We start from the raw sequence: 72,089 nt of genomic DNA on the forward strand, positions 1-72,089 counted from the left end.
GTGCTATATTCTTGGCTCAATAAATTCAAATCTTTTTAATTCAAGCTGCAGTCTATGCCTAAGAGATTAATCAAAAAGATGAAGGAATTTTAATATTCATTCAGGAAATGCTACATTAATCATTGATTTTCTTTTACATTACAAAAAGAAATTATCTGAGGCCTCACTTCAGACAATCAAAATTCTATATATTTGTTGCTAACAGTCTAATAAAAAGACAATAATTGCTTCTTTTGTTTTGCTGCTATCCCACATTGGTCTATTTCTTCAAGGCTCTTCCTGGCTGATACACTTGATGTTTAAGTCAATATTTTTCGTTTTATTTGGCTTTTGAAATCAAATATTCGGAGTGTTGACCTGTTCTTCTGGGCAGAATGACTGCTTCAGATGCTTCTATTAAAATATTAATGCACATTTAATATTTTGTTGCAACTGTGACTTTACTCTGTACTTTTGATTCTAATTAAAAACAGTAAATCTGTCAGAAAAATCTAATTCTATACCTTCATGACCACCATAAAACAGGAACCTTTCATACCTCAATATTGTTTTCCAGTAGTTCATCTTTAAAATAAGAAGAGGAATTGTTTTTAATGACAGCATCCCAGTAAATAATTTATGATAGGGTATGGTTCCTAAAAGTTCTTCTGTAGTAGCTTCTCATGTTAAATCATCCATGGGTTATATTTGGAATCAAGGCTTCCATTAAGGTGCACTGAATTGAGGCAAAGGAAAAAAAATTCCTGCAGTAGCCATATTCAGTGAAGTTTTATATAATGTTTTCAAAAGAACTTGATGCCAAACCACCACTTTAAATATCTTTTGCAATGCCTGTAAGTGAAAGGGTGCTGGGGGGAATAAATACAATTGTTACTTTTCCTGCTACCTCATTTTGTATTCACAGTAATTGTTGTTGCTATGCATTTATTAATTCTTTTATCTGTCAGTTTTCTGTCTCTCTCTCTGGGGAGCTGTTTCAAAGCCAGAGGGATAGGTGTGGAACAGTATCTTCCAGAAACTTGACATGATGTTTATAGCTCGTAGCTGAAAGACACAAACATTGTGAAATGGTCTGTGAAAATCTCTCCAGTAAAACTGAGCAAAAGTGTTTTAACATATCCTTATACATCTGATAAGGTGAGGATAACTGTCAGTCACATTAATACAGACCCAAAGCTTTTCCTGATAACTATTTGTAGAAAAACATCTGCAACGGTGAGATTTTTATGGGTAGGAAACCAGAACTTAAAGCCTGGGAACAGAAATTATTTCTGAATATGTAGGGCTGGTATTAAACTTGTGAGTTTCAAGCATGGACTCTTCTACCACCAGGCACAGAAACAAACATCAGGGCTCTCTGCCTCCCAGAAACTGCCTATTCCGTGGAAAAGTATTGAGCATTATGTTAAGGATTTGTGTTTTCTGTTGCCTCCTTTCTCTTCTGAGTTCTTCGAATCATAAAATCATAGAAAAATTCAGGTTGTTAAGGAACTCTAAAGGTCTTGAAATAGGGCCGGCTTTGAATTTAAGTGACGTTGCTCACGGCCTCATCTGCTTATCTTCTGAATATCTCTTAGGACGGAGCTTTCAAAAATTATCCACTCTGCTGTTTAACCAGACACCTTCATTTCGAACACTTTTAAAAAATATATTATATTGTAATTTCTTTTGTTATAGTTTGTGTCCATTGTTTCTTACTCTACTAGGAAAGAGCGCATTTCTCTACACCCATGAGAAGAGTATGGCTCTTCTCTACCTACAACTAACTTTTTATTAGCTGAAGGCAACAATGAAGTCCTAATTAGCAATTAGAGGCCCTCTGTGCTGTCTCTCCTCCAGGCTGAACATCCAGCCCCAAGCCCCTTCTCACAGGGCAGGTGCTTGAGTCCCCACCAGCCTGGGGTCCTCTGGTGAACTTGCTCCAGTTTGCTCATGTCTTTCTTGTGCTTAGCAGCCCAAAACTGAACCCAATAGGACAGATGGAAGACCACAAATCATAAACAGAGAGGAAGAATAATTCACTTGTCCTTCTGGCTGTGCTCTTGCTAGTCCCTTATGAGGCTGGCCCTCACCACAGAGGCATACTACTGACTTAAGGTTCAACTTCTTGTCCATCAGGACAACAGTTCACAGGTCATTTTCTGCAAAGATGCTTTTTAGCCACCCAGTATACAGTCTATGTTGTTGCATAGGGTTATCCCATTCCAGGTGCAGGATTCTAGATTATTTCTTGTTAAGTTCATGGGTTTACTGCCAGTCCATTCTTTCAGCTTGTTGAAGTCTCTTTTAATAGCAGCCCTGCTCTGAAGTGTATCAACTGCTATTCCCATTTCATGCCATCCACTATATTGTTGATGGTACGTTCCACCATGCTGCACAGGCACAGACACTAGTACTAGCCCCAGTATCAGCCACTCATTACCAACCACCAGGTAGCTTTCAAATGATTGACCACTACCACTGAAAACAGAAAGTTCATTCAGTTATTCACATATCCTGTGGCCTACTCATCTAGTCTAACCCTCCTGAGCTTGGCTACAGGTAACTTTGTATCCTGGCTAAAAGAGAAAGAATGGAAATTTCCTCCTTCCTCCTTTCTTTCTTCAGTTCCTTTGTCTTTGTGGCAGATCTCCCACTGTGGGTGCGTTGTAAATTCCTGTGCTTATATAAAAAGTGAGTGGCAAGATAGCTTTTTGTTACAATTTTTGAATGAAAAAGACTGTAATTCTATGCTCTTGCTGTGAATACAGTGAGGTCTAAGTGTACTTACTATAGTAAAGACATCTGCTTGCTGTGCTATATTTGAGCTGGTGTTGAGGCTCTTCCATGCATTCATCATAGCATTGATGCTGTGGCATTTTCTCTCTCTGATAATTTATGTCTGTGCATGGATTCCTACTGACTAAAAACAGATCGGGCAACACAATGGGTGGTGTCCCCAGCACACTATTCACTTTCCGTCAGTGCACTTCTTATTCTGTTTTCAGAGCTAAATGTGGGAGTCTACCCTGGGAATCTGGTCTTTCTGCTACAACACAGGTGGAGAACTCAATGGTATCCCTTAGCATGTTACTTATTAGCTTAAGAGTCTCCCCCAGGTCAAACAGCAGAAGACCACCACAACCTAATTCTGGGATTTGACCACCCAGACTGGAGAACAACCTGGAATCCACTGTATGTTCCTTCTGCCCATGGACCTGACCTGAGTTTCCATTTCACAGGAGGAAGGAGTAAAATGGGAAGAGAAGAGGGTGTGACACAAGCCTAAGCCAGAAAGACAAAGTATACACCAAGACTGACTTCTGTGCGTACACTTTATATAGGGAAGATGACATTCTGCAGATAACAGTGTGGTTTATTTTTCCATCTGCGGTCTCAATTTGAGCACAGGACTTCACAAATGCCTGGCCTACCTGCTGGAGATTGCTGCTCCAGCAATCAATTCAGTACATATACAGTTAGTTATGAACTAGTTATGAATCCTTCTTTTAGCAGCTTTTGAGATATCAAATTTTAAATCTTCATATTCTGCCAAGTTTTTCTACAGCTTTCCATAATCGACAAAAATCTGTGTCAGCAAGTGCTTGAGGTTACTAGTATTCCCATCTTCTTGTAAGTATTTACTGTAATGCACAAATTACCCATGCAGGCAGTCTTTCCTCTGCTGTGTAGTAGATGAGTATACAGCAGTGTGTGTCCTGTCCAGACAGCAAGAGAAGAAAACCTTGAAAAATTATTATTAAAAAACATAGAAAGAAGTACTTACTTGAAGACAGCACCACCCACCATTTCACTTGGCTGAGGTTCCTGTCTCTAACTGGGATCTGCCATCATTCTTTGCTTGCTCAAACTTGGAGCCTTTAAAACCCCTCTATAGGTGATGTTTCCCTGTCTACAAAGAAATCTGTTAGAGTAGAATACCTTCTTCTAATGTGATAAATAAGACAATAGTCAGGGAAAACATACCTGGAATAGTATAAATCTGAATTTGAGTTTTCCATCTGCCAAAGTTTACTACTTTTGTTGTATTCACCAGATAGTTGATCAAACTTCAAGTGCATCTAACAGTATTTTGTATTGAAGGTGCTGCCCTTTGCATGCAAATATGTGAATGAGAGAAATTCTTACGCAATAGTGAAGAGGATTAGGGTTAGCGTTAGGGTTAGGGTTAGGATTTGGAGCATTTGAGTTTCAATATACAGCAGGAATTTTATTAAGAAAAAATAACTTTTAACTAGGTCATTCAAAGTAGAATTTTCATAGGGATTTACGAGCCTCATTCCTACGATGCTCAAGACACTGGCTTGAGCTGTAAGGATGGAGAAATGCACTTGGAACAGAACTTCCCATTTGGATACTCATCCATTAGGATCATATGGAGTGCACAAAAGCATCAAGTTTTCCCTTAAGGAATGGTTCAACTAAAGGATCAGGCTTTATCTGTAGGGGAGAAAATATCCCCACCTGGTTTCAGCACATTTGTGTTGCATTCCTCTATGCTGCCCAGGCTCTGCAGGTGCCCACTTGCAAGGAGCTAAAGATGTCTGCAGAAATTTTGTAGGAGAAATTGGTGTGCTGGAGAAACGTTACTCTTTGGCTGTTAGCTCTCCAAAAACCCTCTCTCCCCATAATTACTTTGTGTGGAGGAGCTAACATGGCTGATGTGTAGGCTTCCTCTACCACTGAGAATACATGTATATCACACACTTCACATCATCAATGCACTGCTGCACTTACTGAATGTACACTGCAATTATTTCAATAATTAAACCACAGAATTATTAAATTACTTGAGAGCCTCTAGCAGGAATACTAGAATTTTAATGCCTCATGATATACAGCCCCCTTAAATGAGAATATGCAAAAGCAATAGCTGTTGATTAAATCATGTCTCACAAGTTCAAGTTGAACAAATCAAGAAAGCCAAGGGTAGAACAGCTTGAAAAGGGAAAATCACGCTTTATTTTTAACCTAATTTACTTTCAAAACCTGGGCTTTTGGGCACACTGCACTGTGCTCAGCCTGATTTATTATCTTTGTTGCTATTTTCCTGGTGTCAGTTTCTTCTGTTGGTGTTTTCTTTGCCATTTTGTTTGGCATAATAGTGTTTGTATATCTACTGATCTTAAAGATGATTTAGAAATGAAACAACCAATCAAACAAACCAAGGGCTACAAGTGTAATCACGAGGCAGGCAGTTCTCCTGACTAGATGCTCCTCACTACGTTTTTCTAAATCAGGCTCAGTGCTGCCTTTTGCAGCAGCCTAGCAATCAAACAGAAAGTCACTGTGAACACATACTCTATTAACTCCATCCTTCTTTTTTCTTTGACATGAAGACACCTTTGGTGTAAGCTATTCTGCAAAGAAATTCATCGCTTCGCTATTTTTTCCATTTATGTTCACAGATAGAAAAGGTTATGAGGAAAAGCAGTATTGCTCTAACCTTGTTTTGCTTCATGTCATGAACAATAAGAATGTAGCATGAAGTCCAAAGAAGTGCTGAAGAATCATGAAAGATTCATACTTGTCATGCTTTTACAAAGTAGCTTTACCAGAGGAAAAGTCATTCTAAAAGCACAGAAGGGAAATCTGTGTTGCATATGCTGTCCGATACTCTCAGCTGGTGAATGTGTGATGTGCAGCTCTATGACTGAAAGCAGGGTTTTGCATTCATTCTTTGTGTTCAGCAAACTCACTTTTCCACATGGAAAACTGCTGTGATTTCAACAAGTGTGGGGAAGCCAGACACTGGTATGACAGCCAACGCAGGGCTTGTACCCCACCAGCGTCCCCTTCCCTCTTGCTGCATCTCAGCATGTGCACAAGGCTCCCCCTGAGAAATGATGTCTGGGTTTCCCCTGAGCCCAGTTCTGTGGGCAAAGGATAATGGCAAAATTTAGGTAAGGCACTTTTCAGCCTCCATGCAGCTTTCATCTCGTAGCTTTCTCTTAACCTGTGCCTATTTTAGATATTTTACAATCATTCCACATGTTTCATTTAGCCTCTGGGCTAAGTGGAGAGCGTAATGGTTGGAGTCAGGTGAAGATTGTTCCTTCATGCAATAAAACTGCATTCGCTTCATTTGCCATTAATGGTAGGCAAAAAGTTCTGTAAATCAGTCTTTCTTTTTCTCTCTGTTACAGAATTATTCATAACAACAATTTCATTTGGTATTATATTAAAATATTACAATTTCTCCAGACTGAAGTCTGTTTCTTCTTTCTCTTTGCCATTACTTTTATTTATGTTAATATTGTAAGAACAGTCCAAAACGGCAGTTCATAAGAAAAAGGAAGCAATGTGAACCAGATGATTTCTTCCCAGTGCCATTTTTTGGCTATTATGCTGAAGAATGTAAAAACACTGAAGAGAACGATGCTGTTTTGTTTATGACTGTGCTTCCAGAAGGAGAGATGGAGACATAGAGCCATCTTACTTGCTGTCATTGTGGATGTGGTTGGATCGACCCACTTCTCCCATTCCCCCTTTTCCCAGAAAAGGACTAAGCCTTTCTCTCCATTTAGAAGCTCCTTCTGAAAGCACTCACACACACCTTCAATTGCACTAACTCCACGTGTTCCTGTCGTGCTGGCTGTTCTCTACAGTATTTTCCTTACACTCAGACAAGACGTTATTCACATTTCTTGCAAGCAGCACATTTTCAGGCAAGACTGAATGTCCTCAGGGCCTCAGTGGTCCCACCCACACAGCTCACTGCAAGGCATGTACCCTACACCACTGATACAGCCAAGCTCCAAAGCTCTCACTGCTCTCAGGCTTTCTTTAATCACCCAGCAGCCGCAATTTCTCAAAGGCTGTTAGATGGAGACCCTCTCTCCCTGTCTGCCCAGTACCAGATGTGCTGGATTTGGCTCAGCTGGACATAGTTCTTCCCATGTCATTTGAGGCGTTTTCACAAAGCCCAGGGCTCATTTGTTAGCAAAGGATTATTGCTGATAGGCACAGTTAATTAGTTCTTATGAATAAAAAAAAGTAGGAGGAGAAATTGAGGGAGTAAGAATAACAAAAATGAAATGGAAGAAAAATAATAAGATTCCATAAGAAAACACCTGAAATAGAATCATAGAATTACCAAGGTTGGAAAAGACCTCCAAGATCATCCAGTCCAACTGTCCACCTACCACCAGTATTTCCCCACTAAACCATGTCCCTTAGTACAACATCTACCCATTTCTTGAACACCTCCAGTGACAGTGACTCAACCACCTCCCTGGGCAGCCTGTTCCAGTGCCTGACCACTCTTTCAGAAAAGAAATCTTTCCTACTACCCAGTGTGAAATATTAATAAAATGTTTATTGATGCTGTAGGTTTTGTAATTATTTTTCATTCATTATCTCTCCAACTAAAAGCAAATGCTGTGCAGCATGAGGTCCAGTCACACCAGAACACACAGGCCTGTACCTGTTGGTCATACAGGTGCCTTTCTGGAGCCACCCAGGCAGGAAACCGAAAACTACTTCAATAGGGAAACAGTAACCATGTGTCTGGTTGCCATCGATGCTATCATCAAATTTTTAACACCCAGCTGAATCAGAGCTACAAGTCTCGCTTAACTTAACCTTCCTGTGGCTGCAACTCATCATTAGATATTTTTCACAACTATGCTGAGAAAAGCTGAAAAGCAAGAACTGTGCTGCAGAAACAACAGTCTGCCCTCTTGACTGCTAACTATGGGCTCCAAAAGCATTCTAGGAGCAAAGCTATCAACTTTCAGAAAATCCCCTGACTACAGGAGGATAAATGCATTCAGGGCCTAACTGCAAGAAGGTAAGCCATTGGGCGTAGCATGTAATTAAAGATTATAGCACAGTATGAAAAATACATATATGAGCTGAATAAAGGTTAAGTATCACTTAGGGGATAATTAACATTTTATGCCTTTTGATTGCTAGGCTTTGTGATTCTGTCTTTACTCTTTTAAGACAGAGAGCTGTTTCTGTGATTGTATACACACATAGTCGAGTTGGCTTAGCGCAGTCAATGAATGCTATTTATTTACTAATCAATACGCACACTTTACCTTTTCAAAGAGAATGAATCAATGAGCAGAAGAGATCTTTACATCAGCTATCATGCCATCTCAACACTTGCAGGACAAATAAGCCCAGAAAAAGCAAGGAGTTGTGGCAAACTTCGCTATTCCTGTCAGAGCAGAAGGTCATGACTCTTCTTTATTTTCTTTGACTCTGGATAGTGCTAGTGAGTCATTTCAGGGGAGAGAAGGTGCTGTCAGCCAAGGGTTGGCCACCGCTGTCTCTTTCTATCTGCTTATGTTGGGTTTTCACACCCTCTCTGTGTGCCTAGAGGTCTTGTGCTACTCTTTTAATAGCAACAGCAGTGTCCCAAAACATGTTCGCCTGGAAGACTGTTTCCAGTTTGGGCGCTAGCTGTCAGTGGTGATCATTTAAACCCAGATATTGGATTTTGTCGCAATTCTGTGTGGTTCCAAAACTTCCTGTCAAAATGCACCTCATCAGCAGACTTTTGGGTAAGAAGGGGAACAGGACTCATTGTTAACATTACGTTGACAAGAGAAAAGCAGCGGTGATCCTGTATGACAGGTCAGATGATCCAGGTCTGGGATATAGGAGGCAAACTTCAGACTGGGACCAAAATAACTGAAGAGACGAAGGATTTCTTTGCCAGGAGAAATAATTCAGTGGAGATAAAGGCCTTGTGCTCTCTTTCCCTCCCAGCATTTCTCTGCCCTCAAGCTGGGTCAGATTCAAAGCTTGTCAAATAAATTAAACAAATCAAATACAGTTCATAGCTTTCCCTTCATAAAATTCACTTTATGAATAGTCTGTGCATATTATCTAATCATTATTCCAGCTCTGTAATGATGAACAGGAAAAGGATATTTCATGCAAATTTCATCAAACACAATCTTCAATGAGTAGCTGTAACACGAGTCTAGAAGTTGCTCTAAGGTTTTTTCACTCCTAAGTCTCAGTTTTCATCCATCTTTTACAAGAATCTCCTGCCCTCCCAAGAGCTGCCGTGCGCTTTTCCCTGCCCTGACTCTCCTGCAAACCTAGGGCTGCCTTCTCCAGTAGGATGAAACATCTTTACATTCTGCTGCAGATGAAGAGAATCTCATCTTTTCACTACAGCAACTCTTTCTAATTACCTCTGAAAAGACTCAGATGCTCCACCTCCTGGGTACTGTAGACACTCCGGCTCCACCACTGCTCTGCAGTTTCACACTTTGGCAATTTATTTCGTAGGCAGCAGTGAATGACAGCACAGGAATGCAAGAGAAGGGTTCACAAGACATGACAGGGGCTTCATATCAGCTTGATGCCCTTAACCTGGAACCTAACCTGAAGACTTAAATTCAAGACTGCAGTACTAAGGAAGATGACTGGGTATGTCAGGAGGTGGTGAGGCTAAGGAAGAAAGCTCTACAGAAAAATGGCAGCATACAGGAGGTGGGAGATAGGCTGCAAAAGAAGAACTATTACAGAGAAGACAGTAATTATGGAAGTATTAATTCTCCTTTCTCCAAGGTAGGGTATTTAGAAGAAACTAGAAAGAACCACCAAAAAGTCACCTACCAGTCTAACTTCAGCCAGAATTACCTGAAAAAATATTTCCTGAAGGAAAATAAAGTTCTCTCTGAATGTCTCAGCTCATAGATGGCGTGTGGAAATTTGCCTACTTTATTTTTGGATTGAGACACTGGATAGAGAAAACAGAATGTTTACATTAAAACAACAACAAAAACCCACTGTCAATGCTTGCAAATTAGTTCTTTGAGCAAGGTTTTGTAGTTAGTAAGGTAGGAAGGTGATGGCTAATTTCTGCTGATGGGAGGATCTTCTGTTGCAGAGTCTTTTCAGCTTTCCACATCATTTTCAAACCAATCAAGCCTGCTTTGCTCCTTCGCATACTTAACAGAGGAGCAAAAGCCAATGCAAGATAAACCAGCACTATTCCATCTTCCAAATAATGTTGAAAACAAAGCAAAACAAAGAACCTCATAATACTGAACTCACAGAACAGCAGCTAATTTCTGGGAAAGAGCTTGTTTGAGGCATGGGGCAATTCTCATCATGGGACAATTCATTATAATCATGAAAGATAATGACAGAAAGGTTTGGTCACCTCCCTCGCTTTGTTGGCTTGTTTCCCTTTCCCTTCTTTTTTTTTTCCCCAAGCACTGATTAGTCCAAGTGTCCCTGTGGTCAGTAAAAAAGCTGGACTTAGCACTCCTCCTTTAAGCTGTATCATGCAGGTCTCCTTTCTTCCCTGATATTCAGAGGCAAATGACGTTTAATTGTCACTCGTTTCTTCAACAACCTCCAAACAGATGCTCATCTTGTAAAGCATTAGAATTTGTCAGATTGCAGTTCTGTACCTGGGGCATTCTGAACACAGGGAGGTGGAAGACATTGAGGCGTGTGAAAATGCTGTTTTGGTCCATTGTTCAGAGTTAATTCGATCCATTCAAAACGTCCTTAAGGTCTTGCTCCGACAGACACACGGGCTATATTCAGGCAGGAACTGGCAATGAGAGCTAGCACAGGCAGGCTGGAGGATGGAAAGCATTAGCCCAGAGTGAATCAGCAGGGGAAGAAGGGAATGAGGATTAGAACAAGCTCTGTTTCATGCATTAGGCAACTGGCAATGATAAAAACACTTCTTTTATCTAGCTCTAAGGTTTTAGAGTCTTAGGATGAAGAACCACACTGTCAGCCCATAAGCTTAATAATAACAGGACCCCTAATATCTGAACACAACAGGTTTCAAAGCTGATCCCTACAACATCATTTTGCATCAGTATTGCTGTAGCTGGAGAACCAAGTCTTATTAAATAACTTGAGATTGGATCTCTGGCTGCATGGTAACGTGGCTTCCTGTTTCTATTAGTGCAAACCCTGTTGGAAGATGACTGAAGACTCTCTGGCTGTTTTATATGCAGCACGCAGGTACCCTGATCAAGACAAATGTCTTCTTTGCTTCTGAAGCAGTAGAATTGTTCTGACTAAATCTGATAATCTGACTGCAGGAATCCGTGCTTAATACAGATGGCTTCATATAAACGTGGTACGTAGCAGGCAAAAGCATGAAAGGACAAAGACAAGTACAAAGAGTAATTCTGAGAGAGGAACGCTGGCTGAGCTTGTTAAAACAGACAGAGGGCTCAAAATGGGCTGGTGGTGTACATTCAGTTTCCAGGTTCTCCAGATTTCATATAGAAAATATATAATTAAATAAATTTATTTAAAGTTTAATTTTATTGAAATAAATGTGTTGAATATTGAGGCTGAGACTGAGATATCTGAAGTATTTAAAAAAAAAAAAAAAAGCTGATTTTGAAGCCTGAAATGGAAATTCACATCTCTTATTCTTCAGCCCCAGACACTGAGCTCCTGCATTACACAGGGAACAAACAAGCACTCACACAAGTACAGCACATCTCTTCTGTTTCCCGCATGATGTGCAGGGTCAGCTGACAGCCCTGCCTCGATGACAGCTCAGACATACACAGTCTCATCCTCCCTCTCAGATGAGCCCTTTTCAGTCCACTTCAGGCAAAAGGCATCAGCCTCACCTAGCTGTAAATGCCAGAAAGACAACCAAAAAGCAAGTTTTCTACTTCAAAGCAAGCAGTGTCGTTAGTTCTAACAAAGCATGCAAACAACTGATCAAGCTCCAAAGCATTTGTTTTAGCCAGAAATTGTATTTGGAACTGAAGACAGAAATGAAGCAGAAGATACTCCCAAGATGTGTAGTGCAGTCGACGTGCCTGAGGGACAGGATGCCATCCAGAGAGACTTAGACAGGCTTGAGCAGTGGGCCCAGGAGAACATCGTGAGGTTCAATAAATCTAAGTGCAAGGTCTTGCAAGTGGGTTGGAGCACAGCCCTGCCGAAGAGGACTTGGGGGTACTGGTGGATGACAAGCTGGACATGAGCCAGCGATGTGCCTTTGCAGCCCAGAAAGCCAACTGTATACCCTGGGCTGCATCAAAAGAAGCATGGCCAGCAGAGCGAGGGAGGTGATCCTGCCCTGCACTGGTGAAACCTCACCTGGAGTACTGTGTCCAGATGTGGAGTCCTCAGTACAGGAGGGACATGGATCTGTTGGAGCATGTCCAGAGGAGGGCCATAAAAATGATCCAAGGGATGGAACATCTCCACTATGAGGACAGGCTGAGAGAGCTGGGGCTGTTCAGCCTGGAGAAGAGGAGGCTATAGGCTGACCTAAGAGCAGCCTTTCAATACCTAAAAGCGTGGCTATAAGAAAGAAGTGGACAGAATCTTCACAGGGTCTGTTGTGATAGGACAAGGGGAAATGGTATCACACTAAAAGAGAGGAGATTTAGATGGGACATAAGGAATTTTTTTTATTTTTTTTTTAAACAATAAAGGGTAGTGAGGCACTGGAGCAAGTTGCCAAGAGAGGTGGTGGACACCCTGTCCTTGGAGACGTTCAAGGTCAGGCTGCAAAGGACTCCAAGCAACCTGATCTAGCTGTAGATGTCTCCATTCATTGCAGGTGAGCTGGACTACGTGACCTTTAAGGGTCCTTTCCAACTCATACGATTCTGTCATCCTCAGAAAAGCTCTAGACAAGTAAGCCCTCGCTGTCATCTGTACCCATTTTCAGCAGCACCAAGTCACTTGCAGCACTTTTTCAAGTACAGCTGCAGGTGAGAGACAGAGCAGAGGCCCTCTCAGAGGAGCAGTAGACTTTGAAGCTTCAAAACAGTTCAAGGGGTGAATCTTCTAGCTCCTTTTAATTTTAGAGTTCAAACACATTGAGGCCTTATACTGAGCACTGATTTCAGTGCTAAGTATATTCAGATTTCAAAAGCTAGCTGAATCCCAGTGCTGCAGATACATAAGATCATCTGATATAACCTGGCTCCAGGCAGGAGAAAATGAGATCACATAGAGCCAGGCAATGTATGCAATGCTGAGGGCACAGGGCTGCTGCTACACTGTGCTGTTCCCTTCTTTCAGAGCAGCCTCACTATTTCTGCTGCTTGGCTGTCCTGTGCTCCAGCCTCAGTTGTGCTACTGAGCTGAAGGAGCCTGGGACTCAAAAACAGAGAGCTGTCATGCTACCTGTGCAGGAAATAAAGGCACCTTAGTAGAGGAGAGTGAAGTAACCAAAAACTGTGCTTCAGTCAGCAAAGCATGAGATGTGACAGGCCTGTTTTCACTTGTAATATTGCAGGTCCACGTTCAGTTCTCCTTCGGTTAAACCAATGCTTGCAGATTTTTGGGTGACAGATGCCAGCTCTACCACTCAGCCATGCTTGTCTACAGAAGAACGAAGCATGAAACAGAAGAAAAGAATTTGCCAGATATCTGAGGATTAAGCATTTATTTCATTCCCTTTCATTGCTACAGACTATAAGGGAAATAGGCCCTAAAAAAGTTTTTACCCATCTGTCAAGAAAACACACACATTTTCACTTAAATGTTGCATTAGTTATTTAATTGCACGTAACCCTGTGACAGCCTAATTTTCACAAGCACAAGAATCCAATCACAAAATACCAAGAAATCTCAACTCCAGGAACAAGATTGTAGCCCTCGAGGCTCGTGTTCTGTACAGTGTTACACAGCACCTTCAGCGTACAGTAGTAGCTCATGACTTCTCATTTCAACAGTCTATTTTAAAATGCTATTTTAGAAAAGAGAAACAATACTGGCACCATCACCACTTCTCAACTAGGCCTCTGCACTAGACTTTTCTAAAGTCAAGGTATTCCTGATTTTTTCAAAAGTGATAGCAATTCATTATAAATGAAGTTGAAGCATCACTTGTCAAACTGAGTACTCAGCCTGGTTGCAGTCACAAAGACACTGGATTTTGACTTAAGAAATGCAAACACTATTCTCCCATCAGAATCACAGCCGGGCAAACAAACCATTGCCTTTCCTGCTCTTTGGTGATGCCCTTACAGACTGCGGATTAATTAGGGAGGAAGCTGTGTCTGTGTATGTATCCTTGCAATCTGAAGTACAAGCAGTCATTCCTGTAATACATACTTTATGTAAGGGTGGTTTTTTGTTGTAGTTTTTTTTCTTTTTTCCTCTGTTTTCACTGTACTTAAACTCTGATCCACTGCTCAGATCTCAGGACAAACTTGTCCATTTTGATAGTTTATATAAAACTGTTAAGCTGTTCCATCTCATAAGGTATCAGGACAAAGACAACTTGTTTACTCAGCTGTCTGTTATCACAATTAGTATTTGTGCCTAACGGTTGCCTTCTTGGTTTAAAATCCAGACAAATTTTTTTTTGTTATGAAGAGACGAGAAACTGATTTATCCTTATTAATATAATGGCTGTTGGAAGAGACCAATTGCTCTGAAATTTGAAGATAAAAGGAAGTTTTAGAAAGCAGTGTTTGTTTTTCAGCAGTAGCAGAAAGTAAAAAGGAAAAACCACAACTGAGCTCAGGGACCACTTGAATAGGAAGCAAGGGAAGAAAGAAAAACAAGAGGATTTTCCCTTCTTTCTATGCTGTACCTCCTTCCATTTATAAAGCCAGGTACTAGAAGAAAAATACTCTTACTAAATGTAGCCTGAAGAAGCAGAGCTGTTGGTTGAAAGCTTTCAGAAACAAGCCTTCAACAAAGTTTTAGAAAACTAAAAGGAGACTTCAAACGATACTTGTAGAGGCTGAGCTGCTTGAAACTAATTATGGAAGAGGGAAGGCAGCAGAGAAGACAATGTTCTGAACCTGACTGAGAACCAAGACTGCAATTCAGAGAGGTATTCAGCACAAGGTGACATGTAATGGGAAAAATCTCAGGACAGAAAAAGAAACAGACATATGCAAAAAACACATACATCTTCACTGCTGCAATCAGGCGGAACTGAGTGCTTAAGAGATATTACAACAGTGATAATCAATTTCACCTTTTATTCCAAAAGTTTTACTTTCCCTTATCATAACCAAAAAAGCAGATAAGGTTCAAACATATGCTATGTTCCTGAGGAGTCAGGGTAGTTTTATGCTCAAGGATAATCAAGAGCAATGGCTTTTGCATGGTAAATTTTTCAACTGAGAAATACACGTTGAATAAGTTATCAAAAGATAAACACAGAATACCATCAGTTCTGAAAGATCAGAGAAAGAAAAATACAATGTGATTGTCAGCTGCTTCATAGATTTCCTCAAGTTAGATGTATCCAGACTGACTGAGCGCCAAAGCCTTCACTGTAAGAGATGTTAGAAAACTAGCTGAAGCAGCCTCAACAGCAGTAGTAACAGCTGTATTTGAGAACTGGCACACAGACAGTGCCTGTTTTTAAACACAAAGGCAAGGGAGAAGAGAAGCATTGAAGACTTCACAACCAGGGTTTGAGACCATTAACTTTTAATTCTAAAAAAAACTTGTGAACAAGCACTCACACTATATTTATGTTTTTCACAGCAACTGTGATAAGTTGTCCAAAACTAACTCATGTTGAAATTATCTTTTTCCACTAGTAGTCTAATGGCAAGTAGTAGATAAAGTATTTTGATGTCTGGCTATCACAGGACATTCTTATAAGCAAGATACGGAAACAGAGCTCAGATTTAAACTACTACTGTATGAATGCAAATTATCAGAAATAAGAAAAACAACAGTCTACTGTCAAGAGAAAGCTGGAAGGATGTTATGCGGAAATATGTCCCAGGATCAGTTCCAATGACGTTCTCACTCACTGCCTAGATGACAAAATAAGTAGAAAATGTGTAATTTGGATGTCTTCCAGACCTACTGGAAGACAATATTCAAAGTAATTTTGCAATAAAAATTGCAATAAGTGGTCTAGAAAATTGTTCCTTTTCCTTATCAGCATTGAATGCTAACCTCACACTACGAGCTTCAAAATTTAAGTCTGAATCAGCTACTGCAATGGATAAGACCTTGCATTTTCAACACATTGGATGCTACAGCATTCAAGCATAGCACAAGGCCATAAGTTATTCCACACATTTTAGCTTCCTTCAGTGGCATTAGACATTTTCTCCCAACACAGCGGACATTTATTTATTAATCCTCTCAGTGTTCGCATAAATACTCTCTCCCTCCAAAAATAATTCTTTACTTGATTTTCTTCAGATCTTTGAATTTTTTCCATGTTTCATTCAACTCTTCAATTCAGAGATTTAGGAATACCTTTAGCAATTTAGAAGGAAAAAAAATACTGCCATCTCCTGGAGAAAGTGAAGCTTGCAGTTCTCTGAATGCATTCTGCTGTCCATCTTGCACGTCTATGCATAGAAAAGCAACCTCAAGCACTTAGCAGGTTACTATCAGACATCACATTTAGAAATACAAGCAATAACTAGAGTAGAGCGCAATCTGCAATATAAATCTCGGTGGCCCAAATTCAGTAGCCACGTGAACCAGGTCTTCCCACCCACCCCAATAAATTCTACATGTAAGTAGATCCTTTTCAATCAGCCCTCCTCATCATACGAATACTGAAGAACAATCTACATAAAAGCAGAAGTGGGACCAGAAACCAAACATAGCAGTTTGTTCTCATTCAAAGCACAGCAGACTGAATGGAGTTGTATGGGACTCCCGACCTACAGTTTTCAAATCCTTCCAGTATCATTTTGCTTTCACTGTTAAGGATCTGTAGTTCAATTACTTGATTTTCTCAACAGCCTTCAATCAGCAGTTTCTGAGAACATACCAAAAGCTCTGTAAGTATACCGTAGTCAGGTAGGCATCTGTGTTCCTGGGTCATTGAACAGCTCACGTGACAAAAATATCAGTCCGTTAAAGGACATTCTATACCTACAAAGGCATATAAAAATTACTTTTCTAACTACTTTCATTGTGATTTTTTAAACATTTCCATTAGTAACAAGCCATATTCTTGATACATTATCAGTAATGATTTAAAGCAGGGAGAAAAACAGCTACTTATCAAGTGATCTGGGACGCACCTGGTAATGATAGTCCATGTTGTAGGCAGGCTGCAAATAGCATTATATAGAGGCTCGTCCATTTCCTCCCTAACAACACTGGCTGTTGTCTTTCTGCTAGTTCTGTTTCAGAACAAATTCAAAGCTACCTTACAAATCAAGTGCTCCATTTATATCAGCTACTCAGATTCTGCCTGTATATAATCCCCAGAATATTTCTGAAACATACACAGCTGTGAATGCTTTAAAACTGTTTTTCCTATTAATTCATCTTGGAAGTCTGAACTCTTTTTTTTAAATGCTATAGATATTTAATCATTCATCTGAAAAAGACCACAACTATTAAAATAAAGGCATTCATGTCAGAAGTCTTCCACAGTTAAAGAAGCATTAGGAAAGCACAAGGTCTGAATGAGGATGAAAACAGAACATACCAAAAGGATGAAAAAGGTATTGGTCAAGCATAGAAAGCAGAAAAATTTTTGCAAGAAATTACTTGAATAGTACAGTTATATCTTAAAGCATATTTTGTAAGAGGTATTACTTTCATCCTCTGTTTATGTGAACAGCATGAGAAGTCTACTATGCATTTGCCTGATGTTATTTCTTATCTAAGATTTTGATGTGATATCATGCCTTTGTCTTCTTTATACTGATTAGCTTTCTGAGCCTTCTTAAGAGCTTTACCTGGTTAAGAACAAAAGCTCCCAAAGATAAATTTGATAAGATTACTTTAAAAGTACTCTCCAAAGACAACCAAAATGTTTTTCCCCATACTTTTTTTATTTCATGGTATTTGATTTCCTTCTATTCTGCAATTACATTTGAGATTCACAGGAACATCTCAGATGTCAGTGCTTTTGGATGAACTTAAGTAAAGGAATTCTGGAATGTTTGGCCATTGTCTCTCAGTTTCACTTTGCGTATTTTATGTATTGGTGTGGTCTATCCTTATTAAAAAAAAACAACTGTCGTTTGATATTTTAACTCAACGTTTAGTTTACTTTCTAAAATAAAAAAACAAGTTTTTTATACATCATTTGATTTTTACCAAAAAGATGTTTATAAATATATATTTTTTCTTTTTAATAAAGATCTCCATCTGTAGTTGCAATCTAGAACACCATTCATTGTTTTTTAGGCAAACAGATTCCACTGAAGATACGTAAATCTGTCTTGTTTCAGGTGCTGGAAAGCAAACGTGCCTGCAGAACTAAGTAATTCTCTCTCCAGGCACTAGCCATTTGGGTGAATCAAGTTTAAGAATCTAATCACCTATACAAAAGCAACAGAACTCCAGTCTTTATAGGATTCTTCAGCTGATTTCCACATGACGGAAGTGTGGAAACAGCGCAATTCACATGTGTAGCGTCAGGAAACTCACTAAGAGAATATGGCATATTTCTTCTCCAGTTCTTCAACGTGAGTATCTTTCAATCCCATCTGTTTCATATGACTGAATAGTACCTGTGTAACTGTGAAAAGAAAAATCACAACATAAACGGTTATTTCTGTGATTAACAGTCACAATGTGAATTAGTCCAGAACTTTCCACCAAAAGTAGTAGTAGTACTACAGTAGCTGAAATATGAGTATGCTTAACAATTATTGAGAGGGTGAAGAAAAGTAGCAAAGAGAGGACCTTGCTTTGCTTTGATGCTCATGAATTGGCTTACAACACTTCTAAACAGCTATACAATCCTGACAACATAGACAGATTTTATTGTGTTTACTGTCTTGGCACTACAGCATTAACTGCAAAGGTAGAAGTTAATGCCAAACGGCAAATAAAACTTACTTCAGGTTATGGTGCTAAGGCAATTCATAAATGGAATTTACTTGCACTTCAGTAAGTCAAACAAGTAATTTTAATTTAAGTAGAGTCACATAGCATTTTGAAAGTGTAATGGTTATTAGCAAAACTGAGTTGTAGATAGTAAACTTAACATTACTTGGTCCTAGATAAAGGTTTGGTTTTTAAGTGTCTCATTGTTACACAGACTGGAAACATGAGAAGAAAAAGACACCGCAATTTTAAAAGGCAGGAACTCAAACCAGTGTCTACCTAAATCATCAACTAATCTAAGCAGTGCCTCAAGAACAGGAGAGGCAAACAAACCCAGAGGTTTAGAAACACTTAATATTGCTCACAAAAATTAATCAAGTCAGAACTGCCAAGAAGTGGTCTTAAATTGTGAAAACTTAGTTGGCACACCTAGACCTCAGATCTAAGACTTCAAACAAATTCATAAATTTGTAGCACTACTGAACTACAAGCTGAAATGCTAGTAAGGGCTACTTTATCAGATTAAAATGAGCTGGTATTATTGACAAAACTAAGGAGGATTTAGCTGTAGCTTTTTGAGTCTTAATCAAAAGACTAAGAAAAATTATGACACTTTTCATATTAACCCCCTAAAACAATAAAAAAAACTGAACTAGACAAGTAGCTAATCTTAAATAATTATTTAATGGAATAAACAACAAGAGTAGCACAATATTTTACATTTTCCTTGCTAAATTTGACAGTATTGCGATCCACGTTTAAAATGATGGTACTGAACTACTTACTTTTTTTCTCTGATCCCGACATAAACATTACTGACATATCAAATCTTTTTAATTCAGATAGCCTTTGGAGGATTTCAAGGATGAGTGATGGCTCCTCTCTCCTGGAGAAGATTATTAGAAACATAAAAATAACTACTGTTCATTAGAAAGATTCAGTAGCTGCAAGCAATATTAAAGATGTCAGGAACAAGAAATGAAAGGATCTTCTGTTTTTCATCTTTCCTGTTCATTCTTCCCCTGACTAAGCAAAGAGTCAAATACTCAGAAATCTTTATGCAGCTACCCTTTTAACACAGAGCAAGAGAAGAGAAATACAAAAAATAAAGTAATGGACTGGTGCAAACAGATTGCTGTTGATGCACAGAATAGTTATATGATTTAATGCTTACATCTTGCCATAACAAGCATGACATTAGGTACTGTCGTTTGTTCCCACACAGCAAATTCCTAGACTGTGTTAATTTTACATTCTTCTGGACAAGTAGTACTAAGCAGTCACTGTCTTCACTACAAATACTACCAAGAAATAGCATTTTTCTTTCATGACTTGTCTTTCTCCCTCCAGAAAAAAAAATGCCTTTTACCACACTGCAAACAGTTTAAGCTTCCTAGCCTTTTCTAAGTCATATCACAAACACATTTCTCTTAAAAAAATGTCATGTTTCACACATAATATGTATTTACTTCTAATGAAACTGAAGGAAAGCCTAATATTTATTTACATTTGCTTTTCTTCATAAAACAACCTAAAAATATTTTGTATGTGAGATCTCAGAGTAATTAATAGGAGTAGCATACTGCCTCCAACAGGCAAAATCAACGTTAAGAAATCAAACTGCAGCATAGACTAATCTCAAAAATAAAGGTCACCTCCTTTCTTATCAGAACATCTAGCTCCAAGCAGATAATTACAAATCCCGAATGTATCACAACCTTAGCACAGAGAAATGACTACCTGCATTTCTTAGCTTTAAGAATTTAATATAGAAAGTTGACATTGTGCAACTGTATGTGATAACAGAAGACACATATGAAAAAATTACTTCATACACGTCTAATGAACAGTTGCTAGTGCTACGCAGCAGAACTCTTCAAGAGACTAACCTCAGTAGAGGCCACTTATTTCTCTACCCCTTTTCTGACTGTTCAATATATGTTCCTTATTAAGGGACAATTAAATCATTCCAAGTATTGCAACCTCCAATAACTCTGTAAGCCCAAAGAGAAATAACTCAGTAAGTGTAAATGTGAAGAGAGGGAGGGAAAACAAACAAACAAAAAAGCCAACAACACAGAACAGCAAGAAATGAAAGACAAAGGAGAAACCAAACTTACTCAATGTAGAAGTCATGTAGAATTCTCAGTATCTGGTTAAACAAATCTGGATCTAAGGATTTCTGGAACAGTTTTGGATAAAGTGAAGGCTCTATTTGCTTTGGAAAAATTAAAAAGATGTCATATTAAGGAAGAAAAACTCACAAAAGCTCAGTCATGAGAATTAGAAATTAGAGTTTTCTGGATGTCTCGGGGAATGTCAGAAGTGCGTAAGATCAAAAAATAAATTAAAATTACTGTTGTATATTTTGACTTTGAACATAACTTTTGTATGGCTTTATTTTTCCTTGAGAAATTACTGCTAAATTCTTTAAAAAAGGATTTTAAGCAAATTTTTTTTAGGCAAAATACACACAAGCAGAAGCAGATTTCAACAGATTGATGTGTTTCACGTATTTGTTCAGTTTAAAGAGAGAAGAACATTGCTCTAACTAACTTAGAAGCATTAATTGGAGACATAAGAATTTAACATGGCTACTAATGTATTCAGGTGTTTATAGACTTAAAACCTATGTTTGAAAGAAGACAAATTATATATAGAGACCGTGCTCTTAACTGAGGTAAATGAAAAGTCAGGCACACAAGAAGAACTATCCAAAACTGGATCACACTACCTCTCATGTGAACGTAGTTATAAAAAGGAATTATTGTACCTCATTAAGACAATCTAACATTGCTACCTGTTTCACCTTAAGTCGGCACTGTTGACTCAGTGTTAAAGAAACTGTCACTCAGTACTGCAGTTCATACCTTCAGGTACAAGTACATTTTTTCTGGGCAGTCTTTCAACTTCCGGAAATCAGATTCAAGCTGGAAAGAATTTGCAGGAATGGCAGGGACTGGAGATGCAGATCTAAATGTTGTTTTGATTTCTCTTTCTATCTGTTTGTTCACAGACGGATGCAATACTGATGAAACTCCTTTGACACTAGCAGGAAGCCTACAGAAAGATTTTGAAATATGTAATTTATATAACATTTAAGGAAGTCTTTGCAGTGGGACCTAACCGGAGACCTTTCAAATCCTGAAAAATCTACAATACAATAATCTGTATAATTAAGGAGGAAAAAAAAGCTATAAAGTTAATTTAAGTAAAATAAAACAAAGCAACTATCTAAAAAAAAACCATTCAAAATACAGAAGATTTATATTTGATTAATCTTTTCACTTACAGATATACTTAGCAGTTCTCTATTTTATGGTAAAAATTGCATTTTATGGTATAGATTTCTACCAAACACAGCTGCAAAAAATACTACATTTCCTGCAATTTCATATTGCAAAATAATATCCGTATGCTCTGGTTTTGGCAGTGATAGTTAATTTTCTTCACAGCTGCTGATACAGTGCTAAAACATATTTAGGATGAAAACAGCACTGATAGCACACCAATGCTTTGGTTGCACAGTGCTGAGAACTTCTCAGCACACACTGTCCTGCAGGTGAGGAGGGTGGACATGCACAAGGAGCTGGGAGGGAACACAACAAGGACAGCTGGCCCAAAATGGCCAAAAAGATATTCCCTATCATACAGCATGCTCAACAATGACACTGGGGGGAGATGGCCAGGGAGAAGTTGTTGCCTGGAAACTGGCTGGACCTCAGATGGGTGGTGGTGAGCATTCTGCATTGCTTATTTAGTTTCCTTTCTTTCTAATTAAATGCCTTTCCCTCAACTCACAGGTTCTTGCACTTCTACCTTTTTCAATTCTGCCTCCCAGGCCACTGAGGGGGGATGTGAGTGAGCAGCTCTGTGGCACTTTGCTGCCTTTCTGGTTAAACCACAACATCATGCCAAACAAACAGTTTTCAGCACTGACTACAGTGAAGATATATTTTTATCCTGTATTTTGTCAGGTAAGTAAATCTATATTTTCAGCAGTTTACTTTTTCCTTCAACACCTCATACTAAATTGATCTGACTCAGCTGAAAAGGCGAGGGGAAATGGTTCTCACAGAAAGTCTTCAGTTGGGACTCTGTAAAAGGTATTAACAAAATGAGATAACAATGGTGCATACAGACCTTTCCTACACAGACAAGCAGAGTTCCATCACTTAGCTGGGATAGCTGATTCTGTGCTTCAGCCAGACTGTCTAGCTAACACAGTGAAACACAGGAACCCTAAGCAAACCCAAAGTTACCAGCTGCCTGCTCAGAGGAAATGAGAGTTGTGGTGCTGTCACCTGTTCCTTTTCTTGCACCCAACTGGCTTGGAAAGAATGTTTCAACTCCACTTAAGAATACACCCTGAATTGTTAAAATACGAATCATAGATAGGAAAAATAAAGTACAAGAAAATATGGCATACAGGAAAATATTACAAATGTTTTTATTTTTTAAAATATAGGAACACTTACTAATCTCTAATCTGACACTACACAGGTCTTACTTGTTTCAAGTACTACGCTATCAACAAGGCAGATGAGTAATAACTGCATGTTTCTTTGAACATTTCTTTAAAATCAAATTCTCCAAATTACATTCTACACCTCATCACACAGAGAAATCTCTGAATGAAGATTATATTTCAACTACTTTTAACCTTTTAAAGGAAGACCAGAAATTTTATACTTACTGCGGTGATGACACATCTGTGATTTCTTCAATTTTCAATTGCTTTGCTTTTGGAATATCCATTGAAGTTAACTGATTGTCCTGATCTAGATTCTCTGCAGTTTCAACACTCACTGAATTCTTCCAGTTACTAACTAACGAAGTGCTGAGAAAATCACTATTTGGCATGTCATCATCAACTTCTTCAATGGCTATTCTTCGCAACGGCTTCTACATAGAACAAAAACTTGATGTCACGTGTGTAGACTTCACATCAGTGCAAACAGAGGCCTGGATAAACTGCTAGGTCTGATTTTAAACAATCCCATGATAAACAATTTCATCTGACCTGGTACACGTGGAAGACTTTCAACGAAGATAAATTTCCTTCAAAAAAGGAAGCTTCGGGACATTCTATGGGAGGTATGTTATATGATCATTTATTCCTCAATAAATCAGTGTATCCTTATGTACCCTTACTCTAGAGCATCTCAGAATCTGCATTGTTTTCCCAATAATAAAAAGACACTCACAAATTATGGTGAGGACCCCCTCCCTTTTAAAAAGGTTGAATGGGCCAGGATAGCTTGTATATTGACCAATAACACGATCAAACTTTTTAATTTAGCTAAACAAAGAAGTACCCATCAATATGACCCTTACCTCTCAACTTACAAAGTTGAGATTATAAATATTAGTAACTCAGGCCTCCTGGCTGACCAAATTACATACATCACAAGGAAATTAACCCTACCACTGGAGGGCATTCTGAGTAAATAAAATGCTTCAGATTGCTTCATCTCCACATGATCACCATTATTTTTGAGTATCACCTAACATCATATTCCCAAGTCTTATGAGTCACTAATTAGTGGAACTTTGGAATCACACTGCTGAATATTAGTCTGAATTGCTCTACAAATACAGATGCAAATATACATGGTTAAACATTCAGCTATTTAGACTTCCAGAAACGTCAGTTTTCTCTCCATTTCTAACACTATGTCATTGCAAGTTTTCCTAGCAGTTTGCTAACTGCTTTAAGTTATGTTCGGTTGGTAACAACAGACAATTTATGGTTTGCTTTGACAGTATGCCATCTCACCACTGTGCAACAAGTGCCTACTGGATATGAAGTAAGAAGTTACAGTTCTCCTTTGGGGAGTATAAAGAACATAGATGATTAATCTGTACCTGTTCTACCTTAACAGAATTGGAAAGAAAAAAAGCCACCTAGTATTGCCCCTTAATTTAGCAGACAAATTGAAAACTGCATATAATTGTCTATTGTATTTCAGCTACTGCATAATAAATTCTTCTGGGTTTCTAAAGATAAAATATCTGGCTATAGATTGCATGTATCAAAGAAAAGTATCAAAATAGTCATACATTTCCTATTAAAACTAACACACACCGTGAACACGCTTTGTATTTACATGAAAACACATAGTCTATATGATCATGTTTTGTCATGCATAACTCGTTAATCTGACTATAACCACTGGTAATTCATACTTCAGAGTGAGTTTCTTGAAAAATAGTATCCAAATATATCACAGTACATGAGGATGAAACTGATGGCTCAAAGTTATTGCAGTAACCCTGCGTGATATCAGCATGTGAGACAAGTAGGTAATACACCCTGTTAATAATGTAGTTGCTATAGGAACTGAATACAACTGATGGAAAGGAGGGGGAAGTTTATCCAGAGCTTTCTCAAGTCTGCAATCAAATGTGAGACTCAACTGCCTCCCCTTTACTCTGCTAACTACAATGTTAGCTACAGATTCAGGAGAAGGTTCTGAGGTTGCCTCCCCATTTCACATGATATACACATACATCACGTTTCCTGTGTGGCACTGTTTACACTATGGCTACTGCTGAACACACAAATGCAGAAATTACACTTTTGAAAAAATACCAAAACAAGTAAATCTTTGAACTTTGAGCTGTCTATATGCAGGGTGTATCTATGAAGACGCACAGAATCAAGAACTGGACTTTAACTTACGCTCTACTTTCCCCATCCTTATAGATAGGAATTCACAAAAGAAAAAAAAAAAAACTACCAAAACACACCAAACTTACTGTTGATTTCACATTTAATGGATTATGAATGAGTTTCACTATATTTTTTATTTCGCTTTCTTTTACCAGTACTGCAGGATATTCTTCATGAGTTGACTGTTCTTTCTCAGCTAATTCCTGGAAAAAAAAACAAACACCACAGTAAGTAGTCCAGAAAGATTACATAAAAATCAGGAAGAACTATGTTAAAATTTACAAAATAAAGATAATAAAGAACACTATTATTATAGGTTTACAAAAAAAAAAAAGACATTGGTATACATACATTCCTTATTTTTGTGAGTTCATTTATTGCTTGTTTATTTCCAGGTTCCAGCTTCAAAACAGCTTCAAAATCTGAGTGAAAAATAATACATGAAAACTCCAGGCATTTCAAGTTACAAAGTACACATGGCAAATTATTAAACCTTCTGTTTCTTTTTATAACCGTAAATAAAAGACAGGTCAGTCATCCCAATGTTTGTATTATAATTTAGCTTCAAACACATTTTTCAAACTATTTCTTACTATTTATAAATAGCAATAGTTGTAATTTCACACAAACCTGCTTTCCTACCATATGAATACTGAAACAAAAAGGCTGTATACATATTCAATTAAAAAAAAAACCCACATCAAAACCCATCCATCTTAACTTTTGCACTGATAACCTCAATTAGTCAGAAATGAATTTAACTGCAATCAGAAGATTAAAAAAAAATAATCAGGATCTCCTTCTACTTATCTACTTGTCTTCTACTTATCTGCATCTATCTATCACACTTAGGCTAATTTAAAGTCATACCTTGCATAGCTTCTTTCAGCTTTCCAAGAGCAACTCTTGCAGCCCCTCTTCTGGCAAAAGCTTTAGAATAAGATGCATCTAACAGAAGAGCCTGTGTACAGTCATTTTCTGCCTCTTCATATCTCAGCAAAAGAATAGTACAAAATTAATAATCAGTTTCAAGAGCAGCTATCAGTTTCAACTGAAGAGACAGAGCTACTCAAAACAGTGGAAATATGAAGACCTTAATTAACTACACACAGATAAATACAAATCACTGAGCCAAAATGTAAAAGTAAGATAAACAAAAAGGAGCATATGATTTTTGATATTGTTAAGAACAATTCAGTATATTCTTCTATTAAGGTCATTTGCTTTCCTTGTAAGATCAAATTTCCTCATTACAGTTATGTTTGACTATGACTAAATTACATGCATATTGAAAAGTTTTCATTTATTCTTCCTCTCTCCTCTTTCAATTTATCATTAAATTTAAAGAAATAATATTTTTTGCATCTCTCATGAATTCTAGACATTTGTGAGAATACCAGTGAGCTTTTGTTGCATTTCCTGTTTGGGTCCTCATGATCCATGAGGCACTGATATATCTTAAAAAGTCATTTCTCTTGCTTGGTCATTCAGTTAAAGTATTATTTCCTCCAATTCACTGACGTGATTTACATTCTAATGTCTCCCACGGCTTCAATCTTAAGTTACAAATTGTATGTCACAGAAATAGTACCCGTGTAACTTTATCTTATAAACACAGAATTTGATATCAGTGCGTTGTCTCTACACATAGTCAGCCATATCACATCAGAAGAGAGCACCAACAAATATTCAGCTCTCTACTTTCATGCTATCAATTTAAAAGATTTAAACTCTCATCAGAGAGTCAAAACAAAAAAAGAAGTATTTGACAATTTTTAAAATGGTGATATGGAATTTCTCTCATTTGGTACAAAGGATGCCTTTCCTACTGTTACTGGATTATTTCAGTAAAGGGTAATTAAAATTAAATAAATTATACGTACACATCTTCATTACTAGCATTAGAGAAATAGTTTAAAAGATGACTACTCTGTGAAGCAGCACCTCTGCGCTCCCTCTCAAGTTAGAAGTTACAATCCACTTACTTATTTGGTGCAATATTTAGTAGCTGATTTTTTTTTATAATCAAAAAAGACAAAGTTTGGGGTAGGTTCTCTGAAAAAAAAACCTGTAGAATTTTACATGTGAAAGAAAAAGAAATCAAGAAGTCATTTAGGTTTTGCAATAATTTCAAACAAATGACATTTTATTTTCTCAGAACTTCTTCCCTATGAGATACATCTGAAGATCACACATATTCAGTTGTTTGGGTTCTTTTAATTCCTTTACTGCTTTCAGCATGATTTAGACTGAATTACAGAAAGAATTAGAGTAAGTGACTGTAATGAAGCTTGGGTGAAAATCCCCTGCATCATTATTTCTTCTGGTTCACAGAAAAAAGAACAGTATAATACATACAATCCAACTTACTTCTGCATCTTGAGATAGGCCATGGCTCTGTTAGCTGGCAGAAGTGCATTGCTGCCATCTGCTGCTATACCACGTGTATAACATTCTATTGCAGCCTCATACTTTCCTTCTTTGAAATAACCATTACCCTGTTATATTTAGAAGAAAAAGCAACATTGTACAAGATGTAGTGCAATTGGCTTTCCTTAGACAAGGTCACAATATCAAGATGACAAACAATACTCAGGTCAAAGCAGGTATTTATGGGGTATTTCTTTGTATATAATCTCTTGGCACACAGACCACAAAAAAAATCCACTTTTTCCAGTAGTTCACGGATTAAAGGAAATTGATACACGTACAGTTTGAGGTGATTAGTGGCATAATTAGATAGATAAAAGGAACGAAGAGGGGTGACAGTAAAGAAATTTTAGTCTAGTGAAGTGCAGCAGCAGCAGAGCTGAATGACTGCAGGTCTGTTCCTGGCAACACTGAGCTTGTCAAGTCTGAATTGCAACCTTTCCTTTTTTTTTGGTAGTGAAAAAGAGTGGTAACAGAGATGACACTTTACTCTTGATGAGCAGTATAAGCCACTCCCTACTGAAAGTTAATAGCATATAGGGTGGTGAGGCACTGCAGCAAGCTGCTGAGGAAAGCTGTGGATGCCCCATCCCTGAACGCACTCAAGGCCAGGTCAGATGGGGCCCTTGGCAACCTGACGTAGTGGGTGGCAACCCTGCCTACAGCAGGGCATTGGAAGTATATGATCTTTAAGGTCCCTTCCAGCCTAAGCCATTCTATGATTTCCTTACTGCTCTTTTTTTCCCCTTCTACCTACAGAAATGTGTGATCTTATTTTTTTCCTACTTATCATCCCTTACAACTAGTAAAGAAACACTGAAAAATGATGTCAGAAGTTCAATAGATAGGTAAGAGATCAGTTAAAAAAAAAAAATACGTTCTAGTAAGTAATTTCTTAATTGCTGTGGTGGGGAGGGAGAATAATCAACAAGTTGACTAAGTCAAGACAACATACCCAGAAATAATTTCCACTGTCGCTGTTGCCTGCACCCTCTGAAGTCCTGTTTACAACTACTGTTTACCACATACTCAGTGGTTTGAAAACAAAAAATAGCCTACAGGAGTCAAGACATACATAATACTTGAGAATTGGCTATTTGTAAAATACAGTACTAGTTTTATTTACCTTACTACATACATGAAGTTTATGATGTACAAACCAGGCATTAAAAGCTACTTGGCTTAACTATTCCTCCAGAAGATTCCAAACAGAACTCAACCCTGCCCCCACTTTCCCAATACAAGAAACTGCAGTGTGCCTATTAAGCATATTGTGTTTATGAAGTTCAGGACAGAATCAAGTTTAAATCTGCGCATTTAATTAATAGCACAACACAACATTTTACTTTGCTACTTCATCTGTTCTATCAGAAGATGCAACTTACCATGTCTTTTTCTGTAACAGCTTTCTGCTTGAGCTGCTCTTCTTCAATGCACCTTCTCTCTTTGTCTGTTAATTCTGATCTGACTGCTTCTTCAAACTCTTTTCGTTCTGAACTTTCGGATGACAGAGCCTGCAAAGGTATCACAGCTTCTCAGTACGCATTTCTCTCACTTAAATATTTTCAGAACAGAAGTTATATTCTAAACTTTTAAAATGTAAAAGTCTGCCAAGAATTTTAACAAAAGTGCTCTTACTGTAGGTTGAACAAATTGAAGAGATCATTCTAAACCATTCTTGAAAATGCATTTCTATGAGGGCTTGCGAGGAGGTATTATTACTTGGTAAATAAAAGGAATATGCCTCAGAAATTGTTCCAAATTCACAATCCATTCATTTCTTCAATTATTGGAGACTTTGGGTCTTCATTTTGAAATAAACTTTTTCAAGAATTTTCAAAACTATAGTTAAAGAGGTAATGTTAGGTCATCTTATATTTTACTAAGTTCATCACAGTCAACATTCTCTCTCTCTGATCAAAGAGGTCAGACTTGCACCAGAATATTCTGCTTAAGCTCACTTTCTAGTTTGGCACAGCACAGCAACCGGTAGAACCATACGCAGGCTAGCACTTAGGCTTTAATCTACAGACAGGAGAATACTTAATTTCTCTCCTATGTACTGCTACCTTGTACCAAAATGCTAAGCATGACTTAAAACAAACAACAACAACAACAAAGAACATTAACACACAAGGTTGAAAAAACACCTGATGGAAGATGATTAAAAAGAGGTTGCTGTGCCAACCCAGTCATAATCTGCCAGCCCACCACTACAATGATGTATGCAACCACTCCAAAGCTAGATGTAATTCAGTTATAAATTTTGACCTCAGTGAGCTTCAAATGCCAAGAAAAGCCTGTGCAATTTTGTTGAATTTGGTTCTTGTTATAAGTTAATACAGATACAAAGTGAACAGGATGTATTAATTTATGTTGGGTCCTATTAACTTTATTACCTGATCAATTTTCTTCAGTTCATTTTTTGCTTCAAAGTTGTTTGCATCCAGCTCTAAAACTTTTTCATAATCTATGAGAACATCAGAAAACAACATTTCAGGTAGGAATTAGAGGTTAGCAATGAAAGCATAAAATCAGAACATTCCTTTGAGATCCCTTCCTGTAGTTACCTAAAAACCCTGATATTACAAAAACGTTATTCTAAGATATTTAGTGCTGAAGTATTCTACAAGTATTGACAACTACAGCAATTATTTTGACTTGTGGCTTGAATATCACCTTAAAGAAAAATGTGTGGTGCGGCTTATTAATATTTTTTAAAAAAGGAAATGAAAACTAAATTCCTACACCAAATACGCATGTCACACAAGCTTTAGCCAAGCACACAGGTGAACAGTGTATGGTTTTTAAAGAACATGTTAAAGAAAACCCACCTTCTTTAGCACCTTGAAAATTTTTCAAAGCAAAACGAGCAGCCCCTCTTCTGGCATAAGCCTTTGTGTAATTTTTATCTAAAGCAAGTGCTAAATTGCAATCAGATTCTGCAACAGAAAACCTATCAGAAACATGAATGAGTTAGTTTAAACACGTCCAGATAACAAAATCCAAAACCTTAGAAAGGTACTCTGAAACTTTACAGGCTCTTTCTAAAGAGAGAATCCTGCAGGCTTCTCAAGAGACATAGCACAGTGTTTAAACAACTTTTGATTCAGGATACATCGAAACAGGAAAAGAAAGAAGAACACAAATCTACTGCAACAAATAGTATAGCCAACTCCCCCATATCCTTTCTTCCCTGAAAAGAAATTAGTGCCTTAGAAACAGTGTTGATAGAAGCTGAAATGTAAACTAAATGATAAACTTACTCTTTTTATTTTTTTAAAGTCTTGTGTTGTATCACAAGATGGTGAACTCCAAGCATGAAAGCATAGAAGATGAGACTACCAGATTCCTTACTGCAGCAACTCCTCTTTCACTTTTAAACTGCAAAGCAGGTTTGAAACCAGCCTTACAAAGACCTATTTATTATAGCATAATACAATCAAGATTAAAAAAAAAAAAAACAACATATCAGAAGGTAGCATGTCAAAGAAGAAAAATGATTTAGCTATACAAGTCTTACTTCTTCATTCTATAAAAAGCAGATGCTCTGTTTGTGGGCAATACTGGATTGAATGGATCAGAATGCATCCCTTTGGTGTAGCATTTTATAGCTTCATCAAAGTTTCCTTGTTTAAAGTACTTGTTACCCTGTGAATTGAAATAAATGAGTAATCTTAGCAAGTTATTGTAGAGATATATTATTGATTTTTGATTCAAAAAAATAAGTCAATGCTTGTATTTTAGAATGCTCAAATGCTTTTAAAGCTCTCAGAAAATATTGTTTTACTGTGAAACACTTCTTGTAACTAAATACCCAGTTTAGTTCATGCAGGAGTTCTATACAGCAGTCCAACCTCTTAATACAGGAACAACATAAATATATTGACCATTAGTAACTGTACATTAAGTAGAACCTATCATCATCAGTGATGAGAAGAAACAGAAATGCAGTCAATTTTAAATGTTGGAATAATGGGCAGGAAAACAGTCTTCAAAAAAATCTAAAGAGTGGGTACATTCCAGTCTTAACTTAGTGGCCAATCTTTAAAAAGAAATTACAAAAGCTCCTAAGTCTGCCTAAGTTACTATTTTGTAAATAGTAAACATTGGTAATGCTGTATAACCTTTTCCTTCTCCGCAAGTGCCTTTTCTGCATCTACACGAATTCCATCTTCTTCAGAGTCTGATTCTGGAGATATAGAATCATGAGTACTATCGTCTTTATCAAGTTCTTCCAATATTTTATCCTAAAAATAAATAATTCATTATCACTATTATAACTTAAAAATATAAAATAAATCAATTAAAACTTTGGGAAAATGAGTTATCTGTTTTAAAATCTCTACTGCTAAAGTCCTCTTCATTGAGAAGTATTCCACACACCACAAGCAAGACATCTATCTTCTAATACTGACAGAAGTGTTTAGTCTCATATTCTACTAGAATTATAATCTTTTAATAGACCTATTGTTAAAACATTTCTTCACCCTTGAAGTCAAATGCAATCTGCTGGACGAAAGCACACTAGACATAACTACAGTATTACTCATTACTCCAATGCATAATCCTTCTTAGGGAAAAAGCTATTTTGTGTGTCCATACAAACTCTTGCAAAGTAGGATACCGACCTCTAAACTTAACTCTCAGCACTGTAAGAAAGTCTGATTTAAGAACAAAATCAACTAGGGAAAAAATAACAAGTAAACAAGCAATTACTCTAACTCACCACGTCAAGTTTTCCCCAAGCTTCATAATCATAAGACTTGATCTTGTTTTTCTTGTTTTCCTCAGTGGTTGTCTTTGATGGGACTTTACTTTTGCTTTTCTTCTTTTTCTTAAAAGTCTTGTTTCGAATGGGTGGTAAATTCTAGATTGAAATACATACTTTATTATAAAACGGACATACAAGAGTTGCTTGTACTGAATAACCTATAGTACCTATGTCAACACATAGCTATCTCCATCTACTGACTAGGTTTATTTCATAAATCCATCAAGAAAGCTGTTGTCAGGAATTCTACAAAACCACTAAGGATAGCAAGCATAAATCATTCAATATATAGTAATGACAGATATTGTATACATGGCACAATGCTAAGTTTTAGAAGACAACTTTCTGCAGAGTATCACTGATTAGTACATTAACAGTGCACAATAAATAAGTAATATTAACGCTACTAATGGAAATATTCTACTAGATCTATCGGGAACTGATTAAACATTTATTGGCCCCAAGCATTCATGACCTCCAGGCTATGCCTCCACGGCTCTGTTAGCAGAACAATTCGTAGAGGGATCCTTTATCTATTCAAATGAAGAACAAATCAACTCTCACCATCTATTCAGGTATTTTAAGTCAGCACTTATAATTTGCTGAAGTTAACTGTATTCTCTGAAATAAAACATCACCAAACAAGTATGTTTTTACAGTGCAAACAATTACAAACACTGACATATTATGAATCTAAAAATAATAATAATCACAAGTCCACTGATTTTACCTCTTCTGGGACACCACTCTGTTTCCTTAATTCTGAATCAACTTCTTTAATATCCTTTTCCCAGCTCTCTAATTCTCTCATAAAATCCTGCAGTTCTTCAGCATTTTGCTTCATCTGCAGCTGTAGCTCCAGTGCTTTATTTGATGCAGTCATTGTAATCTGCCAAATTACAAGAAGAGATCTTTCTAAAGAGAATTTGTAAGCATGTTCTGAAGGAAGCTAGCAGCTTCAAAATAAAGACATCTGACTTACAGGATAGATGTGCTTCTCGAATAGCATGGTAGAAACATTAAATAGAAAGAGGCTAAAAAAACACAATTAAATGTTTTTGAAAAACAAAAAGTCAAGATATTATTTAGATAAAACAGAACAAAAAAATAAATCATGCTCTCCTACTTAGCTGTAAATTAAGGGATTTAGCATGTCAAGAAGAGTCCTGAAAGTGATAATACAGCCACCTTAGTTTAAAGCAATTTCTGGAGCATTTCCCAGAAGTCAGAATAAAGAAAACGTCAACATGTTCACACTAAGACTCAACTACAGATTAACATATACACGCTGCCTTGTGCCTGAGCAGAAACAATGCACCTAACAAACCAACCCTGAAACACACTTTCTGCCAATATAAGCATGCTTAAATACGCGTGCTTTTTTAGAATATTTTTTTCTTTTCTTCTTGTTACCTGAGACTAAAATAACATTCTTCCACAACTAGAAATCTAATCTTACATCATATTTCTCTGTTTTCTGGGGTTCTGAAATGCCTTACCCAAACGTGTGATGTAAGCCCAGAACCCCAGAATGGCTGAGGCTGGCAGAGACCTCAGGGTCCAACAGGCCCAACCCCTGCTCAGCAGGGACACCCGGAGCAAGGTGCCCAGGCCCATGTCCAGGAGGCTGCTGAAGATCTCCAGGGGGAGACTCCAAAACCTCCCCAGGCAGCCTGTGCTCTGTCACTCGCACAGCACAGTCCCTGGTGTTCAGAGGGAACCTCCTGAGGCTCAGTTTGTCCCCAGTGCCTCCTGTCCCACGCTACCCACTACCGTAGCGCTGCCCATCGCTTGACAGTGCCCCCGATGCTGACAGCAGACACTTCAGCGGGACAGACTTCACACCCTGAGGCGGCTTTCACTGCCTCCCGTCCCGTTACCTAGCACCTAGCGGACAGCACGCTTCAGAAGGAGCCTTATGAGAACAGTGGCTCTGGGTTCTGCATCCCGCTGCTAGATCTCCGCCTCCTCCGGCAAGCACTTCCCCATCCCCACGCGGGTGCCAAGGAGACGAGGCCCGGAGGGCTACAGGGCCCCACCACCCGAGAACAGGCTGGGGCGGCCGCCACGCCGCCTACATACAACAACGAGGACCCCATTCGCGCCATGCCGGCCCGCCCTTCGCTCCGCTGCCCGTCCCAGCCCCACCTGCACCGCCTCCCGCCGCCGCCGCACAGCTCCTCCCAGGCTGCAGCGCGACCGCGCTCCGACGGCCCCGCGGCAACAGACAGCGCATGCGCCCGCAGATACACCTCACTTCCGCTCACGGCCCGCAGGCCCTGACGCTGCTTGGCCACGCCCCTCGCATCACGTGGCCGGAAGCGGGCCCGGCGATTGGCGCTGCCGTGACGGCGCCCTTTGCCCCGCCGTCGAGGACGGTGGCCGGTAGGAGCGGGGTGGTAGGGGTGGGCTATGGAGGCCGGGAAGGCCGCTTCGCCGCCTAGTGCTGAGGGCGGGGAGGAGGAGGATGACTTCGGGTACCGGCTCTTCCCCGATCGCAAGAAGGAGCCGCAGAGCTTCCTGGTTCGCAGCCTCTTCACCTTCCACAATAGGTGCCAGGTGATGCTGAGGATGACTCTGGAGACGAGTAAGCTCTCCCCTGGGCCGTGAGGCCTCCAGCCGCCCCGCGGGGGTCCCTGCCGCCAGGTGCTGGGTGCTGTCCCTCTGGAGAGCTGCGGCGGCAGGACGGGGCCTCAGGAGCTGCGGGGTTTGGGACTTCACGTTTAGGGGTTGATTTTCATTCTGTTACGTTGCCTTCAGAGGCACTTCTTGATGCTATCTTGATGTCCACTGCTTATAAAATAACATCAGATGCAACTTAACTCCTGAATAGCTTTGAGCATATTGCTTTGCATTGCTATGCGCTGTCAGTGGTTGCCTGAATGTTGAATACTGCAAAGCAAAAATTTGCGTATGTAGTGCATTTTTTCTTTTATGACTGTCTTTGTATTCTGATTATAGATGACTTTCAAAACATTTGTCTAGAGAAATTGACTGGAGCAATGTTTTTCTAGATCCGTATGCTCAACTGCTTATTGCGGCCATGAAGCAATCTGGTTGGTACGTAAACTACTTCATCCTGTTCTGTGTAGTAACATCTCCATTGTAGGGAATTAGCAGTCTTTCTCAAGTTCTTCCCAAACTTTGTTTGTGCCTTTCAGCACTGTTTTCAATGATCGACACTTTTCTTGTGAAAACTGTGATGGCTGTGTCAGCGGAGGTTTTGATTCTGCCACTTCACAGGTAGGCACTGAAGTAGATGTTGTCATACTTAAAGGGAGCATTTAAACAGGAGGGAAATCAACTTTTTACACAGGTAGATGGTAACAGGATAAGGAGGGATTGTTTGAAAAAAAAAAAAAAGAGGGGAGATTTAGGTTAGATGTCAGGGAGAAATTTGCCCAGAGAAGTTTGGATGTCCTTTCCCTGGAGGTGTTTGAGGCCTAATTGGATGGGGCCCCGGGCAACCTGATGTAGTGCATGATTTAATGACTGGCAACCCTGCCTGCAACAGAGGTGGTTGGAACTAGATGATCTTTGACGTTCCTTTCCAAACCAAGCCATTCTGTGACCTTTTAGAGGACTATGGGTTTTTCGGTGTTTTGTTCCTAAATGAAAAAATGTTTTCATGCTGATATCTGAGTTAAAGTCATGAAAACAAAGCACATGAAAGGCGTTCAACAGTATTGCACTTGCATTGCTAGTACACTGATTGGGCTACTAACGTTGAAAAAAAATGATCTAAAGAGTCTGTATGTCTGAAGAGTATAAGTGTTATGCAGTGGGTCTCTGAGCAGTAAAGGAGATGTTGAAACTTGATGAAAAACCTACTTGTATCTCTTCTACAGATTGTTCTGTGTCAGAACAATATTCGCCACCAATCCCATATGAATCGAGTGGTTGCGCATGAATTGATACATGCTTTTGATCACTGCCGTGCTCATGTTGACTGGTTTAAAAATGTCAAACATTTGGCTTGTTCAGAGGTAAGTTAAAATGCTTCTAATGTTATCATTGAATTCATTGCTGATTGTCATTAAGGACGTTTAATTAGACATCCTATTATCCAAATTTTATTTAGTTAATGCTCTTAAGATATTTTGTTCTTTCTGTCTGGTCAACCTAACCAGTTTTCATTCAGAGAACAAACCTTTTGTTTTCACAAACAGGGGTAAGTCAGTGTTATATTAAGTAGAATGTGATCCCTGCAAGTGGAAGTGTAATAAGACGTGGTTATTTCCAAATTAGAATAGTTTGAGATTAGAACACATTCACATCTTAACTGAATATTTGTGCTGTTCTTTTTCTCTCCTGCAAATCTTGGTTTGTTGGGAACTATGATAACCTGCTTTTCATTAAGACTTTTTGACTTATTCTATAGCAGAAAATTTTTGATTGTAATGTTGCAAGTTGCACATTTTATACTGTATACAGAACAGTTTCATTCTGTATATAGAACATGTCTGGGCTTGATGTTGCTCTTGTTGAGGCTGTCCTCTCCATTTCCTTTGATACTTATTTTATAGAATTATAGTGTTTCCAAGTTTTATTCTGTCAGTTTTAATTTTTTCATTTCATATTTTCTGTGTACTTGTTTTCAGTTTGGCACTTAATTTCAGGCAATTTAGTTTTATCTTTGTTTCTTAACTGAGGAGTTAGAGAGTGGAACAGATGACAGACCAAAGAAATTGTAGTGTATAGGACAAGATAGTTTACAAGCTAAAGAATCTGTGCTCATTTAAATGTGTCTATTTCTAAAGCACGTGGGATACTGCTATTCTAGGTATTGCATGTGATAATCGTTGAAAGTTACCTGCCTTTCTTCCAGACTCTTATGTCAGTTTCTAAGATAGGTGGTTTTGGGTTAAACTTAATTTCTTTTAGGAGTCTATATACATACATATGATGTTTTCTGTTCATTCATTTAAGCGTTGAGAATACGTGAGCCTTAATCCCCAGAGAAACCTACAGGTTATATAGTAACACTTTGTAATTAATTGGAGTGGATCAAGTGGTTAAAAAGGGTATTCTGTACTTAATAAATTGGAAGGGAATATTCTCTGCCCCCAGCCTACTGAGAAAAAATTAGTTACTTTTCTTTGAACTTAGTATTTCCATGTGTTTTTCTGATCTTGTGGCTTTTTTTTTCCCCTCAATAGATTCGAGCTGCTAATCTCAGTGGAGACTGTACACTGATGAATGAAATAGCTAGGTTTAAATTTGGACTGAAAGGACACCATCAGGTAAAGACTGTAGATATTAACATCTTCTGATTAACAAATGTGCCTTCTTTACCTATTTGATCTCTGCCTTCTTTTATAGCTGAAATCGTTGCAGAAAGAAGTAGATGTCTGACAGTCCTTAATATCTGTGTTCAACTTTTATCTACCCTTCATTTCCCCCACTCCATTTTGTTCTCCCATTACTGAGCCTCAGTTTGTTCTTGTTTATGTCTCGAATTTCCTCTGGGCCTCTCTTGTTTTCCCTTGGATGTGTACTTCATGATCTGTTAATTCTGCCTAGCATCTATGTCCAGGTTGCACGCAGTTTCTTTGTTGTTGTGCACATTTCTCTATTTCCCTGCAGTCTTGTTCATTCTTGGCTCTCACAGTTTTCCTTTGTATATTTCCCATTCTTAAACCTCTCTACTAATGAGAAGAGAGCAGAACTGCAGCTGCAGCTGAGCAGTCTGCATCTTCTTCATACTATTCCAACTGGGGTATGCTCTTAACAGGCAGGCAGGGGAGGGGGGGAAGCATAAGGAGCTTGATATTGCCTCTTTTGTCCAGGAACCTGTATTTGCATTTCTGGCCTGTCCTGCAGTTGTTGCAGGTGATCGGATACTTTTCTGCAAAGCAGCAGCCTCCTAATATCTAGTTTTCTGCATTATTTTTTCCTTTTTCCTCCTCCTTACTCCTACTTTTTTGCTTCCTTTACATCGTTAGTTCCTTGCACTGTTTTACAGATGCAGGGTACCAGTCACTCCTGTAACATTAGTCTATAACTTAATTTCACAGTTTACATGATCACTTGTACCTGCAAATGTGTGTGTAATAATAGCATATTTTCTTGATGGTTTCTGATATTTTTTATCCATTTTATATTGCTGTTCGTCTCTTTCATATTCCCCTGAAGTTCCATTTCTGGAGAGCAGTAGTGTGACAGTGCTCCTAGATACGCCATGGACTTGCTGCTTAATTAAACTAAGGTTAATTAAAGCTTAACCTTTGTTTAATTAACCTTTAATGGTTCGTGGTTAGTTTTGTTTGTTTTTTGGTTGGTTGTTTTTAAACACTTTCTTAATTATTTTTGTTGGAGTGAAATACCAGAATACTTAGTCATATTCTAGTGCATTGCCACTGACAATAGATGGTTTATAAAAACTGAACAAAAACAGGGTTCACAGGAAAGGTAGCAGGAATACTTTGCCCACTCCAAAGGTTTAAAATTCTTACGGGTTTGAAAACTGGAGGAAGAAGTATTGCAAGGGGTTTAAATAACCACATGTCACCTGACACTACTGAGGACAAGCAGATTGTTTTAGAGATCTTTGGAAGAATGACAGGTTGCCACAGCATTTTGCTTATAATTAAAGCTTTATCATTACATAAAATGAGAGCAGTCAGCATTGGTTGTTATCTACAATTTCTGTCACTTAGCATAGCTTACACTTAACACAGAATTTCTAGAATTCTTAGTTGCACAGGCTTTTCAGTCACCTGGACCCTCTGCAGATTGGGTCAAATTCTTATTAATGAGCATGCAATGCACTAGTCATAACCTAAACTCTTGACTTAACCTGAATGAACATGAGCCACTCACTCAGTCCTCTGAAATAAAGATGGGGTGCTGGGGGAGTCATAGGTTTGATCATACAGCAGCAGTTCTGGTCTGGCTACCACATAGTGCTTGCTGCTGCTTGATTTTACAGTTTCCAGTTCTGTGTCCCAGTTTCAAGTGCTCTTCGTGCTTCCACATTACATGAGGGGTGTAATCACAGCCTGATGGTGACCCAGCATCTGGGCCTTGATAATGCTAGGGGACTTAACCCTGTGGATGGGCATCCCCACACTGTGATGCCAGAGAGGGGGAAAGAAAAAGGGAAAGAGTGGTACATGGCCAGCCCGCATGCATATTGTGAATGTTTGCCATATGGTTGGTTATGATAACCATATTACCAGCGTTAGGGAGCAAAGTTGCACCACGTGCTTCTTGAAGGAATTATTTTTTTTTAATAGTAAAGACTACAGGTTTAGTCCCAAAGTCTTTAGTCTTGTTTACTCCAGAGCAGCAGTATGCTGGCTCCAGCGTTTGTAGCTGGAGATGCTTACATTATTTTTATCTTTTAGTATGCAAACTGTGTAAGCAAAAGTAGACATAAAGAAAGGTATCAAAACAAAGGCCAGTAGAGGAGTCGTTCCTGTTTATGTTTTAAAGAATTTCAATTGGAAAAGTACTAGCTGGTATTTATATCTGTTTATTTTTGACATATTTTCTTTTGTGTGCATGTCAAGTTATATACATATTCAATACCCAAAGGAAATGTAAAATTTTATTTTTTTCCTGTTAAATGAAATATCCTTTTCTTTTCTGAAGGTTTATGTACACAATGGGAAACTAAAACGCATAGACAAAAAGGGATTGAAAAATATATTTTAATGCTTATTAGAGACGTTGCTTGACTCTTCTGTGATACAGAATTATTGTGCATGTAGTATGAGTTAATACTTGACAAAATCTTTTCTAAGGGAAAAAAGATGTATTCTGTTTTTTCAAATAATGACAAATTTTCTTTATCTCGTTTTCATTTTAGACTTGTGTACGAGACAGAGCAATTCGTTCCATTCTGGCTGTTAGAAAAGTTAGCAGAGAGACTGCAGAAAAAGCTGTGGATGAAGTTTTTGATGCCTGCTTCAATGATCTGGAACCATTTGGGAGAATCCCGCACAGTAAAACAGATGCAAAACGTGCTTATAAAGACTTCCTGAATCGAGATCGCTACACTGCTAATTTGTAAAGGAAAAAATGTGAAAAACTATGTTAATAACTGGTAATTCTGTAACATCTGGAGTTACAGTCTACACATACAGTGCTGGTGGAAAGGGGCAGTTCTTTCAAATGTGTCAACTCATTTTGTAATTTTCTTCCAGAAGCCAGCTCCTGTTGAGGTAAATTAAGTAAATGAACTAGACTAAAGACACCGTGTTTCCTCACCTGTTGTTCCAGCAAGATCATTTAGTATACCAAATGACTTGGCAAATAATGATCTGCATATTTCAATGCACGTTTAATTCAGTTATTGAATAAATTGTTTCATAGAAATCTTCAATTTTCTACCATCTTTGATACATAGTCATAAATTCTATGATGGTTATCATTCTGTTTGAAAAAGTGGGCATGTAACTACAGCTCTGTATCTAACAGCTGAGGCTAAATCCAAAATGTAATGAACTGCCACATTTGTCTCTGAGTCAGTCTTTGAGCACCTCTGAATTAACTGGAATTCCACCTTGTCTAATGTCAGTTGTAACATGAAGCCCTTTTACGTATTAGAAATTTGACTGACAGTTCTCCTGCTTACGAGATCCAACCTACAAGCTGGATAAGCATTGTTAAAGAGTCTCCACTAACCAGTCTTACAAAAAAAAAAAAAAAAAAGGTTGTGTAGCTTGCAGTCTTCTTCCTATACTGTAAGGCAGGTAAGTTCATCTGTGTCACTGGTTTACAGGCGTTCGGCCTGGTTCTGCGACTATCCACGATCCATGGAACTGGAACATTAACTCTTTAACTGCCAGTGCACTACATGATGCTGTGATGTGGAATACCAATAACCAAAATTCATAAAACCATGACAATCTGAGAAAGGCAGAAGCTCCTAACTTCATCTTAAATCTTAGAGAAGTTGTCTTATTCTGCTTTTATTTCCAAGTGCAGAGTATTCTATTAATTATCTTGGACCTGAGAAAGCCATGTTTTCTTCTTTTTCTTGAAATTAGAAATAAGATTCTACCACAAGTACAGTACAGTTCACTGAAATAATGGAGATGTGGCTCCTCAGTCAGAGGGCTTGTGGATATAGCTGCTGGAAGAGTTACTGGATCAAGACTCAAGTATCATACTTAGGTCTGCAAAGCATCAAACAGTCCTCTGATTATTATTGTTTCACAGTGATTGCCAAATATCTTAGGCCTTCAACTTGAGGTCAGTGGATTTTTTTTTTTACTGGTGGTATCAGTTCTCCTCAGCAGAATTGCTAAGACTGGAAAACTGATGGAGACTATCTCTCAACCACATTGCCCAGAGCAGGGTAAACTAGGGCAGGTTTTTTCTGGAGCAAGTTTAATTGGGTTTGAATACGTGCACAGATGGAGACTCAGAGTAATCTTTTTCATTGTTTGATTGTGCTTGCAGATAACATAAGTATTGAATGTTTAAATGGAATTGCCATTATTTCAGTTTTTGCCCATTTCCTCTCATTCTTGGGCACCACTGAGAAGGCTCTGTCTCAGTCTTTACTTCCACCCTTAGAATCATAGAATGAACTTATTACTACACATTTAGAAACGTATATAGTTCTTCCTCTGCTGTGGGTAAGTTTGTTTTTGTTTCCCACTCCTCTTAGAGAACTAGGATTCCTGAAGGCTCATCTTACTAGTAAATACTGAGTCAATGAAGTCATCTAGTCTTTTTCATGCTTTTTTTGTCACCAAGTTCACTGTACTGATCAGCAATGGGCCCACATTTTCCTTAGTCTTCCATTTGTAGCTGATACTCCTGTAGAAACTTATGTTTTTGTTGTTGGTCTTCATGTCCTTTGCCAGATTCAACATCACGGTTTGTTGGTTTTTTCTAATGCCACCCCTGCATGCTCAGACAGCATTGCTGTAGGTCCTCCTGAATCACAGTTGTGCTTCCACCTGCTGTGCTTCCGTTTCACACTTGAGTTTTGTCACAACCTCCTTGTTCATTCAAGCAGATCTGCCATCTTTTCTTGGCATGCATGTTGGGATTGATTACTTTTTAATTTAGATGAGGCAATCCTTAAAAGTCATCTAGCTCTCGTGGACCCCTCTTCACGACTTCGTTTCATGAAATTCTTTTAAATGGATCTGAATAGATCCCTTACGAGGCTGAAGTCTGTTGTCCTGAAGGCTTTAAACTGAAAGAGGGGAAATTGAGTTTAGATGTTAGGAAAAAAATTCTTTACTCAGAGTGGTGAGGCACTGGAACAGTGAGATTGTCTTTGAGGTGCCTTTTAACCCAAACTGTTCTATAAGTCCAAGAGTTTTAGTCATGTTTTTAGCTTTGTTTCTATCATATAAAGGGTAACTCTCTTCTCTGCCCTCAGCCTGTTCTTCTCAAGGAGCTTGTCAGCCCTTCTGGTGGGTGAGCTATTCCATTACATCTCTGTGACCCTAATAAGATCATCGCAGTGCTACTACATGCAGATATCTAATTCCTCAGCTTCATTCTTTGTAACTACTTTGCATATTCAGGATTGCTGAAAAGTCCCTGGCATCTCAAAAATGACTGAACAGTACAGATGGATTATTTTTGTGTCCTCTAAATTATTCCTTTATTCAGCCAAACACCTAACAGACTATGTTTCTACAGGTACTAGTTTAGTACCAGTTCTAAAATCAGTTTTACAAACTGATTTTACATTAGTTTTTTTGTGCAGTGACTAGATGTGAATCAACAAAGGAACAATATATGGGAAAGTTCAAAGTCTTTTCATCTGTGTTTCAAATAGTCTGCCCCTAATATAGAAGTAACCAGGATGATCATTAGCCAGACATCTGCAAAACTGTAGCATAATTCAATTCCTTGAACTGAGCAATGCAGTTGACGCTTCAGAGGAGAAGGCTGTCATCCAGATGGACAACCTTGATGAGCTTAAGAGGTGAGCTCATCTGAACTTCATGAAGTTCAATAAAGCCAAGTGCAAGACCCTGCACCTGGATTCAGGCAATCCCAAACATGAGTGTGGGCTAGGCAAGCACTTGTGCTTAGAGCCCAAGTTCCAAGAATTTTCCAGTTGTGTTTTGTTCATACTGAATTCAGTCAGGCAAAACAAAACTAACCAACCAACCAAATAACTCTCTGTCACACTACCTGTTGAATTAAAGCTATCAGGAAATAGCAGTAGAATGCCACCTGCTTCCTGGATGTGCTTAGACACCATGTAAGGTCACCATACAAATTTGAAGTTTAAATCCAGGGCTCAGGCTCCATTGCTCAGAATAATAACTGTGTATTTACAGATGTTTTCATTGTTCTCTATTTAATGCAAAATGCAAAACCAGTCCTGGGAAACTAGACACCTGTGTCCCACAGCCCAGGTTCAACCTCACCCACACTCGAGAGGAAGTCTCAATTACAGGGTCACAATTTTGTAGTTCTACTTATGCTTTCCTTGGCTATGTGCATTTTGCTTGCTTTCATTCTCTCTCAGCAAGGTTTGCAAAGAAGCAGAAAAGCTGGATGAGAATGGAAGTGATGACTCTATATTAACGGAGAGAATTTAAGTCATGTTATAAGGTAAAGTGGTTATGAAATGGTCAATGTTAATTTAATTAGGAAATTAGAAGCTGAAGTTTAAAAGTATTCTAAGTAGGGTAGAGGACAAGAAATACATATTTTTCATGCTGAGAATGAAAAATATAGGGAAAGACTTGAGCCCAGAATGAGAAATGTTAAGCATTTAAGTAAGGAATCCTTGACTCTGAAGTAAAATTAGATTGTTGTGCATTCACATTTATTTGATTTTTTTTTTTTTCTGGTACAATGTAAGGGAACTGTTACATCATGGCCTGAGCAGATGATTGAGCGCCTGGTGAAGAGGGCAGCTGGCCCAGGAAGCACAGGTGCAAGCAATTCCCATGTGGCTGAAAGGGATGGACCCTGAGCCTGCCCCTCCCTGGGCTCATTTAAGGGCTAGTCTCTGAAGGGAGAATGTCTCCTGGATAGAGGCTGCTTCCTGAGAAAGTGTGTTCTATAGCCAGAGACCCTATCACCAGATAGATGAGTCAACTTTTTCCTATATGTGATTCCTGGTATTCACAATGACGCTTTGCCTGATATTGCAAAGAACTTATCAGAAGCTATTTCACTGATTCCAAGGACCAATGTACAGTAACCTTGTATTTTAGGATTACATTTGATCATTGGCAAAGTTTGCTTCTCCTTTTTTGCTTCTGTTTTTCTTCTCCAGATCCGAAAATAGTCTGCTCTGAAAGTAAAGCCTCCTATTTATTTCCACAGGAAATAGTAAGCCACAATAACACTATATGATAGAGAGAATTCTCATCTACAAAATGCTGTTTTTTTGATATAGCCACCACTGTTATCTATGCATTTTTGCCAGCAATGAACAAGAGCCTGCATGTTGCGCCTGTAAAAAATCTGCACCAGTGGAGGTGACCTGCTGTCACAACTGCTGAAACGCACCACCTCACTATGCTTACATTTACTATTTGGTCTTCATAAATGTTGAGCAAATGTTGATGAATGTCAATGGTGCAATTTGCTCTGCATGAAGGAATTCAATGACACACCTTTGCTTCCATGTCAGATGCTGTTTTGTCAAACTGCCCCTCTGCTGCCATCTGTCTCATGGCAACAAAATGTAATGGAATATCAGCAAGAAGGTTCAACCTTTACTGCCATACCACCAACATCCAACTCTGATGTCACAGACCAACAACATAAAAATAGGAGGCGTTACTTTTGGAGCAGCCCTTATGTATAACTTTTATTTCTAATTTTTTTTATCCCTTCCCCTGCCGCACTAGGGAGGCTGCAGTAATATTTTTTACCTGTATTAATGAGCAAGTGAGCTAGGATGGATTTTAGATCTTACATCCAAGTGGCATTAAGAGGGTTATTTTACTTGCATGGTCACAGTTAAACTAATCACCAAACCTGGGATCAGAAAGGAAATTTCCCTTGATTAATTTGAAAGGGACAACTCTCTTTTGCTTATTCTGTATTATGGAGATTGAAGCAATACTCTGATGGTTTAAAAAAGGAGGTATTGTAGTGACTGTAGCAGTTGTACTGAAGGAATAATAAATTGGGCATTGTGTGGATAGTGACACAGTTAGTTGCCAGACTAGGAGTGAGGCTGTCTACAATCCATTAAAATACCAGCAAGGGTCTACACTAGATACCCATGACACTCAGCGTAGGAGATATCACGTATAACAATATGTAGCATGAGTAGAACATACAGTGCTACTAATGACTGGCATCTGCGTGCATACTTGCCATGTGAGCAGAACAGAAGCGCTTGAGAGGAGACCACAAACAGTGTAATATGGTATATAAAGACCTAATTAAACGCACATGATGGAGCTGTTGCTTGCTTTGGATTTAAGCAGTTGAGCAGCTGGACACTGTTTTTTCTTGTCCGGTCACCAGTGCGCAGCATTATGCTTACTGGCTATTTTTGCTGCTCTGAATGAAGATGCCTGTGTGACCCGTCCAGCACTTAAATGGGCTGTGACAGTGGCAAGGCTGGGTCAGGGGGAGGTCAGAAGATTTCAAGTACCTGACAGGCTTTCAGTCTGGAAGGGAAATATCCTCCCATTACCGCCAGAATTAGGCAGCCTCTGAAGGGGCTATTTTCTGACTGCAGCTTTGGGCTCCTGCAGCCCACCTACTTATTTTACCCACCTACATCCTTTGGATCTAAATGTATTTCTGTAATTCCTTGCTGGTAAGTATTCAGTCGTGTAATTAGTCTCAAGCCTTCTGAGACCTGTCCTCACAGGTTTCCCAGAGAGGTAGTGAATGCCCCATCCTTCAAGGTTGGGCTGTACGGGCTCTGAGGAACCTGATCTAGCTGTGGATGTCCCTGTTTGCTGCAGGGGAGTTGGGCTATATGACCTTTAAGGGTCCTTTCCAACTCAAAAGATTCTGTGATCATAGTGTTCTCATCTGTTACTCGATAACAAGCTGCATGAAGAGGATGGTAGCAAAGCTACCCACTTCTGTTCCATGAACAGTGTGATGAGTCATCATTTCCTGAACAGCGAAAAAAAAAACACTTAGAAAATATTTGTGCGTATAAGCACTGCCCTCACAAAGGACAAAGCAATACATCCAAACAGTGTCAAGAAGATTTGATCAAGCTTGAGTTATCCAAGTTGTTCTGTTTATGGTGGAATTTGGATGGACTGCACATATTCCCAGGTGTAACATAATACATACCTGCAGGTAACATTGCTTCTGGGGTTGAGCATTAATGCGTATCCTTCAAAAAGTCACTCTAGTTGTCCTGGAGAAAGTAACTCTTGCCTAAGATTCCACAAAACAGTGTTTTCAATAGTTCTGCAGAATCTCACATGGAGATTTCATAATCTTATTTTCTGAAGGTAATCTGATTTTCTATCAGGGACTGACATAATCGCATGGCTGAATATCCAAACAGGGAAAAGAAAAAAAAAAAGGATATAATACCCTACATACCTATGGAGAAAATTGCACATTGAATTCTAAGCTTCCCATCTTTTACATAATCTAGCTAGACCTTCTGGGTTTTCTAAAATCCCCTGCAGATCAGAGATGCCTTGGAACAGCATAATCTTACATGTTAATATTCCCTTAACCTTTACTGTTTTTCAGATCTCCATTTCAGTCAGCATGATGCTGAGTTTTTCATAATACTTCCAACATACATTCCTGCAGGTATTCCCTTCTCTTTGTGATATCTTATTAAACAAAATTCTACTTTAATAAATATGTGTGAGAGTGTTTTGTATATATATTGCTTTTTGACCAACATACTGGTTGGATATTTACAGCTGTCTGGGATGAGCCCTGTCAACCCTATTTAGAAATGAAGAAAGAGAAATAAAGACTGGAGTACAAGCATACAAACTGCAGCTTCCTTTCTTTAGCATTGTTCATAGATGAACACCATAAAAATCTAGGAAATAAATATTCCAGAGATGCTTGAAAGAGACTTTAGTAATAAAGGGTACATTGAGCTATATGAAAGTATAATTATTTTAAAAAACGGTCAGTATAATATAAAATTGCATAACCAGGATGTGTCAGCTTAAGCAACAGATATATTACAGTTACACCAAGTCAAGTTCTGATGGCAGAATATATGCACAGCAATTCACCAGAAAGCAATCAGAAGAATCTGATGGGCTTCTTGTCATTCCATGAGAAAATAAGAGACAATAATTATATGAAACTTTCCACACACTGTTTATCAATTGAAGCAATCATTTCATCGCGTTAGGCGCAATTTTAATCTGCAACATTTTTTCTCATCAAAACAGAGATTTGGAAAAAAAAAAAGCAAAAGCTCATTGAAATTATGAAAAATAGGAGAAGAGACTAAGCACCAGAGGGAGCTGAAGGAGCGTGGAAAAGCATGTGCTGCAGAAAGCCACCTGAAGCCCATGTGCAGCCGTTGCTCGGTGTGCCGTTTTTGTTTAAATCTGTTTTAATCAAATTTGCATAACTCTAGTATTAAAATAGATTAAAAATTAAACATATTTCAACTGCATTTTCTGCTTCTACAGAACATATTCTTCCTTTAGAGGATCATCTCAAGACATATATGGAAATGCTTTTGGCACCTGTGACATTTTGGATTGTGATGGTGTTTGCAGCAACAGTTAACAGGTTGCAGTACCTGTTGCGGACCAAAGCGTCAAGCCATGAAGTCCCATCATCAGTAATAAGGATCATACACAACACATTATCTCCGTTCATTATTCTTCATGTCTGAATTCCCATTGTATTTTCATTTTGTTCTCTTATTTCTGAACAATTTGGAAGTTTTTATTCAAGACTGTACTATTCTGGTTCTGCATGAATTCCACATTTCTAGTGACATCCTGTTTTTGGAAGTATCAAACGCCGGCTGAGCATCCAGGCCTCTTAACATCACTAGAAGTGCTGGTGCTTATACCCTGAAGCTGCTTTTCAGTGGTAACTGGGCAAAATATATATATGTATATTTTAAAAAGTGACATTGTGCAGACAGTAAAGAGTACTCATTTTACAAAAGAAAGTAATTTAATAAACAGTTGTTATTTGTTTTTTTTTTTTACTGGAGAAGATGCACTATCCATGATATATCTCATTGAATAGTTCCTTGGCAGGTGTGCTACTTTTAAAGTTTGTGTTTCCTCGTCCTCAGTTGGAACAGGAGCCTACATGTGTTGACTGTAGTTTTGCAGAACTATTTTAGAGAATGGTAGCAATTACAAGGGAAGACAACAGAAATCACCAGTAAGAAGAAAAATCATTTAAATAAAATGTTATTGAGGTGTTTGTAAGTTTTCAAGGCACGTGCAGGAAGCACTAACCCTTGCTAGAGCTGAATTGTTCAGCACTGAGCTTATTATCCACCAGAATTCCACCCAAATTCACTAACAAGCGTTCTTTCTCCGGCTTACCTGTGAGCTTGCTAAGAAAGAAAACTAGAAAACAGCTTTCTATCATCTTTTTATTCAATAGGTTTTTGTATCACAGTTCTTTAATAGGATGTGAGATATTCGTTGAGAACTTGGGAGAGTAAAACCATCCCTCTCACTTTTCTTGAAAAGAAGATGGAAAGAAGAAAAAAGAGAAGAAGAAGAGCATGCACAAAGGACTCAATGTGCTAGTAGTTAAGGAACAAGTATATGAAGAGAGATCTTGTTTTCAGCCCTTGCTCCACTGAATGTTAAGTAAAAAGCATTGAAGCACTTGCTGGATTTATGCCTGTGCTCCCCACTCACAGGCATCAGTTGAGAAAAAGGCAGTAAACTAATCAGGGCTGCATGACAACCTGGACAGTGATAGCTGCAGAGGGAGCAGGGGCATTTGTTAACCTGTAACTTTGGTTGGTTGTCCTCTCTCCTTGCCAGAGCAAAGTGAAGCCACTTTGGCAAGAGGAACATATTTACCCTTCCCCAGAATGTTTCACAGTTGAATGATTTTCCTTCATCTCTGTTTTTGCCATATTCTCCTTGTTCAAGGGAGTTTCTTGATGAATATATTACACTCATTCCACTTTCCTCCTCAACTTTCTCCTGTGTGTATGAGTGTGTGCACATAGAGGATGTTTTTTTTAATTTTCCTCCTGTTGCTGGTTACCTCCTCCTGCTCCCACCATGCTTCTCCAGTGCACACACAGGAGAGCAGAAAGGAAATGTTATTTGGGGAACCTATCCAAAATGCTATGTGTGTGAACATGAGGGGTATTTCATCCCAGTATCCCCTTTTAATTTCCATCTCCTAACCCAACAGTGGATTTATCTCTGATCACTGAGGCTTGGACTGATGGGTCTAAACTGGCAATTCACAGAAGCAGACTGTGAGGGAGGAGGTAAATCCCTTTTCCCCAGTGCTATTTTTACAGGGCTTCCTTCTCAACTCTTGTCATATGCCTATGTGTAAATGTCAGCTTATGCTGACATGCTCTGATTGTATCTGCCCCACCTACTGCAACCCCCAGCTCCTGACACTCTCTTCACATCCTTGGCTGCCCTCATCCACGCTGAACCATTGCTGCTGCCAGCTGATGCTCTGCCAGGCTTTAATCTCTTGGTTAGGCATTCTGCTGGAATCCGTTTGAGAATCTGTTTGGGAATATGTTTCCTCAGCAAAGGTAGGGAGTGGAGATTACCAGTCAGGCATCATGCTGATACTGAGCCAAACCCCTGATAGGGCTGAATATTCTTTTGTGGGTATACCTGGATATCAGAGAATGTCTGTCATTCTTAGCTATCACTCTTGCTGCCTTAGATCTGATATGAAGACTAGATCTGTAGGGCTGTAATGGAAGAAGCTCACAGAAACATTTTTCCATCTACGGAGAAAATCAGAAAAGCTAAAGCCCAGCATGAAATCAACCTGGCCACTGTGGTAAAGGACAACAAAAGATATTTTTACAAATATATTAACAGTAAGAGGAGGCCTAAGGAGAATCTCCATCCTTTACAGGATACGGTGGAGAACAAGACCACCGAGGGTAAGATAAAGGCTGAGGTTCTCAGTGCGTTCTTTACATCTATCTTTAATAGTCAAATCCTCTACAGAGAGACCTGGACAGGCTGGATTGATGGGCTGAGGCCAGTTGTATGAGATTCAACAAGACCAACTATCAGGTCCTTTACTTTGGTCACAACAACCCCATGCAACACTACAGGCGGGTGGCAGAGTGGCTAGAAAGCTGCATGGAGAGAAAGGTTGGTGCTTGGCTGAACATGAGCCAGCAGCATGCCCACGTGGCCAAGAAGGCCAACAGCATCCTGGCTTGTATGAGAAATAGTGCAGTCAGCAGGAGCAGAGAGGTGATCATCCCCCTACATTCAGCTCTGGTGAGGCTGCACCTTGAGTACTGTGTTCAGTTTTGGGCCCCTCATTACAAGAAAGACACTGAGGCCCTGGAGCATGTCTAGAGGACAGCTAAGCTGGTGAAGGGTGTGGAGTGAGGGAAGTGGGATTGTTTTGTCTGGAGAGGAGGAGGCTCAGGAGAGACATTATTGCTCCCTACAACTGCCTGAAAGAATGTTGTGGAGAGGTGAGTATTGGCCTCTTCTCCCAGGTAACAGCGATAGAATGAGAGGTCATGGCCTCAAGTTGTGCTGAGGAGGTTCAGGTTGGATATTAGGAAGAATTTATTCACGGAAAGAGTGTTTAGGCACTGGAACAGGTTGCCCAGGGAAGTGGTGGAATCACTGTCCCAGGAGAGTAAGAAAAGGGTAGATGTAGCACTTAGGGAAATGGTTTAGTGAGTAATACTGGTGGCTGGTGGACAGCTGGACTAGGTGATCTTCATGGTTTTTTCCACTCTTTATGATCTCAATTGCTATTTCTGACTGCTGACTAAGAGCAGAGTTAAGAGGCCAGCTCTTATTTAACAGCCCTTTTCTTCTGATATTTGAATTCCTCCATTAGAGTGAATTTGTCTGCCAGCCGCTACTGAAGAGAACTGGTTATTAAGTCTACTTTTTCTGTCTCCTACACACTTTCACTTACTCCATGCAAAAACAGATAATGAGGGTGTCTCCTTCCTTCTCTTTTTAGTAGCAGTGGTAGCAAAGGACATCTTTGAGTGGTGGAACAATGCCCTCAGACTTTTGCTTAGAAAAGACGGAAAGGCTGCAGGGTAGCTGAGTCCTTTCTGAGGGTAGGTTTTTAAGAAATTATACTGTTTACAAGCCTTTTTAATCTCCTATGTTGGGTTGAAAGGAGGATTTTCTGATGACACTTTCTAGTCACCCACTAACACCTCCCAGAGAGGCCAGGCATGTAACCTGCACACTGCGGTTAACTTACTTGCCACACATCAAAGTGTGGCACCTACTGCATATTCAGCACTACTGGGGTGCTAATCCCTCCTGAGTCACTATAGACTTTTGTAACTTGATCATTATGTCACATTTGATTCCTTTCAGCTACTAAGTCTACTGGAGAAGTATTACTGATACCCTTAGAACTAGTGTTAGTCTGAAATAAAACACTTTGCTAGTGGTTGCAACTTTAAAGTGTTCTCTAGGGTTTGAAGTATTTGAAATCACGTTACACTTTCCTTTGTACTAGGCTCACTCGCACTGCCTTTTAGGGGATAACTACCTGGCTTGACTGACTCTTTGATATTTTCACAGAATCACAGAATCACAGAATTGTAGGGGCTGGAAGGGACCTCTAGAGATCATCAAGTCCAACCCCCCTGCCAAAGCAGGCTCCCTTGACCAGGTTGCACAGGTAGCCATCCAGGTGGGTCTTGAACATCTCCAGAGAGGAAAACTCCACAACCTCCCTGGGCAGCCTGTTCCAGTGCTCCGTCACCCTCATTGTGAAGTTCTTATGCACATTTGTGCGGAATATCCTATGCTTCAGTTTGTGGCCGTTTCCCCTTGTTCTATCGCCACACACTGCTGAGAAGAGTTTGGTCTCATTCCTTTGCCTCCCGCACCTTAGATATTTATAGACATTGATCAGATCCCCTCTGAGTCTTCTTTTCTCTAGGCTGAATGGTCCCAAGTCACTCAGCCTTTCCTCATAAGAGAGGTGCTCCAGCCCCTTTATCATCTTTGTGGCCCTCTGCTGGGCTCTTTCCAGGAGATCCCTGTCTTTTTTGTATCAGGGAGACCAGAACTGGACACAATACTCCAGGTGAGGCTTCACCAGGGCAGAGTAGAGGGGGAGGATCACCTCCCTTCACATGCTGGCTACGCTCTTTTTAATGAAGCCCAGGATGCCACTGGCCTTCTTGGCCACCAGGGCACACTGCTGGCTCTTGGCCAACCTATTGTCCCCCAGGACATCCAGGTCCCTCTCTGCAGAGCTCCTATCCAGCAGGTCGTGTCCCAACCTGTACTGGTGCATGCAGTTATTCCTCCCTAGGTGCAAGGCTCTACAATTGCTTTTGTTAAACCTGGTTCCTCTCTGCCCAACTCTCCAGCCTGTCCACATCTTGCTGAATGGCAGCATAGCCTTCTGATGTGCTAGCCATTCCTCCCAGCTTCGTATCATCAGCAAACTTGCTGAGGGTGGACATTGTCCCCTCATCAAGGTCCCTGATGAAGATGTTGAACAAGACTGGACCCAGCACCAACCCCTGGGGAACATCACTAAATACAGGCCTCCAACCAAAGTCTGTGCCGCCGATCACAACACCCTGAGCTCTACCAGTCAGCCAGCTCTCAACCCACCTCACCGTCCACTCATCTATCCCACATTTCCTTAGCTTCATTTTAAGGATATTGTGGGAGACAGTATCAAGAGCTTTGCTGAAATCAAGGTAGACTACATCCACTGCTCTCCCCCATCCACCCAGCCAGTGATGACATCATAGAAGGCTACCAGGTTGGTTGAGCATGACCTCCTCCTGCTGAACCCATTTTGTCTTCAGTAGTTTGAAAGCTTATTGATATTATTGTGAATCTACTATGGAAGATGGCAGTTAATGTTCAAAAAAGAAAAAAAAAGAGAGAGAGAAAAGGCAAGGCAAGACCAGGGTGCAGAACATTCCTTCCCAGGGTAATAATCTACAGAGATTCTTTCCCTTAGCCTTGGACCAGTCAGTAATGAATTACAGTGTGGCACAGCTTCAGTCGTTTGTAGCCTATTGGTTAGGACTTCTACTGGAGAAGTAGGAGGTGATAGATGAAAGTTCAGCACCCTTAGGGTACAGATAATTGAACTTAGTCATCTCTTATGTAAAGGAGTTATCTAACAATTGTATTTATTTTATAAAACAGCTCATGTCCCTTTCCTTCCTACTGTTTTTAAATGAAAGTATGTCTACAACTTCAGTTTTGATAGAAAGACATGTTGTACATACTAACTTCAGAAATGGGTCAGTGCATCTGAAAATCAAAGAAATGAGAGCTCTCATACAATCTTGAAAAGTGTGAAAGTGTGTCTTGGCTTCAGGAAAAAACAATGACAACACTTTCAAACATTTTTTTTAGATTTCACTCTAGGGTGTTTTAAAATTCAGTATTATGACTTTAGGTTGCTTTTGTTTCTCTGTGCTGGCATTTCTGGGTACTTTTTGAGACATATAACTGTCACCTTTCATTACATTTTTAACACAGGGAACCTAACTCTAACCCAAGTGCCAATATATAAGGCAGCAGATATGGTCGCAGAGGTAGGGTTGTCTGAGGACCAACAATCCGAAGCTGTCAAAGATGATGGATGCACCTGTGGGTGAACTTTAAGAGAAAACTGAGATAAATGACTTCCTTATCAAAACCATCCTCCCTTCTGGCAGCTCTCCCTCTTGCTTCTTTGAGACCTTCAGATATACTCATGTCCTGAGAGTCCCATCAGACTGCTGCCAGCTCTGTCCATTACCGCAGAAGTTCAGCTGCTGTGGCTGCAGCAGCTATCTGTCTTCAATAACATTTGCCTCCATCTGAGATGCTTCTTAAAGCAGTGCTTATGGTAGACCTCTTTCTTGTACAATCTTTGATGGAATACTTGTCTTGTGAACCACAGTGCTCAGCACCTTTAAGAACTGTGCTCTAGGTGCATCAAGTGCCCTTGGACTTGTTCAGTGAGTTATTGGGTGTACAGTCCTCTTAGTACCCAAAAGGTTGCTAAACCAATGTTCCACACTTTCTAAGTACTAAATCAGCTTCAGTGATGTCTACATTCCCATTTGAGGTGTCATTGTCTGCATGCAGTGTCTTCCTGCTTTATAGTAGCCGTATCTTGTCCTAAATTGAATGAGACATTACTGTGCATTGTTTAAAGTCTTCTGTAACAGAGGCTGCTGAACTTCAGAGGTGAGTGAAAAGATTTTTATATTCAATTTATAAATTTTTAAAGCATCTGAGGGTTCTTTGGCATGAAGATGCCCTCTCCAAGTGTAAGATAATTATGACTGCAGCCTGTCTCCTTGGAGAGAGTAAGCATGATGTTTTCTACTCTGTCACTGCCCTAACAAATCTTAGCAGCATCCTCATCCAATTAAAACCTTAGGTTTTATTCATTCAAGTCACAAATTACTGAAGAGAAGTGGAAATAATAGGATACTGGTAGCAAATTGTTTTTTTCCACATCATGACTATCAATAAGTTATCTAAGCCAACTTTTCTAATCCAATTTCAGTATAAAAGTTTACACTTGAATTCAATAGAAGGAATGATGCAGACACCATGCAGATTAGGAGTCACTGTTGTACCTTAATGCTGCTCATTGATTAATGTTTAGATCCCATGCCTTAAAATAACAAAGCTTTCACAGAGATCCAGAGTTAAAAAAAAGGCAGATAACACAAACTTTCGACTGCAAAACTCACAGCAAGGTGAAGAAAAAATCACTACTATGATGAGCCATGGTAATAGTAAGATACAGTATTTGCAGGAAAGATTTTCCTCTAAACAAGCTTTGTTTCTAATATATTCATATCCGTTCTTACATTCTCATTTCTTTCATTTTTGTTTGCAAAAAAAAAAAAATCTTAGAATGCTGTATTTGTGAAGATATACTGCTAAGAAGCAAGATAGGTTTTAGGTGACATGGTTATGAAAGGTTAGTTTGGCCACTGAAAGAACTAAATAAGAAAAAATGCACTTTCTGTGAATCATTGTACAAGTTCAGACACTGAAACATGCACATGAAGCAGAAGGACAAAATGTTCATGAGCATCCCCGAAGCCAAAGTTTTTTTGCACAAAGTGTTTCTTGATGAATTTCAAAGAGAAAACATTTTTTTATAAATCTGCTGTCTGTTTGCCAAAGTATATCTTTTATCACTTGTGACTGATGAATGCTATTTAATTACATCCAAGTACTGACAGAATGCTGTGGGCTTTGGTCTTGTAATGAAATGTTCTCTGTGAGATCCAGTTTATTCCCATGAACCAAAGACACCGTGGAACTTCTGGAGCCATTCATCATATCTGCTGTCAGTCCTGTCCTCTCTCTATTGTTTCACATTGCTTACATAAAGAGTAGAAAGAGTGGCACAGATTTGATTCTTCACATGAATGTTCTCCTATTCTTAGTGAAACTGCGGTAAATAGATTAACTGAGGATTTTGCCTGGCATATGATTTAATATCTACTGTCGGAGAATTCCCTTTTGAAAAGCATATTGCATATTTGTTGTTATGTAGTAGAGTTTACAACACTGATAAACTTTCCCTGGAAATCTATATTCCCTCTCTTTTAGAAAAGTGTATATTTAAAATGTATCATTTCTCCTTTGTCTTTATTAATCCTACAGGTGAATGGTTAAAGATACACAGCTGTTAAATTTCTCCAGAATCCCACACGTTAGTAAAATCAAAGCTTTTAGCACAATGAGATCCAAATGGAGAAACAAAGAACTTCATGTACTGATGAAAAATGTACCTCATGGTTGTATATTTTCTAGAATCAAAATTACACAGCAGTGATATATCTAATTGAATGTCACAATATCAGTAATTGTGCTGTCTGTGAAGGAAATTTCTTCCAAAGTCAAGGTGTCACCTTGCTGTCAAATAATCCCGTAGATTACCATAAACAGAGCTAGCGAAATTGTACTGTGACTGGAAAAATATGTGATGTGAATCCTAGTCATTACCAAATACATGACTTCCATTGTAATTATCTGCCTATCACAATAGCTTCCTTCTGCCAGTTCTTGCTTACCTGCTGCCACACAAACTCATTAACATTATTGTCAATACAGTACCATTTGTACAGTTAACCTTTGAGCAAAGTGGGGTCATTTCTTCATTATGATGGATTCTGTAATACTACAACAACTTGCACTGAGGATTAATATTTCTTTTTTCTTCATTTATGGTTAAATTAGAAATTAGTCTAACACCTGGGTTCCATTATGCTGAGTTGTCTTGTCATGTGTGGAAAATGAAATTTGTTTTACAGGTAGCATCAGTATTCTCCATCTAAGAAGGGATTAAACTGCTATTGCTCAAAGCTACTTTTAAAGGCAGATAAAGTTTTCCACATTTCAGCTGGTTTTAGTGGAAAATAAATACATTTTGAAGTAAATTAAAGAATTGTTTTTCACTTTCAAATGTCAAACTTTAGAAAGTGTGTGAAACCTACTATATCCAGGCCTTATAATAAAAATGTTACAATCAATTTTTTAGATGATACTAGGCTTGAGATTGGCTGGGTATTTCAAATTCATAATAGCAATCTTAGCTTTTTACTCCATTTTTATGGCCTGCAAGCACAGCCTCTTGTTGCATTTGTTATACCATTGTAAACTATGAGCTGATTCTGCAAAGCCCATAGAATATTTCCATAAGTAGTTTCTAGATCCTTGTAAATCTAGATTAGAATTATTACTGCCTGACATTTTTAAGATTGAAAATAAATACATTTTTTAAATTCACCAATACTGACAAATATAAAGGGAGGTTTAGTGCTAGCCACAGGAAATCTATCATGCTTCAGATTTTGGGTCGATCTGTAGGGTTTGTTGCAGTTAGTGTAGACAATAAATCTGGCATCGTGGAGATTAGGCACCTGGTATTGAATCAACTCTGTACTTCTCTCAGTGATGTGGTTTGTGAAACTGCAGGTTGACAATTCTACAAGTACAAATTCTCTCTCATACACACAGACACAGAACTTCTTTCTAGCTCATTACCTCTTCAACTTTTGAGAGCCCAGATTCTTTGCCACCTCTTTTCTGTCCTTTCCAAGAATGCATTCCTAAAACCTGCTTACTCACCTTTCACATTTTATTTCTGCTCCACATCAGTTCCTTTTCAATTCTTTTCTAAGGTTGCCTTGAATACCTCCTTTCACTTTCCTGTGCTAGTTTCTAGTCCCAGCTGATGCAGCAGCAGGGAGGCAGGTCTCTTTCAGACTGTGTATTGGAGATAGGAGATAGAAGATAGGACTCTTGGCAGTAATGGAGTGTGTTAGGTCAGGATACGCTTTGAACACTGATCAGATAGAGCTCTGTTAAAATCCTGAGTGTGCAAGTTTGCCAGAAATTAATTCAGCAGATGAATTTGATACAACTCATAGTGATCTGAGACTACTCCCATGACACGAAATGAAAAAAAATCTGATAGTTTTTCATGATACATAGTTATTGTTACAAAACAGGTACTTAACACGGTGATTGTATAGACCTATAATATAGTGTTGATACTGCTAGTATTTGGACACAGCTTTTGAACTAAGTTTGCAAGGCCTCTGGACAGAGGCTAACTTGGACAACAATTCTCCTAACAACCAAGTGGCTCATGCTATTTTCTTTGTCTTTGTATATTCATAGTTCTACTGAGTTACAAAAATTAACTGCTTATTATTTTAATAGTGAGCTATTTATGACTATGCCATGATGATGAAGTTCAGGCTGGCAGGATAGGAGAATCACTGTGAAATAGAGACAGACTGCAGTATAGAGGAGTATAGGGATGATAAAGAAAGAAATTCAGAACTGGCAAAGCTACTTTTAGATGCAACAAGGAGAATAAATAATAAATACTGCACATACCTTTCTTATGAGGAAAGGTTGAGGGAGCTGGGCTTATTTAGTTTGGAGAAGAGTTGGCTCTGGGGAGACCTTGTTGCAACCTTCCAGTATTTGAAGGGAGCTTATAAACAGAGAGGAACCAATAGTTTACATGTTCTGATAGTGATAAGACAAGAGAGAATGGCTTTAAATTAAAAGAGAGGAAATTTAGGTTGGATGTTAGATGGAAATTCCTTACTGAGAGGTGGTCAAACACTCAAATAGGTTGCCTAGAAAAGCTGTGGGTGCCCCATCCCTGGAGGCATTCAAAGCCGGGTTGGATGGGGCCCTGGGCAGCCTGATCTGGTGGGTGGCAGCCCTGCCCATGGCAGGGGGTTGGGACTGGGTGGTATTTAAGGTCCCTTCCAACCTAAGCCATTGTAAAAGTCTACATATATCACAGAGCAAGGAAGAAGATGAACATCATCTTGCTCCTGGTGAAGGACTCCAGATACAAACACTCACCCTAATGCTCACCACTGCAACCAGGCTGAAACTACTGTCCTCAGATCCTGTAGGAGCAGGGGGAGAGTTATCATAGCACCAAGAAAATGGAGTAGAAACTATGTGTATAAAAACATTAACTGCATTATTATCATCACAGAGACTTCCAAGAAATATATATTTTTTTTCCTGCAATAATTAGATCTACAATTAATAATGATTCTTAGATTAGAAATCATAATCAATTCTGATTAAGGAAAAAAAAGTAAAGTAGAATAACCAAAAAATAAGGCATAAAAATATTTTATTGCATAGACAGTTTGAAAGACTTTATAGTCATGGGTGCAGGGGTTATACCAGAGAGCATACATTTTAAATAGGCACTGCAGCAAGATGTCAGATGTGTCCATATTTACATATACTTTATTTTAAATACAAGCGACTGCTGCCTCATATATTCAGAGTCTGGCAAGTGGAAGTCAAAGAGGTCAGATGTACAGCTGGTGCAGGTAGTGGAATTCCCATCAGGCAGATTTAGAAACTCTGAAGAAATGCACTGAACACAACACTCCATCTGTTTGTCGCCTTTTGAGACAAACGTACAATTTGCATACTTTAAAAAATAAATACTGTATCTTTACTGTATTTTGTATACGTGCTATTACATTTCAATATGTGTCATTTATTTGGAAAATATATTAATTCTTACATATATACCTAAGTAATATATGCTAGTGTGTTACGGGGTTTGCCATCCCTGTTCTGCTTATGATAAAGAAAATAGAATGTATCATATTGATCTTAATGGATAACCTAACTAAAGAAATGTTGAGAAATATTTTATGACTATATTATGCCTGGTAGTTGTTACTACAACCTGTCTAAGGGTGAAAACTAAATAAAAATTATAAACTAAATAAAATTATAAAATAAATTAAAAATAAAAAAGGTTAAACAATAAGTATGGAGCATGAAAGAAAAATACTTGTGAGAGACATAGTAGACCAATTTCTTCTCTTTAGACAACCATGAGGATCTTTATTGACATGCTAGGTATATACATTTTGCCTCAGAACAGAATTTATGGCGATGTTTTCAGCACCTGCCTTAATTATTAACTACTTTTTGACTCTATTATGAGGACCATGGTAACTTAAGATGATGAAATACAAGAGTATTGTACAAAAGCTGTAGTACTGCTTTTTACTACTTTTAGAGTGTGTCCTGCCTGTAACATTGCAATGGTCCTATCGAGTTTTCCTCGAGACTAGATAAGGGAAAAGAATACACAACTGTTTGCTTTCATTTCTCACTGCGTGCTCTCCTACTAGCTTTAACCACTTTCTGTGTGAATTTGTCAGTAATTTTGTATTGAGATAAAAAGCATAAATAGCTTGTTTATAATGTAATATTACTTACCAGGAGTTTAAAATATGTTCAGATGCAGTATGGAATATTTAGTCCCAAAGCTCTAAACTTGAAACACGTAACTACATGACTTGTGTTATGTTTAGGCTGAAATTAGTTGATTTCTGAAAGAAAATTTACATCTCCTTTTGTACCACTAATGAAAGTGGATGATTAGTGTTATTTCATTGAGATTATTAGGTGAACTAGGAAGTGATTCTGCGATCTTGCTTACCTTGGAGTGCCCCTTGAAGACAATCCACTGGCATTCACTGACTGTTCATACTTTTTTTCTTAAAGCAAAACGTTGTGTCAAGAAATATCAATAAAAACAATCTTTCCATATTCTGAGAGGCACAGTATGTATTTCACCCTCCAGAAAATGATTCCTGGGAGGCAGAATGCTTTAATAACCAAGTGTGAGGAATGCAGGAAGTGACAAAGCCACTTCACTACCACGGCGTGTCTCTGCAGACCCAGAGGTGGTTCTGATGTTCTCTATGTACTTCTATTTCTTCACCAAAAGGAGAGCATAATCATGCTTATATATCATATACAAATTAGATGAAATGTGTTGTGAATATGTTCATTATTAGCAAAAAGAATATCATACCTGTATAATCAAGACTTATTTCCTAAATTTGAAGTTTAATTAGTGAAAGAATGAAGCATGTCTGTTGTCTACGATTTCTTGGAAGGCTGCTGCAGGCGTATTACTTATGAAAGGAAATAAGACAGGATTTATATAAATTATGTAGTATGGCAAAACATTCCTGTTACTCAATTAAATATTCTGTAAATCTCAGTTTAGAAAAACTAGTTATGAGGAAAATGCATCCTGAGATATTTTAAAATCTACTGTTGGCATGAAAGATTCATTCAATGTCATTACTTAGTAACTGTGTGATAGTCAGATTAGTTGAATTCTAGAGTGGAAAAGTTTTTATTTGTCTTTCAAGAAGAATTTGTATGTAAACAAATTAATTAATATACATACATCACTCTGAAAGTACTGCCTCCTATTTATTTCTATGGAAACTACAACAAATACAAGGATCACAATAACACTGAGAGAGCAAATTCTCAGCTACAAAACATGATTTTTCAACATAGTCACCACCATTAGCTACGCATTTTCTCCAGTGATGAACAAGAACCTGCTTGCTGTGCTTGTAAAAATGCATGGCTGTCCAGAACATGGCTTTTCTTTCATGTTGCCGTCACAGCTCCTGAAATGCACCACCCACCACCTCACTGTGCTCACACCCACTGTTTGATTTTCACAAAAGTTTGGTAAGCATAGATGAGTGTCAATGGGTGCAATTTTTTTTCTCATGGAGTGATACACCTTTGTTTCATCCACACTTCCATGTCAGGCTCAATTTTGTCAGACTGCCCCTCTGCTGCCATCTGTGACATGGCAACAAAATGTAATGGAATACTGATGGGAAAGTTCAGCCTTTACTGCCGTATCACCAACATCCATCTCTAACATTGTGGGCCAATATGATAAAATTAGAAGTGTTACTTTTGGAGCAGTCCACCAATGTGTACATATATCTGTATGCATCCAGTTATGTATACATGTTACGTATTGCAACACAACTGAAGAGCAAGTTGTTTCTTTCCTGCCACAAGGCAAACAAGCGTTGTGGAGTGTGACTAGTCAATTTTCAAGAGTACGCATTTAAATTCTCACTTAGACTCTGCCATTCATATGACACATGTAACTTCTGTAAAGAAAGTTTCACTGAATGTGAAATATGAACAATGATATGGTGGTTACAAAATGCTTTCAGTTGAGATGTCTTTAGGAGTAAGAGTGTAATGATAAACACGTCCTCACTATTTTGAAATTCTTTTTCTATTACTTTTAGGAATATGCTAATATTTCTACTTCATGCAAATGTCAGGGTACCTCATGAATCCCAATTTTACATTCATTGTTGTGATTACACTTTAAGAGTTTGTAAACAACTTATCCCTTCTTAGATCTGAAAAGTATTTTACAAATCTCAGGGGTGTCAGTAGAGAGAAAGAATAAAGTTACTCACGTGTTTCAGTATGTTTCATATGAAGAACTAAGTTTTTGAATGTAATAGAGGAAATAAGGGGAAGAGAACAATATGAATAATTTTAGTCTGTTATATTCAATTAACTTTTTAACATATATGCTAATTGAAAAGGATACTACTTGTAATAATTTTCTAGATCAGATGTATCTGAGTTAGAAAAGTCAAAGGTGAAGTGATGGCTTATTCAAGTTAGAAATAAAAATTCTCCTGGACTTTAGTGAAGCTCAATATTTCAGTTTAAAAAAGAGATAACATACCAATCTCATATTAGAAAATAATTATAATTCACACGTGTTAGAACCATATGTAAGATAGCAAAAAAAAAAAAAGGTAATTTAAGATATATGTCCTACAACTCCTGCCTCACATTCTCTCTCCGAATTGATTTTTATATCCTCTATAAATCCGTAACTTAATCTGTGGATAATTAATGTCTTTAATACCTTTCAATCTCACTGTGAAAATATCTTCTAAAGCATAACTTGCAAACTGCATCATGACTCCTAATATATCCCTTAGCAAAAAGTTACGCAATGCTCTTGGGATAGAGAGGGAATACAGTTCACATTTAATTGTTGGTAGCATTGCTTCATGTGTCTTTTTGGTCCAGAATAAAATATTATTACTCCTGAGGTATCAAAAACATTTTTATATGTTATATTTATTTCAGTTTCAAATTGATAATACAATATTACTATTTTTTAAACTTTCATATACTACCTTGCATGTACTATCTTATTTTATACGCAGGCAGGAACACACACTCTTTCTCTCCCACACAAAGATATTAAAATATACATAACCACATAAGGTCTTTGGGCTATCAAATTGGGAGTTGGATTGAAGTTTTATCTTGTAATACTGATGCTGCAAAATTTTGAGCAAAAGATTCTTTTTCTTTTTTCATTTTTATGTGAAACAGAAGTTTTTGCTAATAGTTCTTATTGGAGAGAAGGGATACTAGGTCAATGTCTGCCACAGAGGATTTTGATCCAAATAAGCTGTTAACATATCACGAGCGTCTGCCCAAATACTTATTGAAGTTGACACTACCTCCTTGAAATCTGAATATATCCAGGCAATATGCCTAAAACATTTGCCTTGGCTCCACCCCAGGTGTTGTCATGCACTGCATCTAACTTCTTGAAGTTAATTTTTCCTTTGATGAGGACTAACATGGGGAAAACAGCCAAATGATCTTCAAGACTCTGCTACTCTATTTGGATTTGACTTCCTATGGAGTAGAAAGAAAAAAGAAATTATCAGCCACCAACATCCACTATCCATGGTATAAAATTAATTACTAGCTGCAAAATATTACCACAATTTTATTCCGTTCATTTCTTTACGGTCATAACACTGAAATATTAAATATTGTTGACATCATTCTTAGGTAAATTCTGAATACCAAGTTGGGTAATACAGTATCAATTAGAAAGTAGATAGAATGGAGCCTGACAATTATTTATACTAGAGGCAAGAATACAATCAGAAGTGTGAAATTTTTTCCCAATGAAAAAAAATGGTCTTGATTTGCCATATGTATAAGGGAGCATATATAAAGCTTATGTTCCAGGTAGTGGTGACTTTTGCTTTTTGGATCTTAAACCCCCTGCTGTGCACAGAGGTGTCACATCCAAAATGCATAACAAAATTTACAGTCTTTTTATTCTCAGATGTTTTTCTTGTCCTAAAAGATGAATTTTAGATCAATCTCTAGTCTTTGCTTGCTCAAATATTGTTCAGCTGACCTTGTTTTGCACATTACTTATCCAAAGATTAAGCTGAATGTGTGTTCTTGACAAGGAGTTGCAGAAGATATTCTTAAAATGGCCAGATCACCCAGATATCTTGTCATTTTCCACATAAAATGCAAAAATCAAGCAAGCACTGAGGCAGAACTACTGTTCTGTCCTTACAGTGATATTTGAAGGTCAGAAAAAGTCATATTAATGGTGCAGTTTAGCACATAATAAATAATACATTGCCAGTGCATGTATTATATTTCTTCTACTATCTGGATTTCAGTTTGCTGCATTTTCAATCCCATCTTTCCATAAATAGTATTGCTTGGGTTTTTTAAATGAAGTAAGATGATGGTATAACGGTGTTTTCTCTTTAATACTACCAATCATGTAAAATATAACATTAGGCTTCTCATAGTGTTTCTTCATTTCTTGTTATAACATCTGAAAACATTGTATTTCAAGACAGACTTTCCAACATAGAAAAAAATCCATACATTGACAATATTTGCAAATGTAGAATTTTTGTGAGGCAGCCACACAGAATTTGATGGCAAAGATGTAGCAGACTGGAAAACAGAGGACTAAACCTTGAAACTCTTACAGGAGGCTTTTATTTAAACCCACAGCCTTTCTCTTCAGAAAAATGAGTGCTATTTGGCCATAGAATAAATTTGAAGGATAGTACCCTCTGGCTGTTCATTTCTTGTCAAGTTAGCTAATTGAGGGTGTGGTCTAAGTCCTGTGTAAGAATATCTGTGGCAAGAACAACTTAGTTTGTTAGTACATATCTCCTAAACCTGATATGAAAACCCCGTTTGCAATGAGTGAACTTGTGAGTGGCAATCAGGACCTGTTCTTCCCATTTAAATCACCACTGTTACTCTCAGTGGACACTGCACAAGTTGTCAGAGAAGACTCGAAAGTTTGACATTGACAGTAACACAGCATCATTATGTTACATTTTCATAGTAACTCATGGGTTTGATTCAACCTACCTCCAAGGCTCAAGTCCCTAAAATATGTCCTTTTTAGTATACCCTACTGGAGCCAAAAGTATGTTTCGTTGTTCTTATCTCCCTGTCCTTATCTCTGCCCATGAGATCTTTTCCATTGTATTTGTCCCTCTCTTTCTTCAAGGCAAGGAAGTGAGGGAGCATTGTGGTGCAGTTTAGCTGCCATCATAGTGAAACCACCATACAAATTCATTAAGGAGGGAGCAGAACTGTACCTCTGTCCCTTCTATTTGTGATCGTATTTGTTTTTTATCCATGCTCTATTGTAGAAAGCATTTCTCTTCTGAAAGGCCTGGTCCTTGCAGATTAAGTCTGTAGATGACCTGAAGAGCTATATGGAGGTGATTAGCTCTAGCTATTTATCATAAGCAAACACTGGAGGCATTCATTTCTGAGCTGATCTCTTTGAGTTAAGTGGGTTAACTCTGTGATTGGGAATTCTGCTTGCAGTTCGAAATCCTAACCATTTGCTACTAGTGTGACATGCTTCTCTGTTTAGCTTGATCAATTACTGTTAGAATCTTTAAAGTGATTTTGATATGTTCCATCAATTATTTGCAAAGCTATATTTGCTGCTCTTGGCTCTGTTTTAGGAATCAGGCTTGTTCCTACTATTTCAGAAAGCATATGGTCAACCCTGAAGTTTCTGGCATTGCTTCACCGTGTCTGGATAATATCAAAGGAAAAGCATGATTTCATAGTGGGTGTACTAGTGTACATAGTGAGTGGAGAGCAGAGGGCAATGTGCTCTTGCAGGTGTACGTATCTCATGGATTCTGAGACCATCTCTCACCTGCTTTTTCTTAATGACTTCTGCTGTCACGCTGTGTTGAGTAGATCTCAGCTCAAGACTCAATGCTTTCTTTTGCATCTGTTTGTATAGCAGCTGGTAGTTCTCAGAGGCTCTCTGATCAGTGCAAGGGTGGATATACTTCTTTTTCCATTAGCAAATGCATTGTGAGTAGTGTATGATGTCCAGACATTTTTATTTTCTGACATAAGTTGCATTTTTATATCTGGTGATCACTCTGTCACATTCCAAAGTAATGCTGAGGCAATCTACCTAAAGAGATACTTGGTCCAAAATCTGAATTGCAAAAACAAAAGTTACCCTTAACCACACTTACTTATTACTTCCCATTTTGCCTGAGATTTGTTGCATTTGCTATTGCAAGGACTTTCCAAAACACATTAGTTAAATGGAGTTGAAAATCATTCATGCATATTTTATGGAAAAAATTACAGATATATCTCTAGTTGTAAGTTATAAAATATGTCTTTTCTTGGACCATTAAAATATTCTCCCCCATTTAAAATAAGCTATATAATGAAACTTATGTACAGTGATAATTTTACAATTCTTAATAACATACTTTATCAAAAAATGCTTTAAGAAAATTTTTACATAAATTCAAGTATGTTTATTCCATTCTGCCCAACAAATACAGTAAAAAAGTGATATGCAAGTACTATCTAAAACTAGCAAAGAAATGAAGACTTGTTACACTTGCAAAAATTAAAGAGAGTAAGTTAAGAACAGTTGAACTGGCTGAGGTCTAGGAAAGCAAGATAGAAAAATACCATGTTCAAAGTCTACCTAACAGATTTTTCAAATTTATTTTACAGAAATAAGAAAGGAAGATTTTAGTTTATTTAATGCATCTTAGATTGTCAACTTATGTGATTCAGAAAAGTTTACTGACACTGAAGAGAAGCTTTCTGATCATCAACAACACTTGTACCAGTATTGTTCTTAACAGGCAAATTCACCATGAGATTTGGTATTCCCTACCATCAACATCAAAGCCAGAGTACCTGACAACAGATTACACATATTCTGATGGTGTTGCACCTATACTGTTAATAATTACTAAAAAAGAAAATGGAGTTGGAAAATATGCTTACTCATGAAAAGTGATTTATAAATCAATAATTCAGACTATAACAGGTAAGATCCTAGTATGAGTTACAAACTTAAATATCAACGTGGGAAATCAACCTTAAATAAACAAGATATTTATTAAATTTGAACTGAAAAGCAGGCTCTAGTAAGGTATAAAATAGATAATTAGATACATCTGTTGCAAGATACTTAGAATTAGAAATGCACTGTTAACTACCAACAAACTCATACTTTAGATGCTGGCCAGCATTTCAAAGGACTTAAGTACATGAGAAAATCCCCTTGATTTATAAGCCATATTTCCCCACTTTGTAAAGCTGCAGACATTTCTAAGAGAAATATTACAATTAGAATGAATGAAGTATGAATGGAATTAGGAAAGTGCGTGAAGTACCAGAAGGAAAACAGTAGAAAGGTTGAAAAAATGGCCTGTGTTGTTAATGATCCCAAGACCATTATTGCCATGCTCCCATTCCAAGTAATGAGACTAGGGAATGAGATTCTTATGTTAAGACCACAGGGTTTGCACTCTGATAAAACCATAGTGCAGATGTCTTGCTAACAGGAGACCCTGCACTCTCACCCTTGGCAACAAGGATGCAATAAAACCTGTTTGCACTTTCTTTTCCCTCTAGCACAACAAGAAAATAAACTACAGTTCTATATCTCATACAGATATATTCCAAACAAGGAAAAACAGACAATGAGCCTGCTCAGCATGATCTGAGTGTTATGGAGTAAATTAAAACTGGAACTAGTGAAGTTCCCCTCCACAGCTGACATCTCCTGGAAGAAATGAAAAGTCTGTCCAAGATCATCATAGAATCATAGAATGGCTTGGGTTGGAAGAGGCCTTTAAGATCATCTGGTTCCAACCCCCCTGCTATGGGCAGGGACACCTCCCTCTAGACCAAGTTGCTCGAAGCCCCATCCAGTCTGGCCTTGAGTGCTTCCAGGGAGGGGACATCCACAACCTCACTGGGCAACCTGTTCCAGTGTCTCACCACCCTCACAGTAAAGCATTTCTTCCTAATATCTGATCTAAATCTACCCTCTTCCAGTTTAAAACCATTTCCCCTCATCCTGTCGCTATCTGCCCTTATAAAAAGTCCCTCCCCAGCTTTCCTGTAGCCCCCTTCAGGTACTGGGAGGCCGCTATAAGGTCTCCTCAGAGCCTATTGTTGCCAATCAAGAGCAGCCCTCTTGACAGATATCATCACCTGCTCTTCTGTGGGTTAACTAGCTGGTGCACATGTAGGTGCTTGTACATAAGCAGATACAAGTGTGTGAGTGAATAAAACTTAGGAGAATATGAGTGAGTATGAGTACATAAAACCAACTTGCTTAAACATTGTTGAATTAAATAATATTTCTTGAGATCTCTCTCACACTAAATATTGTCATGCTAACTTTGCTGTTTAGTGATCTCTGAAAAATTGCAACTGAATAGTTGGTCATGGGTGGAAATCAAGCATTCATATGTAGAATTCTGTTCAGCTTTCAAATCCAAACTTTTAATGTGATTAAGTTGAACTTACTGAATTCACCAGGATTTTAGTAGGGACATATCTCTATGCATGTAGTTCTTTTTGAGTATATATATTGTTTTCTTTGGTTTAGCACTAAAGAAGGAATCATGTACCTCAAAATACATTTGTCAATGTTGTGGGATTTTTTTCCCCACAAATTTGATTACTGAGTATGTATCAAAAGCAGTACTTTCTTCCTATACAAGAAACTGGGGTCTCTGAGCACTGAAAATCCCACAGAGCAAGCTGAATACTCCTCCATCATACTACTACTACATAGCTAGACTAGTTGCTTCCTTGGGGTCATATAAAATGAGTTCTATGCTAAACACATGAATTATCTCTTGTACAGGAGAAATGCTTTCTGAAAATTATGTTTGAATCAGCTGAAATAAAGATTTGTTATACGTACTTTCTGAAGGAACATCTGACCAAAAGTTCACTCCTGGGTTTTGAATATTTCCCTACTCATGTAAATAGTTATATATATATGTATATTTAGTTGGACAACTGAAAAGCAATAAGAATGATGAGAGCAATAAACTCTGATGAGGAAGGTATGTACATGCAATCAGTCTAAGGAGGCTGTAGCTGAGAAAGGAATTCTCATGAACCCTCTCAGGGCAGAACACAAAATGCAGCAAATCTTAGTTTTGTTTATGTCTGCAGAAAATCAGCCAGTTCTTTCAAAGCAGCTTTCACTGAGCCAGTGGTTAGAAATACCTTGCTTTGCTGAGTTCCTCCTGTTGCTGCACCAGAGCTGGAACCTTTTAAAACATCTCATACTGGGTCCACAGAGCAGATGGTCCATGAAAGATCCGTCTAGACATTACTCAGCGTTTTCTTTTCATTTTCATCCCATGGTGACTGGCCTTCACAGCTTTAATGCAAAAATATCTTCATAGAAAGTTGTCTATTAAGCAGTTTGGAAAAGAAGATTTTTTAAATCATAAAATGTTAAACTGCATTGTTGGCTTCTTTCCCAGCCTTGCTGGTTAATATGGCATGGAACTTTTACAGCTTGAATAAAAATAATTACTGAAATCCTGGAAATCATATGGTTTCAAGTCATATGTCTTGCAAATTGAAGCCTAACTAATTATGTTATTAAACAATTGTTATTGTCTAGTGACTAGTAAACATATGTGTTGAAAACGAAAAGAAAATGTGACGTAAAATGACCTTAACTTCCATTAATTGAACTAAACAATGAATGACAAGCTAAAAACTGACTTTTTAGTTTGTTACTGTGAATAATACTCCAAAACTGGAATTACAATTCAGCAGGCAACCTTGCTGGCTAGGGACGGCTGTGTAAAAAGAGCATCCAGGCAAAACTTCTTCCTCAGTACTAGTTTTGCTTTCAAACAAGAATTTTAAATAGATTTAAATAAGCTCTGAATACTGAAAACCTATTAAGTGGTCATAGGTAAAGCTACAGCAAGAATAAATTTACGGAGTCTGCTACTGTATTGGCATTTATTATTTTGTGTACGCACACACACACACACACACACACACACACAAACATGCTTAAGGAAATCATTGTCAATATTAGATGTTTCTCAGTGTCCATCCTTACAAAAACAGACTTTATTGGTTCATCATGGCTACAGTGAAGAGACCTATATAAAACATAGACCTGTGTCTCTTTTAGCAGGCAGGTTTCCATGACTAGCTGATAACAGATTTTGTGGGCCAACGGCTTTGGAACATAAACCCTCATTTCAAAGGGCTCTGACATGCATATATGCATATCCAAAGGTAGCATGGCATATTGTGACAAAATATTTTTGCACAAAAAACATTACATTTAGAAAACCCTGAATCGGGCTTACCAGTGTCCAGAATGAGTTGAGACAGACATCATTAGCATGACAATTTAATATGATTTTTTTTGTTAATAAGATTTCATCTGACCTTCTTCATGACATTCGTAGTTGTCTGGGCAGCTGATATTTCACTGTGGTAGTTGGCTAGAAAAGACGTATTAACTCCTTTAAATGCTGCCTTCAGAAATTCCACCTTTTAAAATTTTCCTTTATTTTAATTAGATTGGTTGGTAAAGAAGCCAGGACTGTAGCTTAAGTTCTGATTGGAAATTCCCTTCCTTCTCCTGCAGGTATTATTAAGGAAATTTAAAATGTTTGCTTTGGATATTGACAAAATAAAATTGAGAGTGAAGGAGCTCTGACATGACCCAGAAATGAAGCAATCTGGTGAGCAGCACACTGTGTGCAGTCACCAGATGGAAGGAAATGGGGGAACGAGAGGACTACACAAAGATTGCAGTACAGTATAGAAGAGATTGCTGCTTTTTACAGAAATATATGAATGAGATGCCATTTTCTGATCTTCCCTAACGGTTCTTTTACTTATTTAAATTTTTGTGTTTTCCAGAATTCCCTCTGAAACAGAGCAGCATTGCATGATTCTGGGTTCTAACCACTGCCGTGAAAACACAGCCAATTCCTGAATACTTAACATTTCATTGCAAGCATCTGCAGAGTGGTGCATAAGCTTGAGAAGGAGAAAGTTTAAAAATTATTGCTTCCTAGATTTAAGGTCAGGTAGCGCCACTAGCCATTCTTTGTCTTCAGGAAAGAACATACCAGTCTGTGGGCTATGATCCTGACCTTTTGCATATTAAATGGAATTGCAGAATTTTAGTGAAATGGGACATGAAAGCACTTTTTGGAAACATGGCCATTCTGTGGGCTGGCTTTCTTAGTACTTCAGGGGCAATATGACCTCCGTGAGTGCCCCCAACACTTGTCAGGTCACATTCATCCCATTTTTGTGCTTCACTTACTCTTCAGGCCAGAACTTGTTCATTTGACTGCAGAGTTGCCATCTCCTTGGAAAGTGTTGTGCTTGTGGAATGAAGGTCTCTCACTGTGGAGCCCCTGCCACTGACAGGAGCTTTTGTTCAGAGCTGGTCCCAGAATTCCTCCCTTCTGTTAATTCAGTAGGTGCTTGACCACTTGGGATGAGAGATCAAAAGTGTCCCAATCCGTTCACCAGTAAAATATCCTAGCCTGCTGGAACAAGACATCTAGAAAAATTAATTAAAACAGTAAAGCATGGCATTTCCTTCATTTCCTTCCTATTTTCTTTTTTCTCTTCAGTTCCAGTAGATCCAGATTAGTTCCATGCATGGGCTGAGAGAAAACCTGTGCCTCTGCTTTTCTTTCTGCCAGAAGATTTTTTGGAACAATTCTGCTGGAGTCTGATGTTTCCCTTCCTATATTCTCTAAACCATCTTGTTAAACCATCTTCTCTGATACATCTGGGTATTAAGTCAGTAAATTCTTCACAGGGAATAGTCTATTTGCTATGTTGAGTCATTGACTGAGAGGTTCCACAGAGAGGCCACTGTTCAGCTGCTCCTCTAGCAGCATTCCCTGATTTCATCCTTTGC

The 72,089-nt window shown here is 38.4% G+C and overlaps 2 protein-coding genes across 13 annotated transcripts; one reads left to right on the plus strand and one right to left on the minus strand.

Annotated features, from left to right (window-relative positions):
• On the minus strand, nt 13,456-34,872 carry RPAP3 (RNA polymerase II associated protein 3). 7 transcript variants are annotated; one of them, XM_021385024.1, is made up of 17 exons: nt 34,737-34,872; nt 33,319-33,477; nt 32,544-32,684; nt 31,942-32,064; nt 31,338-31,465; nt 30,649-30,770; nt 30,214-30,284; nt 29,200-29,328; nt 27,755-27,882; nt 26,255-26,376; nt 25,736-25,806; nt 25,471-25,587; nt 23,405-23,613; nt 21,579-21,768; nt 20,829-20,926; nt 19,494-19,594; nt 13,456-18,397 (listed from the first exon to the last, which is right to left on the minus strand). In XM_021385024.1, exons 2-17 carry the CDS (start codon nt 33,469-33,471, stop codon nt 18,306-18,308), a joined length of 1,995 nt encoding a protein of 664 aa, XP_021240699.1. In that variant the 5' UTR covers nt 33,472-33,477; nt 34,737-34,872; the 3' UTR covers nt 13,456-18,305. The 7 variants fall into 7 exon arrangements, 5 of the variants coding, with proteins under 5 accessions (XP_021240699.1, XP_021240701.1, XP_021240702.1 ...); XM_021385026.1 differs by lacking the exon at nt 34,737-34,872 and adding an exon at nt 34,476-34,708; XM_021385027.1 differs by lacking the exon at nt 34,737-34,872 and adding an exon at nt 34,469-34,708.
• On the plus strand, nt 34,795-41,045 carry ATP23 (ATP23 metallopeptidase and ATP synthase assembly factor homolog). Of its 6 annotated transcripts, none has more exons than XM_021385029.1 (6): nt 34,795-34,973; nt 35,603-35,648; nt 35,750-35,831; nt 36,437-36,574; nt 37,748-37,831; nt 40,402-41,045. In XM_021385029.1, exons 1-6 carry the CDS (start codon nt 34,823-34,825, stop codon nt 40,603-40,605), a joined length of 705 nt encoding a protein of 234 aa, XP_021240704.1. In that variant the 5' UTR covers nt 34,795-34,822; the 3' UTR covers nt 40,606-41,045. The 6 variants fall into 6 exon arrangements, with proteins under 6 accessions (XP_021240704.1, XP_021240707.1, XP_021240703.1 ...); XM_021385032.1 differs by having other exon boundaries at nt 34,860-34,973; nt 35,550-35,648; XM_021385028.1 differs by lacking the exon at nt 34,795-34,973 and adding an exon at nt 34,980-35,175.

The sequence above is a fragment of the Numida meleagris genome, chromosome 1 (assembly GCF_002078875.1).
Source record: "Numida meleagris isolate 19003 breed g44 Domestic line chromosome 1, NumMel1.0, whole genome shotgun sequence".
Classification (NCBI taxonomy): domain Eukaryota; kingdom Metazoa; phylum Chordata; class Aves; order Galliformes; family Numididae; genus Numida; species Numida meleagris.

What these genes read in the sequence shown, in the direction of transcription:
- RPAP3 (XM_021385024.1), bottom strand. Translation starts at nt 33,471, where the DNA reads ATGACTGCATCAAATAAAGCACTGGAGCTACAGCTGCAGATGAAGCAA. An exon ending in CTGTTACAGAAAAAGACATG is followed by an intron (nt 27,883 to 29,199) that starts GTAAGTTGCATC and finishes TAAATATAACAG; the next exon opens with GGTAATGGTTATTTCAAAGA. An exon ending in CATTAAATGTGAAATCAACA is followed by an intron (nt 23,614 to 25,470) that starts GTAAGTTTGGTG and finishes TGTTCTATGTAG; the next exon opens with AAGCCGTTGCGAAGAATAGC.
- ATP23 (XM_021385028.1), top strand. Translation starts at nt 35,001, where the DNA reads ATGGAGGCCGGGAAGGCCGCTTCGCCGCCTAGTGCTGAGGGCGGGGAG. An exon ending in GAGGATGACTCTGGAGACGA is followed by an intron (nt 35,176 to 35,602) that starts GTAAGCTCTCCC and finishes ATGTTTTTCTAG; the next exon opens with ATCCGTATGCTCAACTGCTT. An exon ending in TTGATTCTGCCACTTCACAG is followed by an intron (nt 35,832 to 36,436) that starts GTAGGCACTGAA and finishes TCTCTTCTACAG; the next exon opens with ATTGTTCTGTGTCAGAACAA.